The sequence below is a fragment of the Cebidichthys violaceus genome, unplaced genomic scaffold, assembly GCF_023349555.1.
Source record: "Cebidichthys violaceus isolate CVI_PGR_0920_01 unplaced genomic scaffold, fCebVio1.0.p SCAF_5, whole genome shotgun sequence".
NCBI classification, from domain to species: Eukaryota; Metazoa; Chordata; class Actinopteri; order Perciformes; family Stichaeidae; genus Cebidichthys; species Cebidichthys violaceus.
In genome coordinates this window covers 5,354,077-5,426,165 of record NW_027176705.1, presented here as the reverse complement: position 1 = coordinate 5,426,165, position 72,089 = coordinate 5,354,077, and the positions used below count along the sequence as shown (strand labels likewise).

General features: G+C 40.5%; 1 protein-coding gene across 1 annotated transcript; it reads left to right on the top strand.

Moving 5' to 3' along the window:
• The first annotated feature begins 23,226 nt into the window (after nucleotides 1-23,226).
• Nucleotides 23,227-59,848, top strand: spata17 (spermatogenesis associated 17). The gene is made up of 10 exons (XM_068730963.1): nucleotides 23,227-23,294; nucleotides 23,954-24,043; nucleotides 25,240-25,321; nucleotides 26,797-26,847; nucleotides 29,908-30,011; nucleotides 36,238-36,361; nucleotides 39,592-39,834; nucleotides 42,735-42,883; nucleotides 43,685-43,793; nucleotides 59,709-59,848. The coding sequence occupies exons 1-9, from the start codon at nucleotides 23,227-23,229 to the stop codon at nucleotides 43,764-43,766; spliced, it is 993 nt and encodes a 330-aa protein (XP_068587064.1). The 3' UTR covers nucleotides 43,767-43,793; nucleotides 59,709-59,848.
• The last annotated feature ends 12,241 nt before the right edge of the window (nucleotides 59,849-72,089 follow it).

The following is a 72,089-nucleotide window of genomic DNA, read 5'->3' as shown; positions in this document are numbered from 1 at the left end:
AGGAGGACACAGAAATAAAGATTTCTCTGTTGGGAGAGAAGCGAGCAGCGAGTAGGATTAAGATGATTTCATTAACTATCCTCTGCGACTTCACCCTTAAACCCCCAGATTACACACACACACACACACACACACACACACACACACCCCTTTGCTGTCTTCATCACTCCAACACACTATGGGCAAACGTGTGCCAACCCGCCAAAAAAATGTATGCGACATTTAACAATCTATCTTTGAACATGTAATTACATTCTTCAAACAGATAGATTAATGAAAGTGCATATTCATTTCTCATTTTGTTGTTTTCCACTCATTTGTATCTTTCAAATGTGACACTGCATTTCCTATTCCATTCAATGTTCAGCAATGTAATGTAATTGTTTTTCAGGAAACACAGGATGAGAACACGTTTTCATATTTTAATATGAAACCTTGCTGAAAGGGGAAAGAAATTAAAATGACCCTTTTTAAAATACCGTTTATGAAGATTGATTATTAATAACAGAAACGAGGCAAGAGGCACAGCCGGACAGTTGAGTATGTAAAACACATCAGTATATTGTTGTAAATAGTAGTGAATATGTTTTGAGAGCTTGTATATTCATCACACACAAACACATATACACACAGCCAGTAACTGACAGAAATAACCATAAAGAAAAGGAGAAAAAATATATACCTGTTAAAGTAGTAAGTAAGTACATATTATGGATTACAGCAGAGCGAATGCACAACAACAAAAACAACATGAACAACAATGTTTTGTATTATTACAGCGACGGCGGGAAACAAAACTCTTTGTTCACTACTGAACTGGATGAGTGTCAATTCCAATTTCTCAATAAGACATGTTATCATCAGCATTGTCTCTACCTTTCTCACTATGCATATCATTATCACTCTTCTTCTCTTCTTCTATTCACCCTTTTCTTTTTTTCTGTTTTTTATTTTCAATATTTTGCCTCCTTTTTACTTTTGCAGATCCCTATATCTTTCATCCTCTCTTTCTGCTGCCACATCCTGCGCTCTCACTTCTCCAACCTCTCCCTTGCTTTCTAATGGACAGCTGTCGACTGTGTGTGTGTGTGTGTGTGTGTGTGTGTGTGTGTGTGTGTGTGCGCGCGCTGTCTGTCTGTACTGAATGCTGTGAGTGGCCTCTACTGGCTGACTGAAGGGAATTGAAATGATTCATAGAAACTGAACACAGGTCGGTCGCTTAACCAAAAACACCGTTGCACACAAAAGGCAAAAAAAGGCATAATGCATGGAAGAAGTAAAAAATGCATATTCCCTCTTTTCAAATGAGATTGTGCTGCTTGCAGTTTAGAACAGAACCTTGTGTATATGTCTCCTTTGTATATATACAGTATACTGAATGTGTGTGTGTGTGTGTGTGTGTGTGTGTGTGTGTGTGTGTGTGTGTGTGTGTGTGTGTGTGTGAGAGAGCAGCTATACTGGGGACAGCACAGGGAACAGTAGGCCATAGATTTATTGCTTTCAGGGGAGTAGATGGCTGCAGGCCCCAGGGGTCTGTCCTCACATCAATATAACAATGACACACATCGACCCAACAACGGCCTGCTTGCTTCATCACTTGGACAAAGTAGCATCAATAGTTACAGAAAGAGTGCCAGCATGTTGGTTAAGAATAGAATAGAACAGAAGAAAGCCCATGTGGATGGGAAAGTACATGCTATGTAAATGTTAAAGAAAATATTGATAAAAAAATGACAAAATAAATACTTTACTCTGTCATGTCAACACTTTGTTGCCTCATTTCTTTGATAAGTTTTGAGGCTGCACTTTGTGATGTCAATAAATTGGATTGCATTAGAAAGGTGATTTGTTACATTGTTTCCACCTCATTTACAAAAGAAAAAAAACTAAAACAATATGACATACGTTCTTTGACAAACTGCATATGATAAAGCTTCACAAAAGTGTAGTTACATATCTTCAAGTGCAATATAATTCATTAGTCCATAATACATTTGCAGTTTGCAAAGGTCAGAGTGAAGTTGTATCTTAAATATAAATAATACAATTAATAATGGTTCAACTGTGAATGTTTTGCCTGTAACCATACACTTTGGTTTCAAATATTAATATAAAAGTATAGGTCTTCACTTTAATGTCCCTGTTGTTGCCTCTCCTACACCCTTCAGTCTAACGGCACACAAACACACACACACACACACACACACACACACACACACACTTGGACACATACTAATGGCACAGCTGGCTGAGTGATAAATAGACTTATTCTGGAAAAATCAACATTGGTCAACATTGTAATCACCACCTTTGCTCTTTATAGAATTTCTAGGGGACTGCATGATAAATCTAAAATGTGGACATTTGCACTGTGTGTGTGTGTGTGGAAGTTGATATATAATGTGTAACACATTTCATGATGTGGTTGTGCTTGTGTGTGTGTGTGTGTTTGCTAATAAAACTGGAACGATCCAAGCCTTTACGCACTTAGCAAGTGTTTTATTATAATCACCATGGCGACATGGTCGTTGCATGACGATGAGGTGTCAGCATGCCAGCGCACACACTCACAAACACACACACCAGACCTCATCAAATGATTAGGCAGTCGGAACATGATGAAACATACACACTATCACCACGAATAATCACATCAAATGTACAGCAAAATTGTTTCTCTCTCACACAAAAACACATGAGACAATGCCTCAATTCTTAGATCGTCAAAAAAAAAAGACAAAAAAGGAGGCAAAAAGGACAGGGTCAATATAAATACATATAATGTCCTTATAGAAAAGCTGTCTTAATAGACAAATACAGAGAAAAGGGAGAATGGAAAGAAGTAGATTTAGGCCCTTAAAAGGCAAATTAAAGTTGGAAGAGATAGAAACATATTGGCTGAATGATGAGAGGTTTCAAAGTAGTTCCACATTTCAGATGAGTAATTCTATTTATTTTATTAACTTTCTAATATTTCTTTATATTTTGGTTAAATCAGTTATTACTGAACATTTAAAAATTACAGTTGTTGAAATATTGAGTAATTAAGAAAGAAGCCGTTTATCTCAATTTTGACCAAGACTTCTGACACAGAAAAAGGGGGGTGGAAAAACTGAGCAAAAACAGAAGGGAGAAACTCAAATACAAAAAGAGAAACAGAGATGAGGGAAAACCAATGAAAAAGAGGAGGGAGAGAGACAATATGTTGTAACACTGAGTGGAGAGACTTTGTTGCCATTGAGTGATGAAAAGTCCATATGTTACCGAGCCATCATAAATTATATCCCACAACGTATGGTAGAGGGGGCACGGGGTTTGGTGTGTATGTGTGTGTCATCCAGAAATAGGACACCCACCAAGCTAGTCAGACAGCTAGCCAAGGAAAAAAATTGCTATCCTCAATACCAGGACAGACCTGCTGCACCCATATAAGACACACCTATTGCTGCCCACACAAACACACACACACACACACACACACACACACACACACACACATCCTCACTGAAACATGTATATGTGTGTATACTCTGGCACCACAATCTCAAACCAGCAAACATACACTTCAGGGGGAAATTTTCATAGAACACGCGAAAGAACAGAGCTTAATAAGTGTATGTAAAGAAAGAGACAAGAGAAAGAGAGTGACGGGAGGTCTGGGTCCGAAGGTGGCCTAGAAGTTAGTATCGGAATAGAAGGAGTCTTCTAAATGTTTTAATCAGTTTGGGCAGGGTCAAGGTTAGCAACTGCACTCATTTTGCCCATCAACAAGGCACTGACCCTGTTCAGGGGCTGGCACAGGAAGACTGGTTAAGTGAGAAAGCCTCAAGTTGTGAGTAAGTAGCTGAATTAAACAATTTTCTTGCAAGAAGGGGTGGACTGGCACCAAAAAGAAGCCCGGGAATCTACTGTCAAGTGGCCCCAATTTAATACACCAAATTCTAAATTATACTGATCACCAAATCATTGATTCCCCAGCCCCCACAAACTGTTTATTTGTAGTGTTTGTTTTAGGCTAATATGTAAAACTATGAAACAAATTTAAATATTGATTAACCGTCACGTGTTTAAATACAGAACTGAAACACACTATAGTCACTATGCATTTAAAATTTTGCTAGCCGTGGTTCCAGCACAGGGGTGAGATCTCCTTACTTAATGGCTATTATACTTATATACTTTTTACATTTACAGTAAAAAGTGTGCAGTATGGATCATGCTCTCAAATTATCTCTGTAAGCTGATTCCTCTAACCTGGTTTCGGTCGTGTGCATGTCAGCGTGCTGTATGTGAAGCAGCACATCTCTTGATAAGAGTAATATGCTCATTTGACTAGAGATAAAATGTGTATATTTAGAGAATATAAAGTCCTACAACAACCTATAGCTGAGTTAGAGACTTTTCAAAGATGCACGGCTCCTCCAGTGTGCTGTAATATTCACCCTGATCCAGTAGGACACAGCCAGAGGTGGCTTGTGATCTTGCCCCAGTATATGATCCCAGACCACAATGCAGCACCGCTACCTGACTGTCTGTGTCCCTGCTCTCTCTGTTTGTGTGTTTACTAATAAATCATCCCATTACACATCATAAGTAGGCCATCATAATTAATTGGCCAGTCGAGAGAAGCTCTGACAACAAGCCCCCAGCGGTGAGCATACATACACAGACACACATACTGTATGTAAAAACTCACACACAAGCCAGCAATCACTTGTGTTATGCACACAAAACCGCAAGAAAAGGTACTGTACATGCTTGTGCATATGGACGAGACGGCAATCATGAATGTGTATACAAACTTCAATGCGAACAGGAAGTTATTACCGTGCTACATTTTATAGAAGAAAGACTTACTTTTGATACAGACTCCTTACACACAACATAGCATACTGTATGGTGCGTTTGTTACAGATTGTATTAGACATTACTATGTTAAGGGACAAAGATACAAAGTCAAAAGACCAAGCTGAATCTCTACTACATCCTTACCTCCTCCCTGTCTCCTTTCTGCCTCTCCGAAGTCTGCCATCCACCCTATTGTTGGAACCACACAAAAGCAAGTTGCATGAAGAGCAATAATGCCTCACATCCTTGCAGTGTATGAGAAGGTCAGAAGGTATTCAGATACACAGAAACACAGAAGGAGAATGAACAATGTCCTGACACACACAATAGAGCTCACTGCAAGGGAGCCGGGATGACCCTTTCCATGTGTGTGTGTGTGTGTGTGTGTGTGTGCAGGTGTGTACATGCATGTGTTGCATCACTGGATGAGAGTGTCTATGCATGTGCGTATATATACACACAGCTGCTTTGTTTCTTAATGTCTGCGTGCATGCACATATGTACCAGCATGTGACCATGACAATGTCCTAGATAACATTAGTGAAAGAGATAGGGAGTGGAAGTGTGTGAGAGTGTCAGTGCTGAAAGGAAAAGTGGGAAAGGTGACCCTGGAAGGAAGAATGACTGACCTCTGATACCCATCTTTAGATTAGAGGAGAAAAAGACACCTGATTGGGCTTTGAATAATTTAAAGGGACATTCCACACAGTCTTGTAACCCCACCTTCTAACACCGAGCTAAAATAAACAAATGTTACTCTTGACTTCAGATGAATGGCTGATTTAAACCATTTGTTGCTTGTTTCAAGTTTTATTAGTTTTTAAGTTATTTATAATTTAATTTGTCTTTTCATACATGAAGGACAAGTATAAGATTTTCAACAGGGTAGTTTTTGTTGTTGTCTTTTTGCAGACCTGAAGGTCAATGGCAGAGATGTTTGCTCATATGCGTTAGACAAGTAAAGTATAATTACCGTAATGAACCGGAGTGGCTATTATCACCTTCTCTAGATCAACATGAATATATACTGAGCGATATTGGGTATACAGTATGTAGAGTTGACATTATATGTGAAGTAATTAGATAAAATGTATATTGCAACCATACTTCAAAATAAGAAATTGTCTCATAAATCTCAGTTGAAATTTCTGGCACCTTTTGAACCCACAGTTCCTAAAGAGAAATCAAAAACCAAATTGTGTTTTTTTTCAGTGAGTTAACAAAATCAATTCCTGCACGGCAAATACTGACATTACTGATGACTAAATGGCAGGCCATTGACATGCTTCATTTAACATGTCACCAGCTAAAGACATACAAAACAAAATGCCAAGTCAACAAAATCCGTGGACCATTTATCAAACTAAACCTACTTACTCACTGTAAATAGGTGATGTTGTTCAAGTGGGCAGTCATGCTTCAGAAACAACGTAGTTAATAGCTGTAAATACTTTGGGGATTTTTGGCATTTTGGCATCAAAATGAAAAAGAAACATTATCCACTAATAATGAAGATGCAAGCAATTGTACACCTTGCATTAAATATTCAGAAACCTTTTTCATACCGTGAAACTCATGGCGTTACCCTAAAAGCTCCGAACACACAAAACAGATTTATTGACTTAATTTGCCGACCCCTGCACCCACATATGTGAGAGAGAGGGGAAAGAGAATGAGGGAGGCCAAGGTCAGGTTTAACAGGGTCAAGTTCAGTCCATCTCTCTGATGCATTGCATTATGCAGTCAGCTGACTGAATTAGCATGACAACCCGATTTAGCTACCCTCCTCTCCAATTCATCACTATAACACATGCACACACACATGCACACATACAAGCACAAATAGGCTGCTATGGTCCACAAATGTAATTGGAACTAGAATTGCAAGACAGACAGACAGACAGACAGACAGACAGACAGACAGATAGATAGATAGATAGATAGATAGATAGATAGATAGATAGATAGATAGATAGATAGATAGATAGATAGATAGATAGATAGATAGATAGATAGATGGATGGATGGATGGATGGATGGATAGATAGATAGATAGATAGCACAAAGGTACATCATGCCCAGAGATATTTAATCCAATTCACTTTTTGTGTTTGTTGGCAGCTGCTGAAGTTCATAGTCCAGAGAGACAGGGAACGAGATGTCTCCTCATTGATCAGAAATTCAATTCAAAGTCTATAGACAAATATAAATTAACTCTTCTGCCAGAAGTGTGTATGCCTTGACTTACTTTATATATATTTGTGTACACAGAAGCCCACAGACACTCACAAAGGTATGCCTGTGTATGGATGACTCAAAGAGACAACAAAACATCAAATAAAAAACGTCAAACATAAACAGTCAAATCCTTCAAATGTCAAACACATACACACACTATCTATTGGTCGCACTGGTGAGAGACAGTTTGAACTCTGTGTCCCAAATCCATGCTACACACTGATTCTATGCAGCGTCAGCAGGCCTATGTCTTGTATTCACACTGAAAAGTTGACTAAATTAGGTCTCCCCTTCACTTTAATCAGCAGGTGGCAAGCAAGACTTGGGTCAAACCCATAGCAATGGCAAGAAAGTGCTCCACTTCTTAACACCCTCAATTATTCAGGGATTACAGTCCTTGGTCTTTTGAGACATACAATACTGACCAGTCATATGGTCAGTGGCAGAAAAGAAAGACATAAATAAACTACAATAGTTCAAAACCGAGCTGCCAGATTGGCACTCCAGTGCTCAATAAGAACAAATATAGCATATATATGAACAGTCACCTGTCCTGGTTCTCAGTTGACACTAAACTCCACTATAGCTTTATCATGTTTTTGAGAAATGTAATATTTAATCAGACAGCTGAATATTTCTTTAACCAAGTTATGCAACAGACATAACCATCACACAAGGAATGCTAACTCAGGTCACTTGATACCTCCATTACCAAGAACAAACCTCCTCAAACGCATAGTTATCTACCGTTCAATAAGGAACTCACTACCTCCTCATATAACTTATACAGTTAACAAACTGTCATTTAAAAAACAAGTAAAGGCTCACCTAAGGCCACTGACCATATGAATAGAACTCCATTGCCTTTGTAGACTCCGGATCCCTCTTTGAAGAGGTTATGGATGCATAATGCATATGGTCGGTTCTGATACTATACATCCTAGTCTCTAACTGCACTTTGTATCTGACTATACTACTTTAACTATTCTTATTGTATTGTTTTAACTATTTGTTTTATGTCATGTATTGTATGTATTATGTTTTGTACCTCCTGTGGACCCCAGTAAGATTAGTGTCCATCAAGGCATCAGCTAAGGATGATCCAGTTAATAAGCAATAAACAAAAACAGACAGTGTAGGCCAGGCAGACACACAGCTGTCAACTTTGCAGCTAAACTAATGGATGCAGGGGAGACTTACTGGGACCTTAAGTGGACCACTACAATGCACACAACATCTAACTGCCAACTCTCCCAATTGGGTGAACTGGGGACAGTTACTTGTGAGCTCATGGTTATAACATGAGATGCCGTATACAAAATATGCTGGGAGTTCAAAGTCGTGAGAGCATCGCTGCCAGGCAATGGCAACATGAACGCTAATATCGCATACTGTCGGTGTCTGGAAGCCACCAAGGCAAAATACAGAAAATGCAAAGGTATAATGTCAAAGAAAAATGAGGAGGCCGTCAATAATTTCCTCAGACATATCCTAAAACTTTGAAGAAAAACTCAATACGAATAGAATTAAAATACATCAACTACCCATCCATGGCCTTTGCCTTTTCTGAAAACGTCGGTCACAACTCGTGAACAGAAAATGTTCACATACAAGGTTGTGAATACCACACGGCGGTTAACACAACCTCATTTAAAGGCAGCATATGACGATTTTGTAGTTAAATTAAATACTGTATAGAACTAGTGTGTAGTGGGACACAATTTATGAGTGTCAAAGTGAAAGACAAAAGTGGTGGCATGTAAGACCAAATGGATTTTAAAGTTAATTTGCCCATTGAACTGACCAAACTCCACAAAATAAGTTTTGCATATTATGCACATTGGTTATGACACACATGCTACGTTTCCATCCGTCTGTCAAGCAAACTTCATGCAAACTTTGAAATGTTACAAATCTTGGAGTTGAAACACAAAATGATCAGCTAACTGAAGCAAATGAATAGGTTTCCTAAGTGTACACAAATATGAGATATTAGCAGAAATATTTACTTGACCAGTTAATGAGACATGCAAAGACAAACAAACGGAAAGCATAGCAGAGGTGCATAGCAGGCTGCAACTATAGAAACAGAGACACGTGAATACACAGTGATCATCCAGCGAGGCAGAGAGAGAGAGAGAGAGAAAAAAAGGCTAAGTCTAAATTAAGATGTTGGATGCCGGCTTTCCAATAGGACCTTGACACAGCGGTTGACCTACTCATGACAGGATCCCGGTGCCGCGGATTTGGAATTCTATTAGTATTACCAGCTGTAGGGGAGGGGGAAAAATGTCATGCAGTCATCAGGAAGAGGCCAATCCATAGCTTCTATCCATCAGCCAATTACTGGTGCTAAAGTGGAATTAGATAGGTATTGACAATGAGAGGAGGTGGAGGGAGATTAGGAAAAGAGATGGAAAGAGTAGAGGAAGGAGGAGGGAGGAGAGCAGAGGAGAAGAAATGAGATGAGAGTAGAGAAGTAAAAAAACCGGAATGGGGAAAGAATGGAAAGAAAAGGAGAGAAAAGTCAAAAGTGCTGGAGCAGAGATAACGACTGAAGGAAAGGAAGAAGAGAGCGGGGTGAGAGGAAATGTAATCTAGGCTGAAGTAGAGTGAAGAGAAATGAAAAGTTTAAAAAAAGTTAAGTAAGTGTATTATTGTACACAATTTTGCAAGGTTTTAGAGATTCAAAGGATATGTGTTTTTACACTGAAAGGTATTGAAGTCAATTCTTTCTGAAGACTTTTTTCAAATTTAATTTCCGTTTTACGCAATGACAAATAGTGTAGTAAAAATCGTTTCAATTCATTATTTCTTTACATGCTGGAAAAATATCAAAAATAATATGGAAAAATTAATACAATTTAAGAAAAGACACTTAAAACTAAAGTACATTATAAACGTAACTCAGCGAATCAAAGTGATAATGACACACTAAAAATATGATGGAACATTCCATCCATTAGCCCAGGAAAAAAAGGTTTGTTTTCACCTTGGGTTTCATCAAGTGTTGGGTGGAGTCCTTTACATATCAACAACGTAATCCCAGCAGGGAGTGCTGCTGGTCGATAACCATCACACCTGAGACAGTCGCAAAAACAGCCTCCTGAGTTTACACTTAGACAGAGGGATAAGGGTTGTGTCAATGAGAAAAATAAGAGGAAGATTGCGAAGAAAAGGTGAAAGGAGAAAAATAGAGAGTTGGTGAAAAGAGAGAGAGAGAGGAAAAGAGATGGAAGAGACAGGGAGAAAAGAGAGAATATAAACTCAGAGCTATGTAATGAATTTATGCCTGGCTGGCAGATCTTTATAAGTTATTGGAAAAATAGCCGGGGCGGCGTATTGACACAGCTGGGCTCGAGATCAATACATTGAGAATGGGCAATACATTTTAATTTAAAACTGTTCAAACTTTAGCAGCAAATCCATGCGGCTCAGCGCAGCCTCTTGCTCCATTTGAGCTCACAGATACTTACACATACTCTCACACATACATGTACACAAGCGCACACACACATGCAAAGAGTTTGGTTGAGACAGATAGCAACTCAATCTAGTTGATCACAGCACAAACACACACACACACACGCACGCACACACACACACACACACACACACTCTCACACACACACACACACACGTTATCCTAATAATTTTTTTCAAATTCTCTCCTAATCTTCAACAAAAATTGCAACACAACCAGAGTGTCTTAAGAGAAAGTCTGATTTCATATTTTCAATTTTCTACACAAAAGAGATTTAAACACAGCCAAGGTGAAAAACAAAACAAAAAAACTGAAAATAAATCCAAATGTCCAAAGTGTAACGGACCAGAATCAAGTTGAATGACCAATGATTCAGTAACATCACATGGGACAAAATATTATGATGTTATCCAAGGTCATCAAATCAAATCTGAATTTATGTAAGCATGCATACTGGTGCATGTGTGTACTGTGTGCAAACATTTGCATGTATTGTGAGTTATTTTTAGCTGAACCAATAGCATCTGTAATTAAAGGACCAAATTTACTGAGGAATGAATAGGAGGGCACTTACGACATCTGTTTTCATCCTGCTCAATTAGCATAATTAATTAACGTTAATCAATCCAAACAAATTATTTTTTAACACCTAGAATAAATCACGGCACATCTCTCCATTTCTCAGCGCTGACTGACCCAGCACTCTGCAGAACATTCATTGATCACCCAACAAATGAGACAATGCAGGGCGATGAGGCTTATTGTATTGTATTCCTATTGTATTCTGCTGTCTGAATTCTTACATCGTCCATCATGACTCTGCCACAAACAGATAGATTGTGATTAGAACGTGGTAAAATAAATAAAGACAAAGTTCATAAATATCTGGACAGTGAGCAAGGAGGCAAAACTTTGTTTATGTTGCATTTTTCATTTCAAGGAAATACAATATGCCTCAGAGAAAAGCAAACAACATTAAAACCATGAAGACAAATAAACAGACATGGAAACTGCTAATAGATTCCCCAAAATGCTACATACTGTACCTTTAAGTCATGCCCATGCTATAGAACATGGTATCAATACAATTTGCCGGGCTTAACGAGGGAATAAGGGTCAGGTGTGCAGGGAGGAGCAGGGTCAAGTTGGCAGTAGCAGGAAAAGCAATCTCACAATTGTCTTACAATTAATACAGGACCACGGGTAGGTGTCAACATATTGGTTTGTTTCTGAAAGATTGTTAAAACTGGAGGTAAGCATGGAATATAGCTGACATGCACGACCAATTTTGACGGAGACGTTTCTTGCAGCAGCAAGTGTCTTTCAAGTGCTTTTCTTGTTATATACATCGATAAAATAACAGTCAGCTTTTGGAAACTAGGATAAAACAATGACATCAGCAAGGAAACAACTCGTATGTGCAAAGTGTACACTTTACACTTTATGGACAGACCATAATTAATGTAACTCTACAGTATCGTCAATCTAACTGAAGTTCTGACCTTGTATGAACATGAGGATGATGTTAATGTACAGTACAGAAAATAATGTTGTTTGAAGGTGTAAGTTAATGAAAGGGAAAATAGATTGATGCCTTTTGGGTGAGTGGCAAGTCAAATAAAAGGCAAAGTAAAGTGCTGATTCTTCATGTTTCTGTGTTATTGTGGTCAGAAAACTATTGACCCTCCAAATCACTATCTTTTTCTTTGTTTCTTTTTTTAAGCACAGCTAGTTTCCTTGTTCAGTCATCTGAGTGAAATGTTTTGAGACTTGTAAGTTCTCTTATTAAAGTATCCTCACAGTGCAGTAGGACGAGTACTGCCAGTTAAACACTGCTAACATGAAGCAGGATACAGATGGGTGCTGCTACTTAAAGTAGTGAGTTGCCTACTAACACATGCACACACACCTTCACATACACACTTACCCTCTAATATTGTTATATTGCTGTCAGGTTTTCAGTTGTGTGGGTTAATCAGAAAGGGTGCTATCTACTCACCACACTGCCACATTTATCGATTCCATTTACACACACACACACACACACACACACACACACACACACACACACACACACACACACACACACATTGACACCCATTTTCACCACAAGAACAGGCACCCATAACACCCCTTTAACTATTCTATTGGCCCCAAATAGATTTTCCCATTTTACGCTGTAGAGGCAGGGGAAACACTGAAGCAGAACTGAAAGTGATATAAATGTATCAAAAAACAGATGAACAAACATTGGGGGAAGATTTATTACTGGGGATTTTAATAAAAATGGGAGGTGGATGAATTGATTTTGGTTTAAGGGAGGGTGTTATAAGGAACAATTTATCGGGATGGCCCAGGTAAGATGCATTATTTTCCGATTGTTATCCGGCTTGACTGTTTAACAGGCTGATTTGTGTTGTGTATTGCATTTTATGGGGAAGAAGGAAAGGGGAACTTTCGATGATTTAGGTGGGATGTATTAATCAAAGGCAGCCGGTGTGAACCATAGATCGCCAGGCAAAGGAGGTGCAGGTGACAGCTCATTCTGCTAAAGAATGTTTTGGAGCTCCACATCACCGCTTCTCAATTCCCCTTACTTCCTCACACTTTCTCCACCTCCCCGTTCTTCCTCTCTCTATCTCACTATCTTTCTCGCCTCATCATTAAAATCTTTTTCTCCTCCTTTCTTGCGATCGTTCTATATCTGCGTCTCTTCTCTCCAGTTCGCTGCACACTTGGTTTTAATTTTATGAGGCTGAGAGTAGCTTTTAACCACCCATGCGGCAAATAAACGGGGGATTAGGAGTATTTAGTGTTTTCCTCCTCCCTAAAAGCCTCATACTTCCCTGGTGCTCAGTGACCTTTGCTGCTGCCTCTGACATGTGAGGAGACAAGCCCATCATAATCAGGTTTACACATTCACTCTGATATCAGTTGGTATGGGAATGCCTGTAAATGATGTACTGTTTGCCTTAGTACCAACTGCTTGGTTTCTGCTCTGGCTGGCTAATGGTTTAGGTGTCTTTGTCTCGTTTTAGTTTTTGCTCTTTTTGTCTCTTTTAGCGTCCCTGTCTTTGTTATATCAAATCTTTGTGCATGTCCATTACTATGGGTCGGTTTCATCCCTTTCTTTATCTTGTACATGTTTTTCATTATCTACTGCTGCTGTATGTTGCATTGTCTGTTTGAGTCACATTTTTAACCTTTTACAATTTTATCACTACTTAATTTACTTAATTTCATCTTGATAATCCACAAATTAGCAATACTTGTTTATATTGACAATGTGTTCGGGTCCTCATTTGTCCTCTGAACATATTTAATTATAATAAGGACAGCATCTTTAACTTTGACAAATATGTTTAGACATTTATTTGGTTGGGAAATAATATGGGATCCAAAACAAGAAATGTAGCACTACTTTGCAAAGTGTAGTCATGGGACCTTCAGTGTTGGACATGCCTGCCCTCTATCTAAATCATCTAATACACATCAAAAGACACAGGCCAGCTCACTCACACACACACACACACACACACACACACACACACACACACACATACACATACATACACATACACACAACACATACACACACTCACACGCACGCACAAAAGGCTATTTGGCCAGGCCAGTCACCTGTGGCCAGGGCTGATTTCTGTTGATTTGAAAGTTAGATTGCTTCTGTGATGAATGAGGCTTTTCTATGTGAGTGGGCAGTGTTGGAATGTAATGGACTATACAACTCCATTAAGTAATCTGATTACACTATATTCACTATTGGAGTTTTCTGTAGTTACTGTAGAGAAAAGATATTGAATGCAATTCAAAAGTTAGAGTGCTGATGTTACATAGCTGATCAAATTTAAATAAATGTTGTGGGGTAAAGTTATTTCATAACCTTTTTACCAGCAAAACAAATTGAAGAAAAGTTTATTAAGTTATGATTTAACTATATATTTGGAGTAATCAAGTCTACCTTTACATTGATACAACATACTTTACAAAAACATTTTAAAGTAATAGTTCAATCAGTTAGCAGCGAATGGGAGTGGCAAAACACATCTATCAGTGGGAATAATGAACAAAGGCCAAACCCAGTCAAAGTTTTTTGGAGTCACACAGTAAACCACAAATGCAAGTGTGTTGATGCGTGTTATAGTGTGGTCATTGGCAACAAGTATGTACTTCACATTCAAAGCTTGGCCCGAGTCAAGTGCAGACTGTGTGAAAGCAAGATTCATGACCATCAAAGTTCACTATACACTGTATCAAACACAAAGGAGAAAAATCCAAAATTAAACTGCCAAACATGGTTACTATATCTTAAACCAAGACTGAGCAATTTATATGACACATCCAACATTTACCAATTTCAACATTTAGTTGCTCTTCATGTTTATCCCTCCCCATGAATTATGGTTTTTTTTTCTGTTCGCGGCTCAAACAAAAAGTTAGCTGCTGTATGTTTTATGTGTCAAGCACTGGGTGAGTTTATTTTTATTTGGTCATGTGGAGCACAACAGCCACATATTGCAAAACTAAAACTGGCTCTACTTAAGCATGTACACGCATACAAACATTAGATGCATACTCAAGAGCGAACATGCAATGTATTCTCCAATTTGTGCACACACCACAACCACACCTACACGCACCACAAATAGATAAATGGGATCAGGGGCCTCTGTAGCCTGTGAAGCATGCACAGAGGCCCTCAGGGGCTACAGGTCAAGGTCTTTATGTGGAGCTGAAAGCCCTGTGCTCTGAAACAGAGGAATGTTATGTACTTTTTGCCCCCCTCTTTTTCTCTTTTGTTTCTCTTTTTATCTCTCTGCTCAAATACGAGCCGAGCAATTACACATGGATGATAGTTGTTGTGGCAGTGGGGTGTGGTTTTGGTGTCAGTCTGGGATTTCAGACAGCGGCTGGCATGGCGTTACAGTCTCAGCTGCCGTCAGTTGGTAATTAGTACTCATGTCTATTCATCTGTCTCGCAGAGAGGTTGGAAGTTTGCCTCTGACCACTGGTGTCGTCACACCCGCTGAAAGTGAAGTTATAGTGCCCAGGGTTGGTTTAGTTTCCTCTCTGCATGCAGGTTTGTGTTTTTGATAATCCAATTGAGGTGCACAACTCCTTTAGTGCACCTATAGTCCCCAAATGAAAGAGAACCCAATTGTGGTGAATATGGACTGGCAGACATGGGACCCGACTGCACTGGGCCAAGCTCTTGAGTGCTAACCCTGCACATTGAAGGAGATGCCTGCATGGTTCCCTCTGTGGAGCATAAAGGGGACCATGCAGAAAAAAATAACTTTACTGCAACGTGTTTACTGCAGCCTACGCAGATGATGTCATCATTGTGGCTGACAACCAGGAACAGGGTCTGCAGATGGTGGCTGTGGTCATGGTGTCCCCAAGGCAGGACTCACAGCCAACCCCTTAAAAGTGTGTAATTGGGCAGGGGGGGAGATTCAGTGTCTGGGGAACCTCCTGGCCCAAAGGCAGGTGCGCCCCCAGCTAGATAAGTCTACTGCCATTACCACCTGCCCGAGGCCCAGACTTAAAAATAATGTGAGGCGGTTGACATGTCTGGCATAGCTTCTGGTTGTAGATGCTTAATTCTCAACATCATGGTATTGACCAGTCAATTGCTAATCTTGCTTGGAAGGGACATCCAGCCCAGTAGACATAGCAGAGCCAGCAGGCATTTAAGGAGATTAAAGTGTCCCACTGGTGAACTACTGCTAACTTATCTCCCCTGCTTTGTCTATGAACATGTGACATAGCCTTTTTGTCCCTCTCACTCCTAGTAAACAATAACAAAGCTTTCCCCATTCATGGTACTCTAATGTCCCATCCATTCTAAGTCCAGTAGAAGTACCCCATCCTCCATCTATCATGCACCAGGGAAAGCATTAGATGTATTAGATTAGATGTATAGTGATATAAAACATTGCCATCAATCTGTTCTGCTTTAATATTGCATCAGGAGTTCTTCAACCATGCATCTGTCTAGCATTAAACTGTAGCCATGGTAAAATCCTCTGCCTCTCCTCACACAGTATATTATGCATACATTTCACAGGATTTAAAAAAAAAAAAGTTCTCCAGAGGGGCTGAGCACAAGTTATGCAAGCATGCAAAGAGGAACTTTGACAATAGCAACATATGTAGGTACAGATGTTCACACAAGAAGAGATTCAATTAATCATTGTGTCACTCCACATGTCACTGCCTCAACTAAACACTGTCCAAAGTATCTGAGCCAGAACTACTATACATTCCTGTGTACGTGCATGTGAGTGTGCGTGGATGTGTGTGTCCCTGTTTGTGTGTCAGGGCTGATTGCTCTTGACTTCATTAATCTCTGCAGTGTGGTTATGATTAGCTCTCTGAGGCATGCCAGAGGACATCTGACACACACACACGCTCACACACTCACTGTCAGATCTGGCCACCTCTCCAGCCTGTCTCTCTCACGGGCCAACCAATTAGCTGGGAGCACAGAGAAATAGACTAGCTCTTGTGGTGACAGGACATATACACACACACAGGCATTCTAAAGGTTTGTTATGCTTCAGAACTAACAGACTGTGTGTGTTCAGAATGTCATAATTGCAGAAAAAACAACTGCGTGGGGAGAGACAAGACCTTAGAAAGAGGGAAAAAAAGGATAGAGCCATGCAAGCAATGCAAACCAGACAGAGCAAGCAAAAGACAGACAAGAATCAGACCAAGAGAGCAAGAGATGAGTGTAATAGGGGACACGTCGGGACAGATGAAAAGAACAAGTGAAGTGTAAGTGGTAAAGTGCTCCAGAGAGGGCGAGGACAGAGAATCCTCAGTTGCATGTCTACACCCTGCCATGATCAGAGTATGCACTGGATGATTTATTTTCCCTCTTGAGTATTGAAAAAATCTAAATTCCATTAAACTACTGCGGGTTTTATTTTGAAATGAGAATGTGATTGTGGGTGTGGACGTGCAGGGGTAAAGAAATGGCCATCAGATGTGGCAATCATGCAACTAAACATGTTTCTCTTTATCTTTACTATCTTCCTCTCATCTTTGATGGCTGTTCTGTTCTGTTTCCCCTCCTTTCTGTTTAATTAATTGTAATAAATAGAATGAAAAAAAATGTATAGTTAACAAATAAACACTTGCAGCCACATTGTCTAAGCCTTTATTTCTGATGCATGCTGCACCTGCAATCATGTTGATGCAGACTCATTTACTGTAGAGGGGTAGTTTGAATACACTCTATATTTAAATTTTTTAAATTTTTTTAGACATTTAAGGGAAGAATGTGCAAAAACACAGGACAATATATCATCACTGTGACTTTACACAAGATTTGAAGAATTCAACAAAATAATTAAATAATTTTCTTACTCAACACAACTACCGTAAAGTATCGGAATGTAAATATGTCATTTAATAATGATTTGTAATTTGATATTACTACAATTAGATTTTTTTAAATCCAGTCTAATGTTTGTAATTCTCGCCTTGACCATCCACACAGTGAACATTCTGCCATATGAATCTAGGAAAATGACAAATTGTTAAAAAGAAGAATGAGATGAGTAATGATGGAACAATAATGCCACATGTGTACTGTAGCCAGTGTGTGTGTGTGTGTGTGTGTGTGTGTGTGTGTGTGTGAGTATGTGTGTGTGTGGTGATGAATCTCTCATTGTGACAGTGGGGCCGGCAGCAGCGAATGTCCTTCTGGGTGGGACAAACACACACACACACAGATACACACGCATACACACACTGAGACTTGCATACACAGATGGAAACGACCATACTAATGGATCACCCCTGTCTGCACAAAATCCGCCACAAATAATGATGAACCACCCCTGCATTAAACTATTTTACACAATGCTCAATTCATTACTTACTCTCTCTCTCCCTCTCTCTCTCTCTCTCTCTCTCTCTCTCTCTGTGTGGGTATAGGTGAGCTAATAAAGGTATGATATTTCTCCTCTACCGGCACAATCATAGTTTTTATCCATTAGTAGGATATTAGGATGGGGAATGAGGAAAGGTGGGAGGGGGATGAGATGGAGAGGGGAAAAAGAGATGGCTTCAAATTGGTTTAAAAGCATTGCCACTGTAAAAAGTAACAGCAGCCCCAGGTAGAAAATATTAAGGAGCAATTTGCATAGTTTTTCTCAGAAGACCAGGCCAGCGTCTGGCCTTTTTTAGGCCTATAGGTGAGCTTCTGGTTTGAGGGCCTCCTCTATATTTTCAACAACAATTTAGTGTAACACAGATGACATCAGCTCAAACTGGAAGTGTTTTAATCACTTTTTGGAGTTAGCTCTGTGCGTGCGATGTGGAATTTTAATGGAACCGGAAAATAATGCCTAAGGTGAAAACTAAAAAAGACTATGAATCATCCTATCAAGAAGATTCTATAACACTTTGATAAAAACAGCATCAGCTTATGAAACACTAAACTTATTTTGGAGAACCAAACATTGTGCTACTCTTTTGTATTCGACCTTGTCTTAAAGTTTAAAATGAACATTATTCTTACCCTATTCTATCTAATGATTCACATATGTTGCTTTTAACTGGAGTTAACTTTGGGCTTTGGGTATCTCACTGTGTCCTTCCTAAAAACTGTCCTTTTGAGAATATGTGAATCAAGAGAGAACACGGAACAGAAAAAGTATTTTTTTTGTATTCATTAATGAACATAAAATTAACATAATGACAGAACTATCCACAGCCGCAGTAAAAGTTAAAAATGTAGGTTTTGGGATAGAAAGTTGAAGTGGCACTAAACTGACATACTGTTTCGACACCTTTTGGACCCTAGACCGATTTTTAGGCCCTCAGCTCGAAAATAGCATACCCATACGATAATGAGTGTAGCGTTGCAACTGTAAGGGCTATTTTAATACTTTTGGTATTAAAATAACCCTAACACTTGTGAGATGAGTTGATATGTGTAAATATCAGTATATATGTTACTGGTTAAGAGTAGATTAAGATGGCACACAGCACAAATTGAAAATTCAAATTTTCGACTGGAAAAAAAAGTAATTTCAGGATTTTTCTTTATTAGAAATCATGTAGATCCAAGCTTTCCAGCTCTCCCAGATCATAGAACTATATGTTGAGGGTCTCTAAACAAATTTTTACTTTGATAAAGTGAAGCTTTATCTAGTACATCTTGATCTAGTACGGAGAGGTCAAACGATTTCAACCAAAATGTAATTTTGTTCCAGCTGTTTCATTGTAATTTGATATACTATATAATTATATATTTCACTTCTTTTATCACTAATAGTTTTCAATCTATTCATATGCAGCAGTTTGGCATCATTTTGAGAGCCTGGATCCTCTCTGAGACTGTTAATGTTTGTCATCCATGGGATTTTATTGTCTGAATTCCAGTTTTTTTTTTCTTTCAGTGCCTTACAGCCTGTGTGAAGGGCCGATTTGACCCAATGAACGTTCCATAGACACGTCACAACCTGCTCTGTTGAAACAACCTAATGTGACTTTGAATGACAGAATCCGTTAGCCAATCAAAATAAAAAAACTACCCGAGTGTCAAGTTTCTCAAATCCGATTTGCTGAGAAGTATAACCCCGCCCCTTCCGCTAGCAGGCACACGAGGCACACGACGGCAGCGCCAGCTTTGAATCCACACAGAGACGGATGAGCTGCGCAGATCGATAGTAAACATGAACGGATTCATTTTTTTTTTGCTGCAGAACATCTCAAAGTAAGGAGCTGGTTTATGATGTGATCGATTATGCGGATTATGATGATGGCTTTGTTTTGTAAGTAAAACTGCGAAACTTGGTGTTATACGTAGCTTTGTCATATGTTGTGTTTGGAGTGTATACAAACAGCTGTGATGACTTTGTAGCGCAGGAGCTGCAGTTTGAGCAGGTATGCGGCATCATTATATTCGTTACTGATGAGTGCACGTTATGAGTTGATTCATTTTTGGATGCATGTGTCGCCCCCGCCGGTGGGGGCGCTGGGGCCAGATTGGTTTAAACTAAGAGCCAGTGGATGTGAGAAGATTTAAAGATAAAAGGCAGGCACACACAGCCCTTTCAATGTTTGGATCCTTCTTGATTTGGGATATTGTGGAGCAGAACATTAATTAATGTTGCACCAGGTGCCACTAGCGCAAAATAAAATAAAGTTTAAAGATGATAAAATACAGTTTGCAAAGCAGGCAGCCATGCCCTCGCATTAGCCTTGTTGGCTGATCCTCTGTGCCACGCTGGACAAAAGTAACTTACAATCATCCATCTGAGCTGAACATGTTAGTTTGTGCTTGGAATAATCTAATTGATTCTCAAAGAAAATGTTATCTTTAGTCAACTATGAAATTAATCACAATTCTTTGCTTTGTTTTGTTATATTTTATTTAATATCCTAAACTGTATAGGGACTAATATACCAACAACACCCACACATTTCAACACATTAACTTGGTTTATTTGTGAAATATTTTAGGAAATACAGTCACCATCATTTCTTGTTTTACACAAAATCAAGGTATTGCGTGTTACCTTAAAAGTGGTGGCAAAAAAAAAATTATAATAGCTGATAGAAACTTATTTTTTTGACTAAAAAATATATTTCCCAGCTTCACTTTGCTCAGTGTGGGAGAGAAGGGAAGAAAGAGTCATTATGGATTTCAATTAAGTGATCCCTGGGCAGAGAGGGATGCGTCAGAGTGGGGGAATTAATGTGCTGCGGACAGATGTTTAATAATAATGGCCGAACTGGTCCTGCCGAGAAACACATATTCCATCCGCCGCACCCCACTGTGGCTGTAACACACACGCACAGACAGACACACACACACACCAACACACACACACAGACAGGCCCACATACACAGAAACTCACATATAATCACTCATATACTGTCACACACAATAATGATTCATACACACGCGCTGTGCAGAGCAATGTGTGACATTCTCACATACACACACATTCTCCCATAGACACTGGTATCACCCCTGGCGTGTGTGTGTGTGTCTTTATGACCAGAGCTGGCCGCAGCGCATATGGCCCTCATTTAGGAACAATGGGCATGGAGAATGACTGGTTGGATGAGCTTCCTGACTGTGAGAGGTGACTGGAGGCATGTTAAATGACATGCCCCGTATGGAGAGATGGAGCGAGAGAGAAAGAGAGCGAGAGAGTGGGTATCTATGGGTAATCCTGGGTAAGGAATTATTGCCTCTCTGTGCAACAAAAAGGTTTTGATTGAGAAGGGAGAGCGGATTGGGAAAGAAAATAAAGGAAGCAGGAAAGTGGAGGGAGCAGGTAAACGTAAAGAAGAATAGAGACAAAAGGGGAGGAACTTGATGGAAGAGTGTAATACAAGAGTGGAGGGACGTGGAGAGGATGATGGTCTGACTGGGTCGAGAAGTGGGTCATTAGACAGTGTGTAAACACGATGTCTTTTTATGAAGTGCTCTCTCTTGCCTTTTTGTGTCGTTCTCTCACAGATACGCTCCTGGTGACACCTAATCAGTGTTGTGGCAGGACGAATGGCTTCCAGCTGTCCTTACAGTCTTGTCAAAAACAACACTTCCCTAAAAATCTCTGTCTCTCACACTCACATACACTGTTCATACCATCTTGTCACAACAACATTTCTCCGGTAATTACCAGGGTGGACGCCCTCCTGCCGCCCCACGATGGATGGGCTAAGCCACCATGGGTTCGCCCCTCCAGCTATAACTCTACCTAGGACATCTGCCTACTGCTCTTCGCAGTGGTGGCCCTCAGACAGCAAATTGGCCTGTGAGAAAGACAGAGAAAACAGAGACTTAAACAAGCCCACTGCCTGGCTCATAGAGAGGCAGGAATGCCGGTATGAAAGAGCATGGAGACAGATACACACACGTTCATTCACTTTTACCATTTGTCGTACCTGTCTCTAAGGAGTAATTTATAATACAGACAGTCTTTTCCTCTGACCATTGGCCAGACAGATGTCTTTCCTTGCACAGATACACAAGTGCACACACAAGGACACACACAAACCCTGCTGAGGTGATCATTTTGACAGGTGAATATGTCTGAAGAGGAATGAAGGAGTGACGAGGAGGAGAATAAGGAAGGAAGACTAGGGTGAAATGAACTGATAACTGTATGATGAAGGGTGATAATGTCAGGAAAAGAGGGAAATGGATGGATAGAAGAAGTAAAGCAGCTGGCAAATCAATGCTCAGATCCACAATCTCCATTCACAGAGCAGGGTTTTTTTAAACGCCCCCCCCCATCTCCCCCCACAGGAATATCTGTTAATATATTTTTTTAATCGCATGAAAATGGATAAAAATATGTTAGTCACTGTAAATATTAGTCTGCGTTCCAGGAGGATGTACAAACTAAAACATTGGTTAAGTATTAAAAACAAGGTCGAACAAACCAAGTTTGTTGGTTTATGCACGTCAGCTCTCACAGCTCTCACGGCAGATACTTTCAAAAGTGTCTTCAAAGTGTCTTTTTTACGACAGGGTCAGTGAAGTAACCATTATTAATTTTGTGTTCAGGAGAAAATTCCTACTCTTTTCTTTTGCTTTGAACGCATCTCCAACCTGCTGTGTTGTCAAGACAACAAGTAAACTATAGCCTGTGAAAACATGGCGGAGCTGCTGAAAATACAAACTGAAGTTGAGGAGTTCAAAAAGGAATACTTCTGCAGAAATAGGTTTGTTTCATATTTATATGAGTAGTGCTAGCTAGCGTGTGACGTTTGTACTCGGTTAAGCGTTAGCTATCATATATTTAACGCTATGACCGATAATTCCCAACTAGCAAACGTTGCTTGTTACAAAATCGGAAACAACAAACATTTCTGTCATGTTTTAGCAAAGACGCCACTTTAGCCAATAATTTGGGTTTGATAATTATATTGTGAATGGCATCATCGGCAGTGGGGCCATAACGAAGCACATGCAGAGCACTATACGCTTATTTGACATCTTATTTTGGAAACCGGATGGTGTTTCACGTTAATCTTTCCCACTTAGTTGTCATCTTACTTTGAAAACCAGATGTTGCCTCACGTTAATCTTTCCGCTAACTTTGCAAAGTCCATCGCTCGCTCCCGATCTGTGCCGTTTGAATGCGTTTACCGTGAATTTCAGCATATAGGCGCACTAAAATGTAAGTGTCTGCTGAGTTGACCACGGAGATCGGAGTGTCTACCACCCAAACTTGCAGAGCAAAGAGGGCCACGGCAAAGTCTGGCTAAGTAACTTGCAAGTACAGTGTCTTGTATGGCATATTAAAGGGCGTTAATATACAGATATGATGTAAGATAATATAGCTACAGAACAATATTATTATGTGACTGTGTGCCTATAGGCAAGCTGAAGAGAACAGACAAAGGGAAAACCAGGCCGCCACCCAGATCCAGAGCTGGTTCAGAGCCTGCAAGGTGCAGGCTTACCTCAGGTATGATGTGTACAACAACCTATGTGTGGTGAATGAATATCTGGTTTACAGTTTGAATCTGCAAATCAGATATTTCTGGTAGGCCTATACTCCTTCATATGCCATAGGCAAAAATAATACAAGCCTTAATATTTGATATACCAATTTAAGGTTTGCTTTCCCCCCCTCAGGGTTGAAAAACATTCAGGCAGGACTCTTAAGAGTTAATTTGAAGGGAACCCCTGATACTAGCTCACTCTCATAATTATCCCACTTCTAGAGCCTTGCAAATGGCCCGGAGGAATAAATGTCACTTGCTCTCTGTGGCCCTTTCACTGGCAGAGAAATGAATGTCCCTATGTCTGTGCTTGTTCTTATTCAGTGACCCCAGCACCATTCTGCAGGGTCAGCAGACAAACTTCCAGACAGTAGGTTAATTCAGATTACTTTAGTTAATTGATCAATGCGTTAAGTGGATAATTAGCAACAATTTTAGCTGCCTAAGTGCAACTCTGAGGTTGTGCTATCCCCACTATAAGCATTGATTTTCTGGGCATATGAATGGCCTTTTGGAAATTGATGGCCTCGTTGGAGGCAGAGAATCGCAGTGGACTTGCATTTAGAGTATGTTTGAAGATGAATACAAATGTGTGCTGCCGACTAAAGGGGGTGAAAGGCCCATCGGACATGATCGAAAAGCCTGGAGGATCACAAATGTTCTGTGTGTGTGTGTGTGTGTGTGTGTGTGTGTGTGTGTGTGTGTCTTTTTGTTTGTAAGCGCAATGTTGCCCTGACCTTTTAATTTAAGTAATTTTACAACCTAACATTTGTATGCAGAAAACAAAAGCAGTCTTTTCTTTATTGTATTTCAGGAGGAAAAAATATCTACTTTTAAACTAGAGTTAGCTTTGGGTTTACTATATCAGTAGCCATTTAGGGGAAATTTGTGATTTCATTAATCAAATTACATTATATACAGCAATGGAACTCTTTCAGCTTTTAGTATATTTTTGTTACAGCTCTATTATATTTCTATATTTAAAAGATTGTTTTTTGGTCTCAAATATGTCATTTCTGAGCACAGATCAAACAAAGAAAATCCAGAATTTAATTTCCCTTCCATGTGCATCTGAATAACTTTTTTTCAGTGTTTCCTTCATTTCAACTACTAAACTATACATGTCCAATCATCTCCCTAAATTGACTTTTTTTTACAGCCATCTGCACAAGAAGGCAATCATTATACAGAAGATATGGCGGGGCTTCACAGCAAGGGCACGTTTCAGACAAATGGTGAAGGTAAGCCAGTGCCTGGAATGGCTATAGATATATTGATTATGTTATGATAGCATGCATTAGAATTCAATTGCTATATTCCTAAGTCTCTGCGTCTGACCTTAAGAAATATAATTCACTCATTACACATTGGGAAATTAGCACTTAGGAAATATGATGCAATATGATAAGGAATTCCATCTATATCGCAGCTCCTGGGATGTATATAGAAAAAGCCATGGAGAGGAAGAGAGAGAAGGAACGAGTAGAGGAGTTTGTGTGTGTATGTGTGTGCTTTTAGTAAAACAAGGCCCCATTTTCAACATATTGCCTCCAACTGCTTCTTAATTGAACAGATTGTTGATACCGGATCCAATACCCAGCTCTCTCACGTATAATTTTCCCCTGGATTGAGTTTTGTAAACGTATCACAACAAGCTATTTATCATGCCTGTAAATTGACTGTTTGCTAAAGCATAACTGCCAGCCGCCGTTTGGGAGGCGTTCAAGAAATGGAAAGGGGGGGGGGGGGTTTGAGGGGTGTTGAAATAAACGATGAAGGATGTGTCACAACACACATATGGGCTAAAAAGAGGCTGTTTAGTCTCATTTGGAAACAGACGAGCGCTAATTTGAATCACTCAAAATTGCCACACTGCACTATTTTGAATTAGCCATTAGAGATTCTATTCTTCCTCTCTCTCTCTCTCTCTCTCTCTCTCTCTCTCTCTCTCTCTCTCTCTCTCTCTCTCTCTCTCTCCCTCCCCCCCTGTCTGTCTGTCTTCTTCCTCTCTCACTCTTGCGGACCTTATCATGTGTGATGTGACGTGCACAAAGCCTCATCTCAAAACATCAAGCTGAATTTACAACCTCCTTTCAAGTCTTTGTCTTCCTTCCCCTTCCTCTCCTCCCTTTCTTCCCTGTCATTAAAAAAAAAAAGACGTGTCGAGATATGAATCCCTTTTATGGCCGACTCTCCAGTTTGCTCCTGAAATGTGCCCCCAGTGGTCGGGCCGACACGTTTGGTGCGCGACGCCTCGTTGAGTGCGCCGCTGAATATTCTCCGGCCTTTTTGTTTGTCACTTCTGGCAGCGCTGTCATTGATTATGAAATCCAGAGGAGAGCGTTTGGCCGTCATACATCTCCATTAGCTCGCTGCTTGACTACCATAGATTTTCTTGGCCCTTGTCTGCGTTGGTGTATTAAGAGAATACTGTCCTCCCCTTGATACAAAGTCCCGCTAACCACTTTCTCTCCCTCCCTCTCTTTCTCTCTCTACATCCCCCCCAACTTCTCCTCTTTTTACTCCTGTCTCTCTTGCTTTCCTTCTCTCCTTTTCTGCCCCCTTCCCTCCTCCCTCCCCTCCACAGTGGCCCTATCTGTGCTGCTTCTGTGCAATGTATTATGTATAAAGAGCTCTTTATCTTTGACGCCTGCTGTGGACAGATCAGAGGGCTGGGAGACAAGATGTAACGCCATCTTTTCCTTTGTGTTCACAGGCGGCATATTTTATCATGAAGATGAATTTCTACGAGGAGATGGTGGTCAGGGTAAATATCACCACAGTGTCTTGTTTTAGCAAATGGAGTGTCGTGGGGGGGGGGGGGGGGCACTCTGTTTCTTTGTGTGTGCTGTGAATGGGAGGCCTGTATGCACTTCATCACACTACTTCATTGCAACAGTTGTTCATCATAAAACTTCTTTAATCCTCCATGCAGTCTTTTTTTTCTTACTTTTTAACGTGACATTACTGTACAATTTAGTTTTATACATCATTTAGGCCTATTAGAATGAGGTTTAATACACAGATAAAATTCAGATTACATTATTTTAAAATTATTTTTTTATGTCTCAACACATTAGGCTTTAGTTGGTCCGTTCACTGACACCATTGGTTGTATCTTAGTTTGAGCAACATTATTTTTATTTTTTCCTTTTTTCTCCTCCTCAGCAGGTCTTACTGTTCAACTCATAAATTGTAGTGCTGTGGCTGTGACTGATGCTTTGGCACTTTTACACACGGATATTGCACAGAAACCTTATATTTTTACAATTCCATATAGTCAACTCTTTTGGCTAACAGTTTCATTCTGGCTAAACCATTAAAGGCTTTTATAGGCCAACAAAAAATGAACTAGTGTTTATCAAAGAGGGTGTGTTACCGTCCAGATGGGCAGAAACGGGTTGCAGTATTTTCATACTGGTGGAAAAGCCTGGAAATTGAGGGCTTTGAGTTTTACGCTTAATAGAAACCCAAACAAATAAAACTGACGTTTCAATAAATGCCACATAATAGGAGAGACATAGATCCAGAGGTAGTGTTTGACCCAGCTGTTTCAGGTCATGGGGCGAAAGGTTAGGGGCGATGTCACAATGTAGAGCAGAGCAGAAGCTTCTGAAGTTAGAGAGGAGGTCTTTATTACATATAAAATAACCACAGTTTCCTAAAGGAAGCAATGGGAATTTTAATGGGAAATGAAATATGAATGAATAGGGCAGAAAAGTGGCTCAGTGGTTAGCAATTCAAGAAGGTACTGGGTTTGAACCCCTTAAGGGCCAAATGAAGCCTTTCTGTGCAGAGTGTGCATTACATGGTGTGAATCTGTCTGGGTTTTGTGGGGGTGCTCCAATTTTCTCCCACCACAAAATACATACATGTCGGTATTGGAACACTTGGTCCCTGTGTACTCCAAAAGATATGCCATGAGTAATGTGCAACTTAGTACTTCAGAGGGTTAAAATAGTTTTAAATAATAAAATGGGAAGCCTGAACCTGTCCTTTATTATGATGCCACCTGTTCAAAGATGAAAGAATAAGTTTTTACTACCAAGTATGCCATGAGTGAAGGACATCTCTACTCACAGACCATCGTTACCAAATAAATATTCAATGTCTAAGAGAAAGAGGGAAGGAGGAAAAGGGAGACACTAAGGGAGAAACAATCATCTCAAAATCCCCTTGTGACACTTCCTTTGAATCAATTTTGATTCTTCTCTTTTTCTCTCTCCCGTTCTGTTGTCTTTATCACGGCATGGTAGCTAACAGAGGATAATGTATTAGGGCCGTAATAGAAACCAGTGTTTACATGCCGCACCTCGGATTTGTATTAGATTCAACAGCATCGATTTCACTAGTCAACAAAGGTCAGCAAGAACTCGGGAGGCGGCAATTACTTTATTTAAAATTATCTATTGACTGGCAGATCAATGCTAATTCTCATTTTGCTCTTTGTTGTTTTCCCCCATCCTCCACTCCACCTCTTCTCTCCTCTTCCCTCTTCTCATAGTGTGATTACTCTTTTACCTGCCATTGTTTTAATCTCCTAATTAGTTTGAAGGACATCCGCCCCCTTGCTTTAAAACGGTCCACTGGTGTGTGTGTGTGTGTGTGTGTGTGTGGGAGCTAATCTGCAGCCTCCCCAATCAATGTGGACGGATACAGTTAAACATATGGAGCTGTGACAGCTGTCTGTCCTCCCTCAGATTGTCCCTCCATCACTGCAGAGGAAAAAAAACCTGCATGCATGGTTAAACATGGTTTAAAAAGAGAATGAGAAGAATCATTAGCAAGAATGTATTTAGATATCACATATAATGATAAGACACATAACATTGTCTGTTGGAAGAGGAAAGAAATCTGAAAAATGAAGACCTTAAAAAAATAGTAACTTAGCTATGACGAAACATGCCATACTTTACCATGCCTTACCTTGACGCTTACAAATTATTTCCACGCAAAAGTTGTGATCTATAAAAACAAACTTGACTCATACGGAAACTCTGACCCATGCGTACGAACATTTTGGAGACACGGGGAAATTGGCGACGCAGATGTTGATGTGGTGAATTGAAGCCAGACTGTAGAAATTAAACATTTCATTTAATTTCATACCACACGGTACTTTGCACTTATATATTTTCTTTATCATTAACAGTCAAAGCAGCAGTGATATGTGTGCTTGTACTAGTGTACATAACTGTAAGCACATTCAATCAATCATCAATTATAAAAGATATAAACCAACTCAAACCTCAAATCAAATTTCACTTAATATTTCATCAGCGCTGTCTGCTCTCCTCAGCGCAGAAGAGAGGGAAGGAACTACCGACACTCGTGGTCAGCTGTGGATCATCATCGATAAGATAACGTCAAATAGTGTCAAAAAACTGCGGAACAGAGTGTCATTAGTTTTCAATAATTTTCTAATAATGTGCATTTATCACCAAGTACGATCTTAGTTTTCATTCAGTGTTCACCTTTCAAATTTTCCTTTTAAAAAAAAAAAGAAGATATACAGAGTGGTGGATACCACTGATTGTTGCGATCATTGTGGAAGCAATCAGTCTGCCTGCTGTAAGCATAAATGCTCCGAAGACACTCGTGATGTGTTATGTGGCACGATAGATACTACAGAAACCCATTTACTATTTCTATGCATTTACAGGTTGATTTCGGATTCCACTAGCAAAAGGTTTTGTAAATCTGAATATGGTTTGGCGTATGTGCATTTCCTCCTTTGAACGTATGCAAACATTTAGTGGGGATCCTATCACTGTTTTATAAATGAGACCCCTGAAGAATGCCTCTGTTGTGCTTTAATCCCTCACAGATCCAGCGGAGATGGAGAGGATTCTTTGTAAGGAAGTTTGTTCATAACTTCTACGCACGCAAGAGTTATCTGGAAGGACTTTCCAGGAAAAATGAACTTGTCAGGTAAAGAAATAAATAAAATTGTGTTGTCAATGAGGCTCAAATATAGTTTGATATCAAACATTAAATGCACACTGCACAATACGACAAGTGCAAATGCACCTTTTTGTAAAGGTGTTGTACAATTTTGAAAGGAAATTGTTAAATACATTACGACACTTCTCCTGTCTTTTCCCGCTTCTCTCATCTGTCTCATTCTCTGTGTTGCTGCTGTGTTTTTGTACCATTTACCCTTCATATGTTGTGGTAAAACATTTTTGCCCAGGGACCAAGACAGGACCTGGAAGTGAGTCAGCTGGTACACGTCAGTCAAGAGGAATTGATTTGATTAGTGTAAAAGTCAGTTAAAAGGTGTTCTTGTGTACCTCTAACCTTAAAATGTGTGAGATAGAGATTGTGTGTGTGTGTGTGTGTGTGTGTGTGTGTGTGTGTGTGTGTGTGTGTGAGAGAGACACACACAGAGAGAGATACTTGCATAGTTGTTACCTCATGACAGGGGAAGAGGAAAGGAAAAGAGAAAAATGAAAGACACAAAGAGGATAGATAGGAAAGAAGAGCGAGAGAGAGAAGTCCTCTAAAGCGCTCAGGGCTAATAGAGAGAGAAGTGAACGATGTGAAGAAATTAAAAATTAGCCTCTGATTTGAACCGCAGCTCGTGCATTAATAAAACATCCTGTGCTCCGGGGCTTACTGCTAGAGATACGCCATCTTTTATTTTTGACAAAAAAAAAAACATCACGTTTAGCTAATAGTCACATTTTTAATGCTGCTAATATATTTTACCGGAAAATATCTTTAGGCTTCTGCTAAAATTAAATGTAAATTTGTTAAAGTGCTTCTTGGATCACTGACTTTCCCCCTCACGTCCCCACCAGCGTTCAACCTTTCCTCCACACTCATTGCCCCTCTTAGAGGTAGGGGGAACTAGGCTGTTAAAGTTCATTAAGAGCGTTGCCACTTTAGTGTTATATCACACAAAGACAGACACACACAAACACACACACCTCTGTCAAGTGTTTTTACACTATACCTGTAAAATCTCTATGTCTTGCAGGAAACAGTCCTAGCCACTATATAAATATATATAGCATATACTGCTATTGTTTAGTTGAGTACTTAGAATGAGCATTTACAGAAGTCATAGATAACATTCCCATCTTTCAAATCTCATCACCTTCTTATGTGGTATATTTTAAGATTATATAATTAAATAACTGTAAAAAAGAGAATTCAAGGAGCACGAGATGTGATGTCATTTCACTTTTGGTTTGGTCTTACTGTTTAATTATTGGCTGTGTGACATCCCCAGTCTCCACACACACACACACACACACACACACACACACACACAGCCCCTCCTCCACAGTGGTTTGGGGTGTTAAGGTCACTTTCTCTCAAGTTAATCACATGTTTATTTAGTGCTGCCGGGGTCACGATCAATTAACGCCGTGCCGGCGTTTATTTAAAATATCCTTTCTGTGTTAGCCGCTGAGCCCTCGGATCGCAAGCTGCCTGATCACTCACCCCGCAAAAGTCCGCTTTTTAATCCACCAGCATGCTCCCTCCCTCTTGTAAGTCTGTCTGTCTGTCCAAACCGCTGCATAAATTATTCAAAGTTGGACTAATGGTCCCCATTTAGTGCGGGCTGATCGGCTGCGCATGGTAATGATATAGGAGTAATACATAGACTGCCGAACCTCTCTCTCTCTCTCTCTCTCTCTCTCTCTCTCTCTCTCTCTCTCTTCTCTTTGACTCTGTTTCAGTCCCTCTTTCTCTCTCATGACAGATCTCCACCGCACAAAACCATCTGTGTCATTTCATTAGGTACAGCATCCAGCTAATAAATGGTACTCACAAAACCCTCTTCTATCCCCTGTCCTCACTCCACCTCCGTCCCTCTCTTCTCTTCCTTCTCTCTCTCAATCTCTTTTGCTCTATATCTTTCTCTCCCTCTCTTCCACCGGTTCACCGTGCTTCAGTGTCCATCCTCATTCATCCTTCCTTTCCTTCTGCATAGCTTAATGAAGTCAGGACCCCGGTGCAGTCCCCACTCTGCCATAGTTTGCCTTGATACCCCAACAATTTATCACTTTGTCAGGGAGACACTTAAAGTTCCTAGGCTTTAATAAGGGCATGCAGTGGGACGATTGGGGCAATTAGGGAAGCGGAGCAGGCATGCTTTGCATATTTACTAAATGTGCTGGTGTCATCGCTGCCGCCACCAACACGGCCTGTTGACTGCATGAATTATTCCTCTATCTGCAATAAACAGCTGGGTAATTATTACTGCCATAATCAGATAAATAATTATCCCTGTGATGTTGCAACGACATGGCTAAATCTTTTTACTTATCCTAAAGAGAACAAGGGAGAATTTATGGACTTGCTGTTGCTAGGCTGAGCAGCACTAGTTTTTTTTTTGCTATGCTGTCTCTCTTCCTCTCTGTACTTTTCCCCTGTCTCTTTACTTTAGCCTTCTTCGTTCCTCCCTCTCTTGTGTCCCTCTCAAGGACATTCATGAAAGGAGAACCAATGTGGAGGAGAGAGTGCGGGCCTGCCGGCACGCCTGCCCTGCGATCACTCTCTGCTTCTGTGCGTCTGTCTTTCTTTTGCTGCTCTTTCTTTCTGATCCAGTTTTTGTGGAAACAAGTTCCTTCCTTCAGTTTGATTGGATTTGTATATTGTGTGTGTGTGTGTGTGTGTGTGTGTGTGTGTGTGTGTGTGTGTGTGTGTGTATAATCTGGGTGCTCTGCTCTCCCTGCCTTTTTCAGGAAATTACTTTGGAGAGTAAAACAATGCAGAAAAGTATACACATTTTATGAAATTGTAAATTTTTATTTTTGAATAATTGGAATATTGATTGGAGATAATTTCATTGCTGACTTGTTTGCTAGCATACATTTTTGTGACATCATTTTTACTACTTTAGTAAATTAGTTAATCAATCACTTCAGTGATTCACTGTGTTATGAGGGTGCTGAAGGCTCAATACATTGAGCTGGTCACTGTCTAAATTGACTTGCTGATTACATGCTCCTTGCCAGCTATTGAATCATTTAATTGGAGCAATTAAACAGCCAATCAGGTCAAGCCTCCATTAAATATGTAGAAACTGGCCAATTAGCTGCTCTGGTGCTGGCCTGGACGACCAAAGGTGTGGCCTGCTTTCCCAAAATGCTTAACTCTCTGATATCCACTCAGCCCTTGAAGCCCCATTGTGAACCAGGTAGTAAATTATTGAGGAAGAAGTGAGACATTTAGCTGTACTATATTAGCCATTTAAATAAGTTAACAGTCCAGGGTGAAAATGTCAGTTTGAGTTTCAATTATTTGAAAGTAGTTTAAGAATGTTTGATTACCTTGTCCAATAGTTCAGCAGCCATCAAAAGTAATCTGGAGTCAGTGCTCGTACTACATTGTATGGCATGCTAAGCACATTATAACCATCCAATAATCATTATAATGGAGTATATGCAATTATATAATAATGCCATAATGTGCAAACTAACTTAAACTTTAATCCATATATCAAATGACTATTTCATAGCACAATGACATTGTATTAGTATAATGTACTGACATGATAGTTTAATTAGATCACATTTATGGTAATACTCCTATCTCTTATTAACTTAAAATATCTTTTCCATGATAGGTTTACAAGTTTATCTTAAAACAATTATCAGTATGTACAATGAGTCCATATATTGAAACAGGTTTTGCTTGCTATAATCACTCCTCCTGTTCTTACTGGCCATACACACTTAAACATACTTTTTGAGCTGTAAACTAAATATGACTGTACTGTGAGGAAACACGTCAATGCTGGGGTTAATATTTACAAATGTATTCACACATTTGTACCTTCTCACTCAAGGGAGGTGCAATCATAACTTTATCAGCATTTAAATCAATATAGTCTGAACACGTCTGTATTCTCAGTAAATAATTGATGGTTAGTAAAATATTTAATGAGAAGTTCTAGCCTAAAGTGTTAAGGTCTCACAGTATATACTCTGAGTAGATACCAAAATACTAAAAGTAAGATTTTATGTAAAGTTGAGTTATATTGACTAAGTTGATTCCTACCATCAGCGTAGATTGATAAACCACATGTAACAACAACACATCAATACATATAACATAATTACAAGCCAGTGGTTTACCACACTGTTTTTTCTTTTATCCTTCATTCTTTCACTCAAATACACACACATACAGTCTCTCTCTCTCTCACACACACACACACACACACACACACACACACACACACACACACACACACACACACACACACACACACACACACACACTCAGTGCACGTCCTGCGTGCCGAACAAGGCTAATGAGGGTTGTATGTTGTGGCGGCTGGTTGGGTCGACACAGATCGAGGTGCCTTCAGCCGTTACAAATCTGTTTGGCTTTTGTCCACTACACAGCAATTAATAACACTGGGGCTGGGGGCAGGGAAGCAAAGGTCACCCATTCAGTCTGACACACACATACACACAGACAAACACACACACACACACACACACACACACACACACACACACACACACACACACACACACACACAGATACAGTCACACTTAAACACTCAGCTCAGACACACACATACATACGAGAACAGGTCCTGACCCCCGAAAACATTGCCTGTCTGTTTTTAAGGCGGTATTAATGAACGAAGGACCAGGAATACACACACATACTATAAACATACACATACACCAATTGGTTTGTGAGCCAGACCGTCTCACACGAAACCATAACTTTATATTTTACATTAATATGTAATATCCCTGTTAGCCACGTGGATAAATCGAGGCCAAGCAATCTCTATATTTACTATACACACACCAAAGCACATATAGACATACAGCCACACATCTATACACACGGTCTTAAATTACTGTGCTTAATATTGCATAGACACGCACAGACACATTTAGACTTGCTCTTATTCCCGCCACACACACACACACACACACACACACACACACACACACACACACACACACACACACAACACACACACACACAGTGCTCTGCATATTTCATTTATTTTGTAATTTAATCCGGTGCTGAGGAAGGAATGAGAATGCAAAGGCAATGGGAACGGTGTTGTGATTTCTTTTTAAATGTCAGTAGCCGCGGAATGTGTTAACCTCACATTACAGACACACTATGAATATTCTGATTCCTCTGTGGAGGCTTGTAATTGAAAATAGAAGTTGGGCAGAGAAAGAAACTGTCGAGAAGAAGGAGAGAAAAAAAAGAAAAGAGAGAAGGATACTCTCATTGGTATTGTTCTCGTGGAATTAGTTTTACTCTTAGCTGTGTGTCCTAGTGTGTATTTTGTACATTGCCATGGCATGTGTGCTTTAGTAATTGTTTCCAATTCCCGTTTTAAGTTATTACCCCCTTGTAACAATAAGGCTGTGTGATTGCGAAATGAAATTGCTGTGTATGGGCTTTTAATGCATCCCATTTAGCCAGCTTCGCTTAACAGATGTCACAGACAGACCTGTCCTGGCTGCGGTGATGAAATATATCCATCATCCTCCCACTTATAGCCTCTTGCTGTTTTCCTTCCAAGCTGTCTCATTCTCCTGTTTTTCTCTCATAGCTCCTCTGTCTTTCCATGTCTGTCCCAGTCTCTCTCTTATCATCAGGCAGTTGTTTATCCATCTGAAGGACACTACAGGGAAACTGTTAGCTTTATGACACAAGACTGTGTTCCAAATACACACTAATACTTGCACAGATATACTTGCATGGCATCTAAAGTCTTTTTTTATGTGTATAGTGTTAAGAAGTTAGGTCAGCTGCATCTCCAGATAAAGTATAACGTAAAAAGACAACTATCATCAAAACATATCATTTTCATAGTAAGTAATATCGAGTTATAATAAGATCTAGGTTCAGTATCCAGTCAGTCGTTGTGATTTAGCAAACATTCATATGAGTGAGTGAGTATGATTAATTGCTCTTGTATGATTTAGATTGATTTGGCCACTTATAAAGCCACAGAATTATATTAAAGATGTCAGTGTAAAATGATGAGTAAACGTATTTATACTTCTTTTTATCTATTGTACAATGCATATTTATTGTATTCATGTTTGACTGTGCGGCCCCGTCAAATACCACATCATTTAAATGAGTTAACTGGAAGTTTAGAATTTGAATTGCAATATTATTTGGGAATGGTGTGTGTGCCCTGTAGGATGGAGCTGGATGAACTTGAGGATCTCCAGAAGAGAGAGAGAGACTGTCTGGAGATGGTGAAAGAGCAGACAGCCAAGGTCTACCAAGCTCACCGGTTACACCACCTCATCAGTACCAAGCAGGTTGGTCGACAGGACAACAAACACAATCTCACAGTACAATATGTGACCAATCTTAAAGTGTAATTCCTTCTTAACTGCAGTTATAATTGAATTGAGAGAGAGACTCAAATAGCTTTAGCATTAATCCATTTACCCATCTACTACAAGCAAAAGTTTCGTTATCTTGTGTCTTTGTGTCTGTTGAAAAGAATACAAGTTACAGACAACCGACTGCCTAGAAACTTTGTACTAAGAAGCACACACACACATACCCATACACAAAAATGCACATGCACAGCTAAAGATGCAGAGACTCACATGGACAATGGGATAAGTGTTACAGACAGGGGGCTCTTCCAGAAAGAGGCTGTAGGGAAAGAAAAGGAAGAGGCTTCTGTCTTTCCTTCCTTTTTTGTAACACGGGTGGCATGTGTGGAGTCGAGGTGTGTATGTGTATGAGTAAGTATGTGTCCTCATGGCTCTTCTGATGTGCTGAGTGGAGTATTTTAGTGCATCCCCTGGCACAGGTGTGCATGTGTGTGTGGCATCCACGCATCTCTGTGACTCCCTACTGGGATCATAATGAAGACAAAGCACACTGGTCACTGTTGATTCAGCTCCACTACTCCTATCTCTCTCTGTCTCTCTCTCTCTCTCTCTCTCTCTCTCTCTCTCTCTCTATTGCGCTCTCTCTCTCTCTCCTTCATGCCTGTTCAACCAGCATCATCGGGCTTACTACCTGCTTCCTGCAGGTATCCCATGTTCACCTAAGGCTCTAACATGGACACAACTTCCAAACATTTGTATTATGAAGTTGGTGCATGCTGGAGTGGAGTAGAGTTTTTGTCAGATCATGTTTGACTCTCCAAACTCTGTTTGTGTATATTGTTTTTATAATTTATATATAACAATAACATGTATTTTATGAATAATCAATAAGGAAAGAAAGCAAGAAGTAAAGTTTGCGTGCTCTTCCCTGCCCTCTGTCCATTTGTCTGTCTCTCTCTCTCTCTCTCTCTCTCTCTCTCTCTCTCTCTCTCTCTCTCTCTCTCTCTGCATATGGCGGGGGACTCTTTCCCGTCGTAGCTCTGACCTTGTCAGTAGTGAATAGATGGCTCTCCTACACAGTTCATCCTTCCTCACTTCTCGGACCCCAGCCCACACACATATACACACACACGCTCACACACGTACTCACACACACAGCTTACCAAAAGGCCCCAAGTCCCCATGACAGAGACAGAGATGGTGTGTTCCTGGGGTCAACATCATTGCTCTTCCCGTAGCTAGGTTGGTACTTTTGGTGTGTGTGTGTGTGTGTGTGTGTGTGTGTGTGTGTGTGTGTGTGTGTGTGTGTGTGTGTGTGTGTGTGTGTGTGTGTGTGTGTGTGTGTATCTTCAAGAGTGGCAAGAATTATGTTTGTGTATATGTTTGTGTGTCTTCTGACTTCTGTCCCTTCCTGTTTTAGTTAGGTGTGTACACTGATCCCTAATGTATGTCTTACACTGATACTGAACACTAAAGAAATGTCATTAAATACACAGAAAATCCTGATAATGAGGGTTTTGACTTTCTTCAGATGTTGCTGAGTGATCTATTGTATGAACAACTTTGAGGGTCCATTGTAGTCAGTCAGCACACTTTGATATGCTTGATTTAAATCAAATGTTTTCTTATTTGACATTTTTAAATGTTAGGACCTTTATTTGTAACTCTGAAAGAATAGTGTGAATGAAAAGGAACAAGTATACATTTGTAGAAGGAATACAGTACCAGCACATGGAGTTGGTGAAAGCTTCAGTGGTTCTCTGGAGGCACGGAGTGGCAAGGCACAAATATACAGCACCCAAAATATAGTCTTTCAAGGACAATATGCCATTTTACATTAAAATGTATGATTGAGTAAATCAGGTAGAAATCTGCTGTTATCCAGTTGTGTCTACAACCAATAGTTGAAGAAATAAGGGTCCGCAGAGTTTAATTCATTTATCTCTCTTCATTCTGAAACACTTGACATTTACAATCAAAAGTACTCATGGTGTGATAATGAAACGTTTACTAATTAACCAGTCTGTTAATATGTTATTTTAAAAAGAGTGAGGTTTGGGTCGATATAGTAGGAGCCAATTCCCACTTATGCCCTTTCTCTCTCCTCTCTCTTCGTTGTCCCAGTCTTTTAGAGTGGCCTAAATAGCAAGCGGTGTTATTAGCATATAGAGTAGATACAGAGTCCTCCAACTCAAAGCTTTGGTCTGGTAATTAACACTCAGGCAAAAGGATCACTGTGATTTGAATAATTATTACTGAGGCCGTCTGTGGCAAATCTCTACCCACTTCAGAACAGGGGAGGCAAAGTTTTGTACATGTGTACAAGTGTGTATTTGTGCGTGTGTTGTTCTTGTGAACCGCTAGATTCAAGTCTTGTATATAATGCCACAGTTGACACAGATGCAGCAAGGCTGTCTCTGTAGTAATTTGTTGTTATCTATGTATCTGTGTCAAGAGCAGCACTGAACTGCTCTGGCCAAATATTTAACCTGGCAAAAGCATTTGGTTGGCCAAGAGCTATGTTGTATGCATTTGCGGCAGTGCATATCTAACTGTTGTTAGCAGGGACACAGAATGAGGAATTTCGTAAAGTTTAGGTTAATATGGATAATATGAAGGGCATTTAAAGGCGGAACTTTGATGAAAAAGTTTTTAACAGAACTGATGTTTCAAATTAACTCAGAATATTGGCTGTTATAGTTTAAATGACTAACAGTTGTTGGTTTCATTTTAAGCTGTCCCAGGAGGAGGCCGTTCTATTATTTGATGGTCCCCCTGATATACAAAATGATGTCTAGATTTTCTCAAACTCCAAATGGATTTTAATACATTACAGTGTTTGGGGAGTAAATCACCCAGGAGAACATCCTGGTGCCTGAAAGTATTATGCAACTAATAATAATACAACTGCAATGTCCTTGGTCTTAATCAGGGTGGGGACCCCTGTTGCATGTCTTTATCTTTTCATTGATATTTTCAGTTACACTACACTAAGGTTTAAAAATATAGTAGGAGCAGTTAGAAAGAGTAATATGCTCATAGCCAGAGTCAGAAACACATCTTAGCGAATAGTCAGTGACCAAATGTCTCTCTCTCTCTCTCTCTCTCTCTCTCTCTCTCTCTCTCTCTCTCTCTCTCGCTCTTTCTCTCTCTCTCTCTCTCTCTCTCTCTCTCTCTCTCTCTCTCTCTCTTTCTTTCCTCAGTGCCCCGGGGTCTTCAACTCTCCATTTAGGCCAGCCCCCCATGAGATGGAACTACTGCTGAGGCAGGTCAAGTACCAGGCCCCCACCAGGCTGCCCCACAGGGGCGGGGCTTGTCCCTTGGGTATGCTTGGCCCAACAGCCCCAAGTTTCCCTGGGACTCTTCGATCCCCATGGATCGAAACCACTGGAACCTACTGTTCCTCCAGGCCTATTCTGCCCCCCATTGCCATCAAGAAACAGCAGGTGAGATGGTACAAGCTGGAACCCTGACATACATGAACAGGTGGAGGCAGAGAAACAGAGCTCAACAATATGAGAATATAAGAGACTATAAGGGGAAAGAATAAGGGAAAAAAAGCAATAGAGCATGCACAAGAGGTGAAAGAGAGTAATTATTATAAATTACTAATTATTAAAGACCGCCAACATCCTCTTCTTGTCTCAATTAAGATGGCTCTTGATGAAAGCAGAGATACTTTAAAACTCCTTTTAAAGAAGAATGACATCATTAAAACTTGGCAGACAGCTCTCTTGGGGGCTACTGCACAGAGCCGTTTAGTGTCTGTAATTCAGTGAGAACTATATTTCTGACTGGGTGGCTACATGTTACTATCAAAAGTTTGTGTACTACAGTGTGTGGGTCTGTATCCAAGTCTCATTTGTGTTCCTCATCAATTCAATGTGGATTTTCCAACCAGTAAGATCTGTGCTGTGGCAGGCACACACAGATTTATTTGTAAATGTACTTTAATGCCATTTTGTATCTTCTTGTTACCTGATTAATGCTGCATCAACAACTTCAAAAGGAAACTCTCAAGAACACAGTCTTGATATGCCATGAGGTTATCAAGTTAATATGGCTAAACATCATGCCTTCTTACATATTTAGAAGACACAGCAACATGTGTATGTTGTAGTTTTCTTTCTTGAGAATTAATCTACAATGTACCAGAGTCCAGCTGTGGATTTTGTGACTGTTTTGCACATGTGTCTATGTACTTTTGTGATTGTGTGCATGCACGTGTGTGTTTGTTGATTATTTGATGAGGAGCCATTTCACCATTTGTGTTATTTACGCTCTGTAGCTCTTTATGGCAAAGCGGTTTCCCTATTATTAGTTTCTAGCAATGTAAAACATAAGTGAGCAGAAATGAGGCGTTTTATTAGCTGCACTACACACACTCACACACACACACTCAGACATGTCTCCAGCTGGCTGTAGTTAGGGTGAGTTCATTAACGATGTCAGGAAGGTCTCTTGGTGCTGACATGGAGAAGAATACATTATACATCTATATTTAGAGATGTCTGTCTTCCTCTGTCTCTGCCTTCCTGTTTTCCTCTGTTTTGAGTGTGTGATTAGTGCAGGAAGTCCACCTTTCTTTATTTTGCACTCACCCCTACAGCCCACACCCCCTCCATCCCTGGTGTGATAACTATCTAGTGGTGATGGATAAGGTTGAGGTGCTGGCTGTGGAAGTGGTCAGGCCAGGCCACCGATCCCGTGGCGATAGGAGCAAGGACAGGGTCCCCGTCCCTCCCTCTATCTCTCCTCTGTCAGCCTCCCTCTTTTTTTAACACCAAACAACAACTGAAGGTCACCTCAAACAAAGCAACAACATTTAAGTTAATCTGCACGGCACAAAGTTTAACATCACTATCACAAAAGAGCATATACACTTCCACAAGTAACACAGTAGATCATGTTTAGAGGTTGCACTTTGTTATTCTTCTTAACCAGACACATACACGTTTTCCCATTTGTTTAGTATCTGTAACTGAAAATTGCCAGCATTTCACACTTAAATCACTAATCAATCGTGGAAACAGTCTTTTTCCACTCTATCATCATAACTAGAATAAATAAACACCATTAAGAGCTGAAATTGGAAAATTGCATTTCTGTAACACAGCAAGTGTATTCAATGTCTTTAGTAGAAGAGCATCATGAAGTCTCAAGGCGATGTAAGGGGGGAAGTGAGGTTAGAAAGGGAACTGTCCAAACACGTGTTACTAAAAACAACATTTCTTTGTCTTTGCAATTTTCAATAGACATCAGAAACCCATCGCTCCAGGGTAGGAGCCACAATGTCAAGAAGATGTACAAGGAATAGAATTGACAGACAGCTGTTTAAAGTTTAACTGACTCCTTGTAAGATTTGGTCCGCAAAGATTTGTATGGAAGTTAGGAGAGAGAAAACAGGACCTATATTTATTGCACCTGCATTCCAAGCAGTTTAAGATGAAATTAAAGATAATGATTACATTTCTTTATCTTTTTCATTTATTATTAAGAAATCCCCAGAAAAGACCAAAAGCAACAATGCATGCTTTAACCTGTTTGAGGCGTTGTCTGTGGAATCACAGTCTGATGTATATATCTTTGTTATGTACTTCACGTACAAAGATATAGTGTTGTAGCAAGTGATGTATTTCTACATTGCTATCATATGTTGATGTACTTAAGGCGTAACATTTTTTTGTTTTCCCTTTTTCATTTTATAGTCTTATAGCTTTTTATTTGGCCAATATAATTGGTTTCCCACATTGATCACAAAGTTAGATGTCAGTCTTAGTGAAATTGTCTTTACTTTAATTTTATTAAGGTGTTTTTTTCTAAGACTTCAATGCTGTGATGGTGTTGCTTGGGCACATGAAACAAATCCCAAAGCCATTGTAAATGAAAGGAATGCATGTGTAAATCATATTATAACTTGAAGTAGGGGAAGATAAAGCTTGATTAAACTAAGAGTGTCTCCAAAGCTAATACAGTAGATGTGCAGCTGAGTGCATGTTTTCCACTCTTTTCGCCATCTTGCTCACTCTTTGTAGCTCCTCTCCCCGCTCTGTGTCCCCCACTTTTACTCCGGTATTCTTGGTCTCCTGGTTTCCTCTTTCTCTTGCATGATTGCATTTTCTTCACTTTGACACCTTTTTCTCCCTCCTTCTCTGATTCTCTCATGGTCGCTGTGTCACAGGAGGAGAGATGAAGAGGATTGGCCTCTGGTTTTAGCTGTAAGCTATCACTACCTGTGAGAGAGGGATCAGAGAGAGGGAAAGGCTGAGGTCTGAAACAGAAAGATGCAGTGATCATTATCTCATTCTTGTGTGCGTCTGTGTGTTGGTGGTTGTGATTATGCCAGGTTCTGTTCAGACAGCCAGGGGAAGTATGGGAGCAGCGCATGCATTGTCCTGACCTGACGTTGCATCTGCAGACCTCTTCCACGCACCTGGAGGAGGCCCAGAATCAGCTTCGACAACGCGAGTCCATAAGAATCCCCACTGGCACATTGTGAGAACGCTACACAAACGCAGTATACACACAAAAACACACTCACAAATGAAATTTGACTACAAAAGCATTCTCATATATATTCACACACCCATAAACATAAACCAGAAGTGTTTCGTAAAAGGTTGTAGTTAATTATGTCATTTTTTCTTTCAGTTAGACTAAAGCATACACGCATGTGAAAACATGCACGAGTGGACACATGTATGTTGTAATGCATTCACACAGTCACAAACAAATGTATGATATAAGTAGCAATTGACACATCCTTATTATGGAAACTAATGGATGTATGCCAGGAGATTATTTTACGACTGCTTCAGAACGGGTTTAAAACTCTCTCCCTGCTTTATTTCAACGTTTGTGTGTGTCTTTTCTGAAACACTTGGCTACAACCTCATTACCACTCACAGGCTGATCTACTCAGTTGTGTGTGTATGTGTGTGTGTGTGTGTGTGTGTGTGTGTACTGTTATTAACCCTTTTTTGATCTGTCTCGCACAATAATTTCTCTGACTACAGTTGGAAAGACCACCAACCTTTTTCAGTCTTTTGTCTCAGTGCAATCAAATAACTATATAGCATTTTTTAAAAGGAACTTGCGTATCTAAGTTTTTTCCCCTTTTGTTTTTTAAGTGGATTTTGTGGTGTTTTTGTGTTAGCTTCATTTTCTGCATTATGGATTCACGCTCAACCTAATCACTGTTTGAGACTTTACTAACCTAGGACTAACCTGAGCTGAACTGCAACCTTCATGACATAACTTTTTTTGTCGTCGTTTCTCTTCCTCTTCGCCAACCAGAGGAACAGGAAGTATGCTCCACCATCTGAGCCAGAGCAGAAACTCCTCTACTCAGCCAGCGATCTCAGAGAGCTTCAGATAGTGGATTACATACTAACTCCAAGAGGAGGTAGGTTGAAAACAACAAACACAAACATTATGATTATTGGCATTATCATTATCATTTAGTTATTGGGTATACCTACCTACGATGTGCCTAAAGTAAGTCATCTTTGGAGACAACACACCACCTAGCCCTCATGTTGTGCAGAGATGCTCAGCTGATGAATGCTTCCTTTTCTGCCTGGCCCACACACACACACACACACACACACACAGAATCCATCAAGGTGGAAAACACTTAAAACCAAGTGTGTTACACACAATAATGAAGATGTGGTAAACCTGCATATGACCCATTTATTTCAGACTGCTGCCGAATATAGTCAATGTTCCCCAAAGACTTTTACAATTATTCAAGACTATGTGTGAATGTGTCTTTCTGTCAAACAGCGCTTTTGTGTTTCACTTCATTCAAAGAGGTTATTGCAGTATTCATCATGATTGTGTTGGGATTCTTTTATTTTTCTTTAATAATCATGTCATGTTAATACGACAACCTAAACATCAGGAGTCAAAATTCTTTGAGATTGAGAGGCGTACAATGTGTGATTGAAACGCAAAGAGCATCTAATGTCTGCTGTAGATTTGTAGTAATCCGATAATAATTGTATGGTGATCATACAGCTGTTATAGAAAGCCATGTTCACCCTTTCACATCAAACTCAAATCAATGTCAGGTCTAGAGCTGGGACATTGAGCCAGGTCAGACGACACTTCCTTAACCCATACAGACTGATGGCAGTCGCTGGTTTAGGGTTGCCTGGGTTTGGGTCTGAAAGGTATTATACTCCTCGAAAAGAAAAGAGGAAAAACAGATACGCTGTACAGCCTAACCCTTTCAACTTGAGTTGCACATATTTGTCAAAAGTGACAGCAATTTAATAAATCGCCACTCTCCATCACACACATATGCACACCCACCCACACACATACACACAATTCCCAGTTATGCCCTCCACTGCCCCCTCTCCATGTATACGTAAATGAGGTGTGTGCATGGGTGTGTGTGTGAGTATAAGTATATAAGAGAGAGAATGTATGTGCGTGGGCCCTGCGGTCTGGTCCAGGCATTAGGTAATTGACTGTGTCTTTGCTCAAGGCCTTTCATGGATCACCGTCCTTTATTAGCTCACTTCCCAGCACACACACACACACACACACACACACACACACACACAAAGTTCCCAGCAGCTCCACCCCAACCTCTTACCCCCCACCACCAGCACCCAGACCCAATTGCCCGGAAACGTGGAGTGAAACAAGAGAGAGAGAGACGAGCAAGGAAAGAAGGAGAGAGCAGCGGTGTGGGAATGAACGAACACGGCCCCAGGAAGTGGAGATGAATAAGTATGTTGAGTGAGTGGGCGGGTGAATAGGGTCTCCTGCAGCCGACAACAGGGTCCAGGGAAGTATGATCAGTTTTGCTCCTATCATCTCGGGCTATATTTATAAAATACAGTATTGATGGAAAGCTGGTAGGGTCTTTGTGTTTAAGCATGTGTGTTAAATGAAGGTTTTCACTGATGCTATTAAAATGAAAGCCGTCAGTTTTTTAGCTCACCATTTAAGTTGGAGAGCCTACATGTGGAAATTTGCCAAAGCTGAAACGCATTGCAGTCTGCAAGTCACAGCATCAGTCATTATTGAACCCCTATTTGCAACAAAACAAACAACAGTTTCCGTATAACAGAACATCCAGACACACGTTCATACATACTGGCTGAACTTGACCTCCCTTTTCTCTTTGATAACACTACCGCTGCTGTGTAGGATGTTGTTGCTAAAGATGCTCTCAGCCCAGTCGTGTCATACTGCTGTCACTCAGAGCTCATCAGATCTCAGATTTTCCCTTTTCGTCTCTCCGTCTGACGCTCCATCTCTTTGTATCTCTCTCTACCTCTGTTTACTCTCTCTTTCTTTTCTCATTCTGTGGTAATTAGTGCATTAGTCCTATCGTTGGCATCACCCCCAGCTACAGCAGCAGCCGGCAGAGCTTCTTGTCACAGCTCAGAGGGCCAATGGAGTGGACAGCTCAACCCTGGTACTCATCATCTTTATACCGTGCCCAGCCAGCCTCCTCCAGCCACATTATCTAGCTATGTTATCCAGCCATGCTCCTAATTATTTTCAAACCCTTGCCACAGCCCTCTCGCCCAGCCTCTGCCACATTACCTAGCCCAACTTGTAATCATCACCCTTAGCCTTGCTTCAGCCCTCTACACAGCCTGAAGCCCCATCATTAACATAGCCCATTTTTTTCCTAGTTCCAGACCATGGTTCTCTGGCTTGACCATCACAGCTCCTGGCAGTAGGCAAACAGCATACCCAATCCAAACCAAGCCCTAGAAATAGCCCACGAGTCCTCGACCTTTATCTACCGTAGCCATCTGTATCACAGTAAGAAACTCTATCAATGCAATTGTAGCACAGCGTGTTAAGACACACACATCCACATATAATCACATAGATGACAGTCCCCACCTCTTCAGGATCTCAATGGCCCCAGTTTTGGCCAACAGGGGCTGTGCAGTGGTTGCCCTTTCTCCAGCCTCTATGTGTTCTTGCCTCAACTTCCCAGTTTCTTTATCACAGGGAAAAGGGAGGTCAAGTTTAGCGAGCATGTATGAACGTTGATGTTTTGCATGCAAAGTTGTACATTTTTTTGGGGGGGACGCTTGGGACACACCCCCTTCAATATTAAGAGCTCTCCTTGATAATCGTAGCTTTGACTGCGTACTGTTTTTGCTCTGTCATACTGACGTGGTTATAAAGGTTACCTACATGGATCAACATGCATCATTTGACCAGACTTTGCAACCCTCCTCCAGACAGGGTTAGATGCAGATCTTACACAACACTTGTTTTAAATCATACTGAATCAATGGCTAATAGGACAGTGCTGAATTTAGGTAATCACATTTCTCACACAAAGGTAGCAAGAATATGAATTACTTTGTGAATTTTTTGTTATGAAGAAAGGCTAGGTTTTGTGAGTGACTGCCTAAACCTCTTAAAGTTGAAACGTTTAATATCGCCAGCACTGTAATGTCCATTGTTCTGTAACATACTCAAGCTTCCTAGCTTCTGCACCAGCAATGACTAATTTCAAATGCAGACATGGGAAAGCCCTCTCTGCCCATGCTAATTTTGTGGTTGTGTTAGTAGCCATGTCACCAGCGGTACTGCCTGTAACCATAGAGGATAGCTAATTAGGAGGCTACGTGCTAATCAAGTACACTACAGTGAGTGGTCACGTCTGTGTCTGTCTACGCTCCAAGCATTTCCTTCCCCTCGCATTACACTGACACCCGTCACAACTTTCAAAAGCCAGCGTCTGATCAGAACCAACACACACTGATATACACCGGAACACATGTTTGCGCAGGCATCCCTGCTTTCCTGAGCACATGCACATAGGCAATCACATGCACACACATGAATACATGCATATACACAGATCATTGCCGATAGCCTACCCACACATATACTTTAATGTTGCAACAGCATTGTTCTCGTTACTTCCTCTCACCACAACACACACTCTCCTTCAAGATACTCTGGTGTGGCTTTGTTATTATCATTATTGTATTGTGGGTGCAAAGCTTCAGGCAACAGGGACAGGAGAAGTGTGTCTACATACATACACACATGGTGGCCCACTCTTAATGGCCTCAGCCATAATGTTTCACCATGATACATGCAACTGATGTATGAGGGATCTTTTTAATGGGGACAGTATTCATTAGCAATTAATTCCTAGACTGAAATAGGCCACGTCCATGGCCAAGTAGAGACAATGGAATTAGGTGGGGCAGTGGCAGCAAATGCATATCCACCTTTTATATGTGTCTGTCTCTGTATGTATTTCCTACGTTATCACGTCCATCCATCTTTCCAGCTCTGCTGCATTAATGTCTAGGTTATTGCGGTGAGAAAGAAGGAACGCTAATTCTCCATAACCATTTTACTGCATGTGTAAAACGCTGCAGCCCCTTCATTTGCACAGCCGTAAAATATTCCCCCTGCCAGACTCCTTCCTACTCCGGACCTCAGATTTATCAATTAACCCAACACTTTACTTTCATTACGGTGGCATTTTGCTCCGCGAGGCCTGCATACAGAGTAACGCCTAACCCTGCTCACAACATGATGTCAAATGGACAGTCTCAATTACATGATTAGCAATCATATTTTGCCGTGACATAAGAGAATGAAGGACATTAGACATTATTATTTATGGTCAAAGTTGTTGAACGCAACTTGATCAGATCACTGGTCACTTCAGGCCAATTTCTTTACTTAACTGAATTAATTTATGTCAAGCTCCTGTTTAAAACTGGGGAGTGCTTGTTAAGTAAAAACTCTCTCATTAAAAGAAATCTTAAAATCTTTAAATCATAGCGTTCATCATAGTCATAGTCTTAGAGGTAATACTGCAGCCATGGACTCACTGTGTATGTCAACTACACAGAGTTTAGCAGCACTTCTAAGGTGACTATAACGTTGTGACATCACAACCTTACGGAAGTCCTGGCTGCTTGTTTAAAGGCACAGTTTCTGAATACAGCCTGTGTGTATTTCTCAGTGGATTGAGGCTTTTGATACTTTCATAGTATAGACCTGCTTTATGATAAAAAAAAAGATATGAAAATCTCACTTTCTACAATATGGGACCTCAAAAATAGAAAGATGGGGCTTTAGTAGTGATGCATTTAATTGGCAATGTACAGTTTAAATGCATCTAACCAAGTACTGTCCATAAGTTCTTCAACATTCCGAACAGAAATACATTTTATTGTTAGCATACATATATATATATATATATATATATATATATATATATATATATATATATATATATATTAGTGCTGGGCAACTTAGCGCGTTATTATTGCGTTAACACATTCATTAATTAACGCCGACAATTATGTTATCGCGCATTAACGCAGTTTAAAAAAAAATGCAATACACACCATTGATGCCAGCAAATCACCCACCCAAACAGTGGAGGGAGGCTTCGGCAGACTACGTTGGATGCAGCGTGTGGGAGAAGTATAGATAAACAAAAGCAAGACAAGCTAACAAATGCCACAGCGAAATGGATAGCTACAAACTGCAGGCCGATTAGTATTGTGGAAGATGTCGGTCTGAGGAACGTTCTCAAGGTTTGTTCGCGTCGTGTTTGGTGTGAACGCATCTTTAGGATCGCAATGAATAACGGCACGTATGAGACTCCCTAAGACGCACCATCATAGGAAGAGTACACGAGTTGTATGAAAAGGAGAGGACTACAAAAGAGATGGCGTTACAACGTGCACCAACTGTTGCTCTCACTGGAGACTACTGGACATCGCTGGGTAACTATAATCACCTCGGAGTTGCAGTGCATTATATTGATGAACAGTGGGAGCTGCATTCACATGCTCTGACTGTCATGAAAACAGAAGACAGACATTTTGCTGAAACGTGCGCAGAACATTTTATTCATGTTGCACAGCAGTGGAACGTTTCAAATAAAGTCAGCATACTTAGCACAGTGCAAGAAATATGATCGCTACTGTGTAAAGGCTGTTAAAAAGCTTCTTATTTGTTTAAAGTGTTTGCAAACCAAATGTTATTGCACTTTTTTTCATATAGCAGTACTTTTAAAATATATGTGCACAATACACTTTGAATTCATTATTAAACTTTGCGCATAACAATGTGATTAATCGCAGAAAATCATACAATTAATCACGATTAAAAATTGTAATCGTTGCCCAGCACTAATATATATATAAAATCTATATTTAATTGTTACTTACTGTTGCAAAAACAGAAAATTAAAGATACCTACTGTATAAAAATGCATTGTCATCTTGGTTATTCTGAGGAAAAGTTGAGATTGTAGATTGCTTTTAGGTTTATTTAGATAGTTTCCTCTCCATGTTTACATAGATGTAAGAGAAAGCAGGCAGACAAGCAGTATAAGGATGTCTGTGCTTTTAATGGACCACCTGTCCCTGTGCAGATATGCTCCACTGAACCATACTGTATGTAGTGTGGTATAATCACTGCCTTTCTCTATCTCCTGCCATCACTCTTTCTTTCCCTTGCTGTCTTGTTTATTTTCACACTTGTTCTCTTTTTGTCTGTCCTCTTCATCTACAGTACCTTGCTGCAACTTTTATATGCCCCCCTACCCCACCCCCTTTCCTCGCAAACTATGTGTTGTAGGTGTGTGTGCTATCAAATATAACATGACAGCCCTCTCATACAGCAGTGTGTTGGTGATAGAAGTCAACCCTAGCTGTGGAGTGCAAATGAATTGGAATGAAGCTATGGTGTGTAGACGGACACAGAGGATGCAATAGACAGGATACATTGACTTACATGTGTGTTTTGCATTCAAAAAAGGGAAAGAATACATTTTTTAATAGCAGGTAGAAGTGTGTTTTGATTCTCTTACGTTGCCTGTTTCCTTTTTAAATTGCACACATTCTTTTTCTCCGGATGAATCTTAGTCCATTGTTGTACTCTAAACTCCTTTTAAAATAATTAATAATAAGACCACCTCTCATTCTTTTATCTGTTCACTTTTGTGTACCTACTCTTTCTGCCTATCATCTCCTAGATGAAATAAGTGTAATTTGGTGTTACAAGGTGTGTATACGTGAGAGCATGTGTCACTGTGGTGGTCATTCCAATGTGATTTGTATACTTTGTTTTGTACACTTGCTAAAAGGACTGATGTTTATGTGAAAGCCACATCTCTACCTATATTATTAGATAGTTGATATATGCGCAAGCCTGTGTGTGTCTTATTGCAGTCCCATATGCTCACAAGCCAGCACAGGGAGCATGCGTGGGGGGGCTGGGTTGGCGGTGGGATCTGGAAAGAGAAGCAATCACAAATACTTAAACCTGCAAATGGCCTTGATGTCCTGTGCTAAGCAGTCTGTGTTGACTGATGAGCCTGTTAACCCTGGCTGAAACAACTCCAGCACAGGGGATGAGACAGCAACGCTGGTCCCGGCTGTTCCTGGTCCATTTTGCATGGGAATTGTGCATATTTAATCTAAGGTGTGCTGAGGTGCAAAGACAAGCCCCCCTCTTCTCTGTTTCTCATTATAGATGTGTAATAGCGCCCTGAGGCTGGGGGCCTTAATTCACCAGCCCCAGTCTTAATCTTGCCCTCAGTCTCAGCCCCCACCTTCCCTTATGGCCTACTCTCTACTCAAATCAGTACTAGTCCCAGTTCTCTTCCCAAGATTTGTCTCTCCTAGTACTATCCTACATAATGCGTTAGCCTCAGGCCTGCAAGTCCTGGGCCAAAGCTTTTTTACCATTCTAAGCAGGCTTTCAGATAGAAAGCTGCCCAGTGTTAGAACAACGTAACACTGGTGGGTGGGAGAGCGGTACCTGTAAGACGAATGAAAATATGATCCAAGAAGGCCGGGTTGAGTCTACTGTAAGTTTATGGCTCATTGAACCCCTAACTGCTCCCCGGGAGCTTCTCAGTAGCCCACTGCTCCCAATAAGGTGGTGATGGGTTAACTGCAGAAGCAACATTTTGTATATGTGTGTATATGACTGTAATACATTTCTTTCTTCTTCTTTCTTTCTCTCTTTCATTAGAAGACAAAACACTGCACAGAGGTTTATAAGGATAGGATTTTACAACACTGGTAAATTATCACAGCAGATACTACTTAATCTTTTGTCACAGTGATCACCAGGTAACAATGTGGCATTCACAAGATTTACATCACTTTGGGTTGCACTGCATCTTACGGGATGACACTGTATTACATTGCGGCAAAAGTTGTCCATGCTAAATCTCCTTCAGCCCAGTCCTCTTGCTAAACCATCTTCATGAGTTTGAGGCACTAATACGTTTTCCTTTTAAAATGGGGTTTTAAAAAAGCATTGTACTCTTTAAAAATAAAATGTCATGCTTGATATTTAAGATGTTCCTCTATAATCTTCCTCTATATACTCAAAAAACAAACTCAGACTTTGTTACAAGGCTGCAGGTCTTGCTCTCTCTCTCTCTCGCTCTCTCTCTCTCTCTCTCTCTCTCTCTCTCTCTCTCTCTCTCTCTCTCTCTCTCCCTCTCTCACACATCAAATTTAGTCTAAAATGAACACTTACAAATCAAACTTTTACTTGATTAGGTCAAGAAATTTGGTTGAAAACACATTTCTCACTCGTTTTCTCTCAGTCTCGTTGTTTACTGCTCAAGTCGAAGCTCTGTTGGGTGGTTGGAAGTCCATGTCGTACTGCAGAGCATTTATGATTTTGTTCATTTACAGTTTCTTTGTCAACTTCACAATAGTTGTGCAGAACAAAATAAGCATTGCTAAGAAAAGGATAGTCCTTCGTTTTGTGTCCATCTCCCTCCTAAAAGCTGCAAACCGGCACTTAAAATGTCCGTAGGGCTGCTGCATAATGCTGCTGGACATGCCGCTCGCTAATCGCGCCAATAATAGCTTGCTTCCTCCGCATGTCGGCAGTAGTAGAATTAATGCAGAATTTAACTGCAGAGCAGCTGCTAGTGTAGACAACATGGTCTGAAACACCTGTAATCCATTATCTATGTTGAATTAACCACTGGTAGTTTATAGATAATTAAGGCTTTTGTTGTCTGTTTTCTACCGGCGGTGTGACAAATCAGGGAAGACACGTTGTGACTACTAAGACCCAATGAAGTAGCGAACGCGGTGTGTATGTCATTGTTTTAAAAGGGCCCCGTTTCTGCTCGTCCACACTATGAGGCAACCCTAGAGTTTTCAAACTAACATGGCGTCGGTAGCGTTTTAAGCGCATCCGTTTTTGGGGTTTTAAAAAACGTAAATGTGGCAAAAGATTCGTTTTTAAAACGGAAACATAGTAGTGTTTGACTGAGTAGCAGACTATGGACGACTATGACTGAATCTGGTCATAAGAAAAAATATTTAATCAATATGCCATACATACATGCTAAACATATGACATTCAATGATCAGTGATGAAAATTGATTTTTACAAATAATTTCACATCTCCATGCTTTGTATTACTACCAACTCGTCTTGCCTTTTTCACCTGCAAATTAAAAATTGCTTTTTTATTTATTTTTGTAGAAACTGACTAATATTGGAGGATGGCAGATAAAATGCATGCAGGCAAGAATTGGGTTTGGTTAGCAAAGCACAGCATTTAGAGCCAACTCACTTGTTGTGCCGTGTTTTTTAGCTGGTAAGAACACTATAAGACTAATCCAACACCTCAAGGCAGAGAGATCAGTTGGTAAATAAAGATGTTTGTTTTGTTTTTTAAATATTTTTGGTGAAGGCTACATTTTTTAACAAACTCTCTCATTTTACAACTAAACAGTACACTAAAATATGTTTCTAAAAAGTTGTCTATTGCCACTTGAAATGGTTTCTTTGTTTCTTCATGTTGCATTAGTTGGGAATTCTGCATCCGTTCTGTGATTAATGCGATTGAGTGTTAATGACAAGAGCTCTCTGAAGCATCTATCCATCTAATTCCGTCTATCACTCCATCTCTCTCTCTCTCTCGCTCTCTCTCCCTCTGTCCTCTCATCCCCCTCTAATCCAGCCAACACTTCTCTGCAGGACAGAACAATTAATGTTTCTTCTCATTTACTCGTTCTTCTTACCCCTATCTTTTCTTTTTTTTCCTCTTCCTTTTCTTCATATTCCTCTTCAGATGATTTTTTCTCATGCATGTCCCATGCATCATATTACTACCTTATGAGAGAAAAGTAAGTGTAAAGTGAGTGTGTGTGTGTGTGTGTGTGTGTGTGTGTGTGTGTGTGTGTGTGTGTGTGTGTGTGTGTGTGTGTGTGTGTATGTAGTTTGAAGAGGGACCCCATGCTGTGTATGTAATTTCTTGTTTGTACATGGTCCCAAACATCTTTGACCACTGCAGAGCAGGGGAGAGATGTTTAGAGAGACAGAGAGGTTGAACAAGACAAAAAAATAGATTGAGAGAAAAGGAAAGAGAGGGGGGGAGAGGGGAAAAAACAGGATGATAACAAAAGCAGCTCGGATTTCACAGACGCATATTTCATCAATCATGTGAATAAGTCGTGGTGATTATGCATGGCGGTGGCAGGCCGAGGGGGGGCTGATTACCATACACCATAAAGGCTGCTTTCTTATCTCACACACACTGATTAGTTTCTGTCTGCAGATAGCCTCTCACTCTTCGCTCTTTTTCACACACACATACTCACACACACACACACACACATACTCGTGGGGTGGGTCTACCTCTGTAACACACAGGCATGTATTCATACAAACACACACACACACACACACACACACACACACACACACACACACACACACACACACACACACTCACTCAATGGTGCTAAAATACAGGTAAAGGAAATTTACCAGGTGGCAGTAGGCCAACCCCAAGGGCCAGATGAGAAAGTTTCACAGAGTATCTTGTTTCTAACTGGTTTAACTTATCCAGGTGTCAAAATAATCTTCAAGTGAACTGTGTTAAAACCATGTAATAAAACATTGTATGTCAAAGGTGGATTTGAGCTCTGTCACAAATAGTTGACGATCCTTGAGGATTCCCCACATTAATTACACCGGTTCACCATCGTAGTGTTAAATAAAGTTGTATTGCCGATCGTTATCACCCAATTATTAGTAAAAATATGTGATCAGGACATCAGAACTCATGCTTTCTATTTGCTGATCCCTGATAATGTAACATTGTCAACAACAAATCAGTGTTGAAATTGCAGGAGAAGAACTAACGATGGCAGCAGTGCTGACTGCTAATGTATGGAAGTGCGATTCAATTACATTATGATGCGTTCAGGCTCTGTTCAGTGGAAAAGAGTAAGTATTGGGCGAAGGTAAACTATATCGTTATCATGATGTGTTCAAATGTAATCTTGTCAAATGTAGTTTTGGTGAGAAACTTGTATAATTCCAGTTGTTTGAAGGAGATGTTTTCACAGCAATATAAAATAGATATTAGAAAGTGAATTATGACCTTATTAACCTCCTAAAACTAGCTCTAAGCAGCTTATAATACATCATTACAACTACTAATGATAAGATTTGTTTTAATCAATAAAAATACAATCTGTTATTTCCCGATCATTTGAATCGTGTGTTTTTATGCAAAAAAACCTAAAACACTATAGATGACTATAATAAAACGATAACATTTAGAATTTTTGATGGTTTACACTGACTTCAGAGAGGTTGCAATGATTTTTGAAATGTGCATGTTATTTTGCAAACATAATGCTAACATCGGTATGCATTTTACTTTATCCTAATTTTAGACCTGTTTTATGTTTTATTTTGTCAATGGATTATCATACCATTGTTAGCTTTATGTTTGCAAAATAACACAAAAGACAATGAAAACGCATAGGTATCTTTCAGGACCTTCGCCTCACTCAGTGGCCATCCTTACCATAAAAACACTACTTAGGAGCAAGAAATGCAGACAGTGGTTGGCGTTTCCACAGTTTTGCAAGTTTTTTGTCATATATTTATGACTTTATAATCTTTAATCTCAGAGATTATCTAAATTATATCTTGTAAATTTCCAACTTTAGAATTAATCTAATTCTGATTTTTTTCTCTCTAGATATTACCATCTGTAAATCCACATTCCAGCAAATGTTCTATTCTCTTTGCAGGAAACACATTCTTCTTCATTTTAAGATATGTTGCTTCTAAAAAGGAGAAGCATTATTTTTACATCAGGCCTTTTACACCTTTACATATGAAATACGTTGTCTATTTTTACTGGCTTTTTTTTGGTGGACTTAGTGGTTACTAAGAAATTTAAATTGAAGTGTATCACTATCTTATTCTCAGGCTAATGTGTTGCAGTCTGTTTTTGGTGCTGTAGGTAATTTTCCTGCATCTGTGGCCTTTACATGGTGCAGAATGAGAGAGAGAGAGAGAGAGAGAGAGAGAGAGAGAGAGAGAGAGAGAGAGAGACAGCGAGGTGGGCAGAGGATGAGGAGGTGAGGCTGGGGCAAAATTAGTTACGTATGAAAGGCCTCGCTTTGTGTCTCAACCAGGGAATTAGAAATTACTCCTTCTCTTACGCTCCTCTCTCTCTCTCTCGCTCTGATATATAATGTAAACTCATTTGGTAACCAGGCTCGAGCTGCGTTGCGCTGTCTGAGTGTCTGCATGTGAGAAGTGCGCCTGGGACGCATTAGGGCCTCCTGACAGGGGCCTGGGTGAAATAAGTGAAATTAATGGAGCTCCTTTCATGTCGGACAAGGCCGCGGCACCCCTTTCACGCCACGTACAGTCACAGAAAAGTCAATACTTTTTTATTACTCCTCGCTTGCCCTACATTCCCCGCTACAAGTGCTCTGTTCACTAATTGGTTTCAGTTTGCAGAGAAAGAGAGAGAGAGAGAGAAACGGGAGAGAAAGAGAGGGAGAGTACTCCATCCCAAAGAACACTGAGGCAAATAAATCAATCTCATATTTTTTCTCCCCGCTGTCTTTTCTCATTGAGTAACATCATGGCAGAGAGAGGGAGAGATGAGAGAAAAATAAAGGAGAGAGCGAGAGGGTAAATGGTTGGTTAGAGCACGCCTGGTCCCCTGGGAGCATAATGATATCTGGGAGCCTGTTAATGGAGACGAGTGGTTAAAGTGGTCTCGGGCCAGGTCACCCCAGGGGGCTTCTAACCAGCAACCTCACCTCAGTTGGCTGCTTGCGCTCTGGGCTCAAAGGCACAATGGAGCATTTTACAAAAAATATAATTTCAGACAGATGCTTTGATAGATTTGCAGAAGATGACATCCATCTCTACTATGTGTGCGCAGATATTGGGATCAGTCTTTCACTGCATAAGGCCTGTTAAGTGATTGTTTGCATGGTGTTTCTCAAGCCTTGCTGCACTGATGTCATCCTGTATGTAAAATGACCAGATGTATTGTCAGTATGTTATCTTGCATTATGACACGTTATTGCATTATTTTCTTCTCGGAAATAAGAATGTTTTGCAGTAGCAAATCAAAAATAAGGTAGAAATACATCTTGTGAAAGATTTGGTATTTTACTACTTTAGAAACTTCATAATTGGGTGTGCCTACATTTCTGCAAGTATGCTGTGCATATGTGTGTGTGTGTGTGTGTGTGTGTGTGTGTGTGTGTGTGTATGTAAACTAAATGTATGTGTCCTGTCTGCCAGTATGCTGTTCACTGTTGTGCTAAGCTTAAGTGGCAGTGGGGTTAGCCTCTTTCAGAAACAGCACAGCCACAAATTGATGTGACACTTTGAACCCCCTTCATCCCTCCCCGCCAGCCCACCACCTCCCACACACACACATATATACACACACACACACACACACACACACACACACCAATCAGCCTCCAGTTAAAAGGAGGTTCCACCAGTCTCGTTTTCTTTCTGCGTCCCAGCTTTCACAGCTCTAGAGTGTGGGCTAGGGTAGGTTTGGGGGGTTACAGAATGTGTGTATTTGTGTGCGTGCGAGCGTGTGCGTATGTGTGTGAAGGAGCTGTCACACAGGGCTGGCATCACCATCCAGTTTGCCATCTCTTCCTCAGCTTGACAAGTCCCTGCTCCCTACCCCATGGCTAACACACACACACACACACACACACACACACACACATACAAACACACATACCGTCTCTCTGTCGCTCTCTCACACATATGATATGTGAACAGACTGATCACAAACTTGCATGCACTGTATGAATGCATACAATGAAAACATTTTCAAGCACACACACACACACACACACACACACACGTATCCAGATGCTCAGGCAATATTACAATGTTTGACAAAACCTTTAGCATGCTCTGGACACCGTGACAATAACACATCACATCACATCATTGTTACTGAAAATGTAGCTGAATTTAGACTGGAATTTGCTTCAACTTGTATGTGCAAGAGATTCTATTTGTGTGGCTTCACCATGTGCTGGGCGTTTTGTGTGTGTGTGTGTGTGTGTGTGTGTGTGTGTGTGTGTGTGTGTGTGTGTGTGTGTGTGTGAGAGAGAGAGAGAGAGAGAGAGAGAGAGAGAGAGAGAGAGAGAGAGAGAGAGAGAGAGAGAGAGAGAGAGAGAGAGAGAGAGAGAGAGAGAGAGAGAGAGAGAGAGAGAGAGAGAGAGAGAGAGCGCAATCTTCTCCGCAGTGTTTGGCGTCAGATCGCAGAGGGGTTCTGTTTGTTACAAGGACAGGCTTGTCCCCGCCCCCAGGCGTCGGCATTACGATGATTGTCATGGCGATGGAGTGTGAGTGACAGGCGGGTTCACATGTGGTAGCCGGGGAGCAGGAAGCCCGAACCGCCCCAGTCCCTGACATTAGTTTGTCCTTCATCAAAACTTTACATTCGTTTAGAACTGCTCACTCCCTCTGTTGCAAAATCTCTCTCATTTACTTCTCTTTTTTTTTTTGCCATCTGTCTCTCTCATGCACTGATCTCTCTTTCTCTCTTTTATTCTATTTCTCCGGCTCGTGCGCTCTCATTTACATTTCATTTAATACTCTTATACCTCCACTTCTTTTTCTATCCTCGTCTCTTACCCTTTCTCTCATTTTTCTCTTGCTGTCATTACCAGTGCCGAGCATGTATTTGTGGGAGGCTTTTTGGACATCACACTGCATGTAACATGTATAGTGCGTTCCCCGAGCACCCAGGCTGGTTATAAAAGTGGGCTCAGAAACACCTATGGAACAGCAAAGCGGTTTGTGTGTGTGTGTGTGTGTGTGTGTGTGTGTGTGTGTGTGTGTGTGTAAGCATTTTAAACCTTGTGCATTTGCCTCTGCAGTTTTTATTTGTCGAGATGTATGTGTTGATGCAAACATTTACCTGTGTCTCTGTGTGTGTGTGTGTGTGTGTGTGTGTGTGTGTGTGTGTGTGTGTGTGTGTGTGTGTGTGTGTGTGTGTACAAATGTATGTGTGTTTTTTGTGAGAGAGCTTTTTGTGCATCGCAGCAGAAAAGGAGGTCAGGCTTTGCACAGAGACTCGGGCATTCATCATTAGCCTGCTGGTAATGTTGCCCGTTACAACCGTGATTAAGAGCCTCGCTTAGTTCCAGCAGCCGGTGCAGACGCACAAACGCACACTCTCACATGTCGTCTACGTCTCAGGTGCTCTGTAGTTTTACAGGAAACTCTCTCTTATACGTTGTCACCCAGTTCAGCATGCGTTCATGTGAGTGTGTGTTTGTTGTTTGGAGGCTGTGCTGTACATGGTCTCTAACTGCGAGGAGGCTTCAGGGCCTGATGAGAAACCTGTCATAGTCACTCATGAAAAGAGCAATTCACCGCTCCACACACACACACATACACACACACACAGCAGGAAGTTGCACATGGTCTTGGTGAGTGTATTTCTGAATCATAATGGATGGCGGTACACCTCCATCCTCACTTTTGAAAGTCAGAAAACTGTCATAACAGCCTTCAGCCATCTTCATTGAATAATGTTTTTTTGTTCAGAGGTATATACAAATCATCCACTTAAAACCACTTTTGCCTTGCTGCCCATAATCAAATGTAATCAACTACACCACATTACATTCTTATAACTCTAATTCAAATTGTCCGATTGCAGGAGTTAATCAGTTTGTGTTTGGATGCATATGCAGCAGGTGAGATGCACAGCCACTGAATGAAGATGAATAAAAGACATAGTCTGCTTTCCCTGTTGTTCAGGTCATCCCCTTATTGTTTTGGACCTGTGATTGGTTTGCACACGGAGAAACCAAGGCATTTTTAAAATTCATTTGTTCAATCATCTGTTTGCCCCATGTTTAAACTCTGAAATATTAAATGAATCAAGGCAAAACTGATTTAATGTCCACCCTTTTGTCTATTTTTAAAAATGTCTCTCCTTCCCCCCCTTGGTCCTCTCTGCCTTGCCTCTCCTCCTCTCCAGCCAGTCAAGACATTGTTCGCCACCTACAACGTCTTTGATAAGTGTGCTCCTCTGTACTCCAAGGCTGGCTGCATTGTGTGACACACCTTCTTCTGGCCTGAGAAAATTAAGAGAAGTACAAATAAAGATTGCTAATTGTATTTACTACATTGTATTTATTTCGGTGCCTATATGGGTTCATGTCAATTTAGTTTTTCCTTTGAGTTTTTAGGTTCAGTGTTGTCAGTTTGAGTTCACATCAAGTCGCCTTTTTATCAAATAAAACACACTTCACAGTATTCTGCAAGCAGTTGCTTTGTCCGGAATGTGTGTGAAAGAGAGTCACTGAATGGGAGCGTAAAAAAACATCCATAGGTCACTATGTGTTGATCCTGTATCAAAAATCAAATTTGTGTCAGGAAAGAAACACCAATAACAGGTACAATCTTCCATAGAAGGAGTCCAGTGTCTTTTCCAGCAATAAAAGGCCAATAACTAAAAAGCACCATTGGTACTTAGAGGATACATTGGGTGATTTCACAACCATCAATTGATTGTCAACTCAACAAAATAATTTATAAACATTTTTCGTTTAGAAGTGTTGTATTTTTATGACCTGGGTGCCCCAGGTTATGTGTCGTTATTCGGTAGATGTCCCATTTGAGATCAAATTGTGAAATTTGAGATCACACTTCAGCTAAAATGATGATACTAATGATATCATTATTAATAATGTCATGTACGATTGGAGCAATATACCATTATGGTCATTGTGGGTAATTCAACATATTAGTACTATAAAATCATCAGTGTGTGAATAGTGAACTGAATTGCATGTTATTTGACTTTGACTTGAATACCAGTCTTGCTTTATGTCTATTGACCTTTAGTTAGTAAGACAATGGGAACAGCATATTGTTTTTCATGATCTTGTTATTTGGAACCCTGGTAAATAGCAAACTGTATAACAAGTAGGACAGAGAGAGAGTTGAGAGAGTTTTCAATAATGAGTGATCTACTAATTATTTTCATGATTAACTTTTTGGTTTATGAAATGTCCGCAAATAGTTAAAATTGCCGATCACAAGTTGCCAAACCCCAAGGCCACATCTTCACATCTCTTGTCCAAAACCCTAAACACAGAAGACTAAGAAAACTTAATAAAATATTCACATTTTATGAATTGAAACCTTTTATTTAAAAAGAAACCTTAATCAACTTATCGTTTCAGCTCTAAAAAAATACCTTAACAATATCTTCCACAGATGTATCATCTTTTTTTTTCTGAGACCTTTTGAATGACTTTATTTAAAATTGGAGACTAAATTATTTAGACCATCACTGAGCTTTGTCTGGTAGTGAAGACTTCACATGACACCTCCTCCTGCTAGGCCCTGAGGCAGGACTCCGTCACATAGTTGACTGTTTTGATGATGAAGTATAAAGTATAGAGTTCAGATTCTCTACTCCATCACTTTTCTGTCTCGGGCCCAGACACAGGGCACAAAGGTTTTTTATCTTTTAAGCTATTGTTAATTCTCTAACACAACCCCCCCCCCCCCCCCCCCCCGCTCCCCCATCCTCATTCTTCACACGCTTTTCCCGTCTTTTCTTTCTATCTGTTTGTTCCCTCTTCTTCTCTCCCTCTCCTCCGTGTTGCTGGCGTTCCCCCGGGCCTGTGCTATAAGGCGTGGAATAGGAGCAGAGACAGAGCATTTAGTAATGGCTTCTTAATGGGCTTGTCGACAGCCACATTAGAGCGCACAGGCAGCGGGCGAGGCCGAGCAGCGATATGCCAAGCCAGATGCCATGCCAGCTGTGGCACTCCGCTCTCTCACTTACACTCTCATTTGTAATCACATTTCTCATACGGATGGACGCCATGTGCGTAAAAGAGAGAAAGCAGACAGACAGGCATGTCCCCTCCCAATACTTATACTCTGTGTATACTCTTTTATTCTGCTCCGTTTGTTTCTATCTGTTGTTCTATCTATCTCTCGCAAACTGATGTTATCAATAGGGATGTAGTGGTATGAAAAGGCAAAGGCTAGTCTGTGAATGCCACTTAAAGGAAAATTGGGAGTTATCGTAACTCAGTAATAACTTTGTAATCACCAGAAAACATCAATAACACAAAATTGAAGTACGATGGAGCAAGAAACACAGGTAGCCCGAGGATCATACAGGTTTTTAAACACACCCACGACCAAATGGAGCCTCGCGGTAGTTCAGGCATGGAAAAAATGTTTTACTCAAATGTTTACCCTTAAATCATGCATTTCCAAGACCTACCTCTCACAATAGGGGTACCATATAAACATTTAGCGCTCATTCAGTCAGCGTACAACAACGCTGAGCTGTACATCGTCGCTGCTACACCGCTGCCTGCTTTCAGGAATGTAACTCCCGAGAGTCCCTCTGTATGAGCAATTAGCTGTATGGGAATTTTGAATGGTTTTAAAATGTGTTCATGTTCGTTAAATGTTGTGTATCGCAGGCTCTGCCAGTGCTCTGCTCAAGCCTGCCCATATTTCTTGCAGAGCATCACATCAGCAGACCGCCAAACTAAAATGCATATTGATGCATTACATGGTTAAAACCGTTACATGAGTGTCCTGACTGAAGTGGTACAGTTATAACCTAAACTGTCTGTCCATCCACAGTTTACAAGATCAATTTCCTGGTTCAACTTTGACCTGTCGTTCTTGCTATAGGCCAACAGATTCTTGATTATTGAGACAAATATATTTGTATTTGACAGATTAAAAATCAAGGATATATCATCCCCGGTATTTTTTTATACAAACAAACATTTTTGATGAGAGTTTGAATAACTGAACAAGATTTGTACTGAACGAAACATTCTACTGTTAAAAATACACTTGTAAGTGCTGTCCATCAATCAAACCATGTAATAGTCACACTGTTTCTTACCACCTGACACAGATCTTTGGCATATCTGTATTGCAATATATTATTAGTTATTGGTCGATAGATAGCAGTTAATGCTGATATACAGTATATGCGATGGGATCACCTAGACGCCAAATTGGGCCGATGGTCCCTTTCCCCCTACTTCTGGCGTCCTTGATTGGATCACAACAGTCTTCGAACTCTGCCTTCATTTTGATCTCAATTACACACCTGTAAAGTTTCGTGACTTCATTTTGCACCGTTGTGATGCCATCGCGTTTGCAAAATCTGTCCACAGACAAACACCTGGCTAAGTACTCAAAACTGCCTCTGTGGTTGTTCCCGCTACAGTAGGTGACTCAAGGACCACATTTTGCCATGAAGACACGCACAGACTAACAAGGTGAAATACCAGCAGAAGCTGGTAAACACAGGCTGTCGCGACTGGTAATGAGATCCAAATTATCTTCCAGCGGGAACCTTTTTAACGGTTGATTCTCAGTCAGATTAAAAGTTAGAGGAGGTGAAGAGGACAAATACAGAGAGACACTTAAACATGTTCAACTCTTACACCTGACCTTGGTAGAGACTTTGATATTACATCATACAATCACAAGGGCATTAAGGCCATGAAAAAAAATGGAATTGAAAAAACAAAGAAAGGAAACAATAAAGAAGAGAGCTTAAAAGCGGAGGAAGGAAAAATAGAAAGGAAGAGTATACAAGTTTAGCAAATGAATGAGAAAGGAAAGAGTGCAGAGAGGAAAGAAGGATGAGTTTTATATATTGAGAGGAAAGTGATGTCAGAAAGAGGGAGGGGTGATTAAATGAATAGATGGATAATCAATTAATGAATGTTAATCTGCTACAGTGTGACCAGGGACTGGAATGTCTTTGCCAAAGGTCTTATAGGTCTCCAGTAGGGGGAGCCATGTGTCAGTGACTCCAGTCTGTGTCAAAAAACCTTCATCAGTGCCATACTGTGTGTAGGTGTGTGTGTGTGTGTGTGTGTGTGTGTGTGTAGGTGTGTGTGTGCACTGCCAACGATTGAATAGTCAGAAGGTGGTTCTTTGTTTCCTCATCTGATCTGATCTCGTTGCTATCAAACCACATTTTCCTGCGTCAGCGATGATCAAGTGTGATGAGGATGCAAAGAGAATAAGGTATGTGTGTGTTTTTGTGCTTCCCTGCATGTTGAGCCGTGAGTGTGCATGTGTGTGTGTGTGTGTGTGTGTGCGTGCGTGTGTGCGTGTTTTTGTATTGGCAGTTGATAGCATTTTAGGAGTTGAAGCGTATATACAGACTGGCGGCCCTCTACACTGTATCGACAGCTGCCAATTGTCACTCCAATGACTGACAGTTCTGTATTGATGGATGGGACCTGCTGACAGAGAGATGGAGGACAAAACAAAAGGAAACAGAGCTCCGTTGGCGGAGAGAGGCAGTGGGGACAGCAAAGAAAAAGAAGAAAAAGGCTGGGGGAGTATGCTGACTGGGACCTGAAACTTTTGTCAAGGTCATGGCTGGAGAAAGGGGAGAAGGAGTGAGAGGAAAAGTTTCTAACCTGGGTCTGGATCAGTCCACAGCTCTATCACAAGAGTACACTTTCTTTAGAGGTCCAGCTTCCAAGGAAGGACTTGTTTCTTCTGTTGAATGCTTATGTATTTATTCACAGCAGACATTTTGACTTATTATAAAGAAGGCTATTGACTTTAACAATGGCTCCGCTCCAGCCAAGTGTACCAGTAAGTCAGTGAGACAGTGACCTAAATGGAATATAGCCATCATTATTTTATTACCCCTTTGCTTTTCCTACTGTGACATGCCAAGGTGTCCAACATGAGAAAGGCCTAAAAGTGCATTCAACCTCCACTTAAATAGTAAGAGCTTCACTTTTCAAGCAAACAACTAAGAGTGTGTTCAGTGCTACAGTTGAAGTACGAAACGTTTTTTTTTTTGTTTTGTTGTGTTTAGGAACTGTGACGCTAGCTAGCATATCATGTTTGTGTCGTCTGAAAGGGTGAGTTTCAGCCTGCTGCAGAAGATGGGCACAAAGCAGAGAGTGATAGAGCTGCCAAATGCCCAGAGGCAGAGAAGCACCATGTTTGTTCAAGGGTTTGACTCTGGCATGGAGGTACTAAAGCACTGAAGTCTTGAACTGGATGAAAGCTGCAATCATTTGTGCGAACTGTTCATATTAAATGAACACATGTATAATTTTTTCAGAGGCAGTCTGAGTCCAAAATCAGGCATGTAACATTACAGGTATAGTAATACATCTTATTACAGTCTTCTTTTATAGTTGGCTACCTCTGTGACTCACACATCAGAGTTAGCTTTTTGGCTTGCTAATCTCAAAAAACCTCTATTAACTGAAAGGTTTAATGGTTTTATTGAGGAGGAAAGCTCTGATCATCACTTTTCTTTTGTTTCTCATTGTTTTGGCAAAGTAGTTTTGGACTGAGTGTGATTTTTGTGTCTCCTGATTGACCTTCGCAGCCCATCCCCATTACACACCACACACATTCACATCCCCACCAAAACATCTTACATACACACACATGCAGTACACACAATTTTGTCTATCCCTGTGTGTGCGTGTGTGTGTGTGTGTGTGTGTGTGTGTGTGTGTGTGTGTGTGTGTGTGTGTGTGTGTGTGTGTGTGTGTGTGTGTGTGTGTGTGTGTTGCCTCACCTCAGGAAACTTGTGGCTAATTCCATTAGTGGGAGGGGAGAGTATGTAAATGAGGGGAGACAGCTGGTGGTGAGGGGAGGTTGATGGAGTGAGCCTAGGGGGCCAAAGACACACACACACACACACACACACACACACACACTCATTACTACACTTACACACGTGTGCAGGCATTGTCTTCATAATAATCTTGTGACTCAACCTATTGTCCACACTACACATTAGACACAGCAGATTTTAGGTTTTAATGACAATGTGAGCTCCGGTGCTGAGAAATGAAGCCAACGCCGAAGTGCCAATAAACTGCAGTTCCTCAAATGGCCACATGAGGTTGGCTTGAAAAGCAAGTCAATATCCATAGACCCCCATGTTAAAATACCCAGTAGAAATAAACGTGTTTACAGCCTGATACAAAAAAAACGGTTTAGAATCAGTATTGGAATCAGCTTTATTGGCCATGTATGCGTACGCATAAGAGTTATGTGCACCATTGTACAGCTGCATTTTGTCATGCACACTCGTTCTGCTACTTATTTTGTGTCCACTCAACTGTTTGTCGATGTACAACTCTGTCTTGTAGATATTTGGTTATATAATGAGGTAAACTACTAATTTGCAACAACCAAAACATTTTTTGGTTGAAGCATAATGCTCCTAGAATTGAATTTGTTATCAACAAAATGAGGAAAAATGATCAATTAACCTATCTACAAAAAAAGGTCGCAATATTTACTAATAGCAACTAAAGTATGATTAGACATTTTTATGGTTGTTATTAGGCACTCAAATCACTTGATTGAGGTTAAGGAAAGTTTGTGGTCTTGATAAGATATTGACAAAAGTGACTTGAAGAATGAGATACAAAGTGTTAACTTTGCTAACATTTAACCAAAACATCAATGTGTTGTGGTTAAATGTTAGCAGGTGTTAAACATACTTACACGTGAGACAGAGGTTGTGAAATTCACACATGTGAAGTACTCAACAGTGTGTGTGTGTGTGTGTGTGTGTGTGTGTGTGTGTGTGTGTGTGTGTGTGTGTGTGTGTGTGTGTGTGTGTGTGTTAGGGCTGAGGAATTGACAAGTGGGGGGGGTGGACATAGGGTCCAGATGGTTGCAGAGATGGATGGAGTGATAGATAAAGACAATGAAAGAAGGAACAAAGACAGATGTAGTCTCTATTTATCATTCAGGAGCCTCTCCTGTTGGTCACAGCTCTGCTTACACTCACTCGCTATCACACACACACACACACACACACACATGCACACACGGTAGGTTTTGATCATAATCCTATTGTGCATCGGCAGTGACCACAGTACCACAGGACTCTCTCATCACCTGTCACCTCTCACACACACACACACACACACACACACACACACAATAATCCTGTCAGTGACTGTGATTAATTTAGAGAGGATTTCATTTTTTATGAATCTAACAGCAAACTGTGAATCATGGGAGCAAAGACTAAGGTCCTGGACACGCATGTATACACACACATATGCACACACACACACTTTTCTGTTCTTTCTGCATGTTTTCTTGTTCCTTGCCTCTGTTATTATGCTGTTGCAGTATCCGTTTACAGTCTGTACAAAAGCCTGAATAACAATTATTTTATTTAAAAATATTAATGATTCTTCTTTCCCACATAACCAAATGAAAGTGAAAGCTGTCTATAGCTGCAGATGGGAGCTATCAAGGTAAAGACTACTAAATGGTGCTGAATGTTCATAGATATACATTAAACTGTCCTAAAGCATAAGAGCAGCATGTTGAAACTGTAATTGGGTGGTTTCTCTCTTCAAAGTGAGGTATTGTTGGCTGAATGTGATAGTGCTTGATTGACAGGAAATGAGAGAGGAGGCTGGGCAGTCTGTCATATTGCTAATGTGATAGGTAATGCCCCGAGGACACACACACACACACACACACACACACACACACACACAACGGAGTGACTCTTTATCTATCTGTCTCTCTATATATACCTACACACACCTCAGTTTCTCCATCTCGCCCTGTCTCAATCTCCGTCCCACATACACATGAACAGTTTGTCATTTTCCTCTCTTCACATACACTCTCCCTCTCTCTCTAAATCACTCACACACACCAATATATGCACTCAATGTTTTGCTGCTTGGGGTTTTACTGCAGGTTAATAATGAGAGGAGAGGTGTGTGACCCTGTCAGAACTGTGAGAAACTGACCCAAAGAAATCAGACAGGGGCCGAGACCCCAGAACCCTGAGGGCATAAAGTGTATGTGTGTGGGTGTGCGTGTGTGTGCGTGTGTGTGTGTGTGTGTAATAGAGAGGGGGAAAAGTGTGTGTGTCCATCCCCATCTTCTCATGGATGACATATGTGGGCTCATTTACATACGATTACCTTTCTATTGGATATGAGGCAACACACACACACACATTGGTGGATTGGCCTGGTGTGATGCCCCTGTCAGATGTCAGGATGCAGATGGGATGGGATGGAGGGGGGTAGGTCACGTCTGTTTCCCTCTCTCTCTCTCTCTCTCACACACACACACACACACTAACACACACACACCTATCTTGCCCCCCTAAGGTGCCCAGTTACTAAGAGAGTTGTCAGCACGTCTGTGTGAAGCTTCAACTGTTTGACATCTGCCAGCGACCCCCAAAAACACGCACACACAGACACATATCTCCCCTACCACCACCTTTCAGAACAACAGAGCATCTCCCAGTGATCAACATTTAGACACAGTCATCACTTACTGGTCCCAGCTGCCAACACACACAGACAAACACACCACACACTCATCAGGAGAAAAGAGTGTGAGAGAGATGGGGCATTAAACTACAAGCCTGAGACAAGTTGGGAAACAAAGAAAAGAAAGTAAAAGGAATTATAACTCTCCCTGTGCGCGCGCGCGCGTGTGTGTGTGTGTGTGTGTGTGTGTGTGTGTGTGTTTGTTAAGGTTTCTGTTTTTTCAGCTCTCCATACTTACACTCAGAGTGATAGAGAGACAAGCCTCCATTTGTCCCACTCTCATACAAGATAATGAAGCTGTCATTCTCAGACAACTTCATTGGATTGGTACAGGAGCACAAAGTGCTGCTAAGGGACACACACACACATACACACACTTACATGCATACAATGCTGCAAGCAATCCCCCCTGGCCCACGTTAAGCATATGTCAAATATAACCATGTATAGAAAGTGAGATTGCATGACATATGTACAGCTGGCTGAATGGCAGCAACACAAAGCGTGGAGCAGCAACACACACACACACATGCACACCCTGCTCATATCTTTAACATGCAAACGGACAGACAGTCCTGATAGTGAATAAAATTAAATCAACCTTGAATGGCAAAACCCTCTGTGAATACTTGTCTCCTCTTTACAAGTCAATTTCATATTCTGTAGCTCAAATAAAGTCTAAAGAGATTGAGGAACAGACTGGAAACATAAGACTGAGTGGAATAAAAGGTGTTACAGAGAAAGTAAAGAGAATATGATAGACAAAAAGGGACAGAGACCATAGTGGGAGCTGGGATCGTGTGTTAAATTGGGGTTGAAAAGTATCAATGACTAACTAGAATTACACTGACTTGTACCACAAGATTAGATAGGATTGTTATTCTTTCAGACAGCTCAGTGGGTAAAGACACATTACATTATTTAATCATGTTGTGGGTTTGAGGTCTTTGCCTTTTTGTCAGGCTGTCAAAATGAATAACAATTTCCCTTTAAATAGCCTGTGTGTCTTTTAGCAATGGGTAAAACAACCCTGCAAAAAATCTGCACATCTAGCGGTTGGGTAAAGGTGCAGGACAAAAAACAGCAACAAAGGAAAAGGAGGGGCTGTCCCGGACTGGAACTTCCAAAGCTCCAAAGTTTTTATAATTACAATGTTTTGACCTGCAACGTCTGAAACAGAGAAAACACATGGACATGGATGCTTGCCTGACAAATACCTTGCACCCCTGGGGGTGCGCGAGCTGCCTCTAGGGGGTACGCGAGAGGAAAAATGTAATGGTGGTCTAATGGTGTAATAATTAGTATTAAATATATTTTTTTTTAAATGTAACTGGGATTTTTCACGAAATAAAAACATGAATTATAAAAATTCCCTTTATAAGATTTAAATTTAAAATTAAAAACGTACAATTTAATAAATAAATGCACTTCAGCTCCTGCCGCCAGACTGTCTTTTACTTACGGACTAGCTAGCCTAGCTTGTGCAGCTAACGTCAGCTAACAGCTAACTTCATTCATTCAGCAACATTCATGCAAATATGCTAAACTGGCTGAAATGGGGGAAACTGTCAGGTGGGACATCTGAAGCTATCAGTCATAAAAGAGAAGAAGGACAGAGAGAGAGAGAGGAATTGAAGGCGAGAGAAACGGAGAGGTGCGTTGAGGAGAGACCGGGAGAAGTAATCGAGCAGGAGTCAGAGAAAGATGAGACGGAGGAGACCGAAAAGGAGGAAGGGATAGCACAGACAAATCGGGAGCACATAGGCCCATCGCAGAGTCGAGGTGAAAAAAGAGGAAACGACAGTGAGCATCAGGCTGGGAAAAAAAAGAAGAAATATTATGAAAATGATCTGGGTCTGGGCTTCACTTGGATTGGCAATGCAGATTGACAAACTGTTTTGTTCAGGACTCGCAGTTTGTGTATTTGATTATTTTTCTTAACTCAAGTTCAATGTACAGCATCAGCCAATATATCGATATCAGAATTTTCTACTACCTAATATTGGTATAACCTCAAAATCCAATATCGGTGGGGCTCTGCTCTTGACCCATAGCTTTCCCATATCTTTACCGCAGGCTTTCGGTTGAAAACTTTCCAATCCTAAGTAAACACAACTCTGGTGACCAATCAGGTTATTTGTGAGACTTTACAAAGCTCCTCCAGAGCCACAGAAACATTTAACAACTGTTTTCACAGCACTCTTCATGATGAATATACTGATCTTCACCTGTAAAAGCACTAGAGGGCCCCTTTAAAGAGTTTAAATAAACCAGGAGAGACTTTTGTATCTCCATTTTCTCATTTGAATTAACTTCTCTGTGTATTTTTTAAATCATGGGAGAACAAAACACAATGGAAAACTACGACCAAGACAGAATAAGTAAGAAGCAGAATAGCGATGCAAAATGAGTGTCTATTGTGTGGATGAGAGAAAATGAGGAAGGCAGTTAACTTTTTTTTTTATCCGATCATCCTCATACCCACTCATCTCTGTCTATTCAAAGAAAGCCATAATTGCAGCTTTGAGTATTTAGCTTCATAATTTACTCGTTCTGTCACGTTATTTACAACTCCCTCACTCTCTCTCAGCAGGGGTTCAACCCCATAATCTAGTCTGTTAGGTCCAATCCATATTCCAAGTTATTATCACTCTCATTTGCTTATTAAGTGCTCCCTTGTTTTCTTCAAATAAAGTTATAATTAGAGATTTAGTGTCGGCAGCTTGAAATACTATCTCCTCTTTATAAAATCTTGGGTGGGATGAGAGGGAATCGTGTTTTATCATACTCGAGGAGTTAATGAGGATGTGCACAGCTTGATATTGTGTTTGTATGTGTGTGAGGGTGTGTGCGTGTTTTCTAATTATGTCTCTGTGACAGCTTTCTGGCCTCCGAAATGCCCATATACTGTATACCCTCTGTTGTTTTGTCTTCCCACTGATTTATGTTAATGAAGTCAATCACAAAAGAGGGGGTATATATATATATATATATATATATATATATATATATATATATATATATATATATATACTGTAAGCTTGTGCTTCATATATTGCTTGAAGTTGTATTGACTACATGCTTCAACATTGTTTGCAATTTTTATTTCATAAAAATGATTTTGGGCTACTAAAATTGAGCACCACATAATGTACTCTTTATTAGCTTATTTAGCCTATGAGTTACCGTCATTGCTTCACTGTTCACAGCTTTGAATACCAATCACCAATTTTTCCCGAGGATGATCCACTGATCCATTCCTACCTTCTTGTGACCCACCCTGTGGGCCCAACCCTGTCTTTGAGAAACAGCAGAGTAGAGTACATTAAGACACGCCCCAGCAACACACTGATTACATATGCTAGCTACGGTAATGAGCTGAGTTGGACAGTGGAAGACTGCTGCTGTTTATGGCAACTCATTATCTGGCCCATTGACCAGAACTGTTCTACACATCATAGAGCCCTGTGTCCTCTACATCTACTCGACCATTACTCTCTCTACTTGTCTGGATGGAGGGTGCCAGCGTGCGTGTATGTGTGTGTCAGTTGGTTGAAAGTGTGTATGCGATAGGTAAGCTGTGGTTAGGTGTATGGATAAATGAAGGGATGAGTGGATGGTTAGAAGTGAAAATGTGTGTGTGCGCATATCTACTTACATGCATGTTTACTTAATGAAAAGTAAGATGATTCCCAGGCTAATGATCTCGCACCCGCACATGCAGCACTGCATGCTCATTTGAGTAATACTTAGTTGGTTGTGTTTGTTCATTTCGCTATTAGATTATATACTGAAGTGTGTTACTTGAGTGTGTGTCTGTGCGTGCACGAGCATGTTACTATGATCGCCTGCCAAAGTAAAGTGTTTGCAACCGAGAGAGACAGGGGCGCTAAGCTCAAGGGCACATTTGTTTCAAGCTAATGATAGAATGTAAATGGAGCAAATTTCCTCTGCAAGAACAGAAGCTCTCTCGCTCAAACACACACACACACACACACACACACACACACACACACACATTCATACTTTCACACACACAC

Excerpts from the sequence above, each read along its gene's own strand:
- spata17 (XM_068730963.1), top strand. The coding sequence starts at position 23,227 with ATGGCGGAGCTGCTGAAAATACAAACTGAAGTTGAGGAGTTCAAAAAG. Across the intron at positions 23,295-23,953 it reads GAATACTTCTGCAGAAATAG|GCAAGCTGAAGAGAACAGAC; the intron begins GTTTGTTTCATA and ends GTGTGCCTATAG. Across the intron at positions 36,362-39,591 it reads ACCTCATCAGTACCAAGCAG|TGCCCCGGGGTCTTCAACTC; the intron begins GTTGGTCGACAG and ends TTCTTTCCTCAG.